Here is a 68,915-nt window from a genome sequence, read left to right as displayed (position 1 = left end):
TGGCCATAACCCTAAACCCTAACCCTGTACCAGGGAAAAACAGGGAAATTCCACTGTCCCCGATGACCTACGGGGACTCTGGTGTGAACGGCGCATGTTCAGGGAAGGACAGACAGACAGGGCCACTGCTGCAGGGCTGAGAAGGCACAGGAACTACAGCTCCCGGCCTGCCACAGAGAACAACGCAGCCAGCTAGTGAGAACCCGCCTGCAGAGGAGTAACCTGCCGCCACCTCGAGAGGCGCAACACGGTCCTCCAGAAGCCCATAATGGCAAGACTACGTCTCCCAGAAGGCCCCGCATATTAAAATGGCCGCCCGGATGCTCGGTGCCGGAACACTACACCTCCCAGAATGCCCTGCAGATCAAAATGGCCGCCCGGAAGCCCGGTGCCGGAAGACCAGAATTCCCTGCATGCCGCAGCGCTCAGTGAGGTTTGACCCTGTGGCGCTTCCGTTCCTCTCCGTCCCGCCCCCCCTGCCCGGGACCCGGAAGCGGCCGCAGAGCCCGGAGCGGCCCCGCCATCCCCAACGCCGATCCCGGACTCCCCCGACGCCGGCCCCGGGTCAGCTCCGACACTGCCCCTGCCCCCCCGCGACCCTCCCCAGCGCTGCCCCTGGGATCCCCCTGCCCGACACGGTCCCGATCTGACCCAGGACCCCCCCCCCCCCCATCCCCGCGCTGCTCCAACCGCGCGAGAAGCCACCCCAAACCACAGGACTTGGCCTCCATTTTCAGCCACAGAAACAGCCCATTGAGCCTCCATTTCTGGCCCCAAAGATGCAGGATGCAGCCTCTGCTTTTTGCCCCCAAAACAGTCAACCTCGCCACCGTTTTCAAGTCCCCAAAACACGTCTCAGTCTCCGTTTCTGGACCCGAAAACAGAGGACTTGGTCTCCATTTTGAGTAGCAAAAACAGCCAACTAAGGCTCCACTTCAGGCCCCCAAAACACAGGCCTCGCTGTTTGCAACCACAAAGGCAGCCAACTAAAAGCCCCTCTTTCCAGCCCCCAAAATGCAGGACTTCTTAGCCTGTTTTCAGACGCAAAGGCAGCCAACTAAGGCTCCATTTCTGGTCCTCAAAGTGCTCGAACTAGCCTGTGTTTGCAGCCCCAGAAACGCAGGATTTTAGTCCCCATTTTTGACTCAAAAACGGGGAACTTAGTCTCTGTTCTCAACCAGAAAAACAGATGGCTAAGCCCCCGTTTCTGAGCTCAAAAATGCATCCCCAAGTCTCCGTTTTTGGCCCCAAAACCTCACAACTTCCCTTCCTGCCTGCCCTGGCATGTGGCCCCCAAATCCCTCTTTTCGGGACGCAACCTCCAGCTTACCCCTGCCGCTGGCCCGTGTGCGGGGCTTGCAGGAGCAGCCCCATCCCGGGCGGCCCCGGGCCGTGCTTGGGAACTCGGCTGGGGCGGCCCCGCGGGGAGGGCCCGGCCCTGGGGCAGCCTGGGCAGCGCTGGGGGAGCAAGGGTGCTGGGCTGCGGCCCTTCGAGCTTTATTCCCTGGCCCAGCCTGGCGTGGCCCCGCAGCTGAGCCCCGCCGCTCCTCACCTGAGGCCGCCGCCGCTTCCCTCCCAGCACCCGGGTCACTATGGAGGGAGGGAGGGGGGCGGACAGCCGCCACCAGGGGCCAAATCGAGCTGCCCAACCGCGGCAGCCCACACTCACCCCTGGGGCTCGCCCTGCCCTGGCCCCATTCCCAGCCCTGCCCCACGATCCTGGCCCCACCCCACACTCCTGGCCCCGCCCCATGCTCCTGGCCCCGCCCCTGGAGAGCAGCTCCGCCCCCAGGTCTGCACTCACCCCCAGGTGCCTCCCCAGTGACCCCTGGGGCCCCCCGTAGCCCCATGGTCCCTCCACTTCCCCCAGGATCCCCAGGGCCCCTCTCATCCCCAGTCCCACCCCAGTGCCCCCCAGTGCCCTGCGGTGTCCCCGGAGCCCCCAGGCACCTCCCGCTGCCCCCCAGTGCCCCCCACTCACCCCCGGTCTCTCCGCTCCCCCGTGTCCCTACTCCCCCCAGGCTGCGTCCCTGGGCAGGGATCGGCTGGGGGGCACCAGGGCCATGTTCTGGGGGCGGCAGGGCCGGGGTCAGCGCAAGACCTCCAGAGAGCTCAGACACAGCCGACACCTTCCCTGGGTGGACGGAGCTTTATTGCCCTCCTGCCCCGGGGTGCTGGGGTCCCCCAGCGCAGGGCACCGGGGCTGCCGCCCGCTGCGCACAGGAGGCCTCGGCACGCTGCCGCCTCTGCTGAGCTGCAAAGACAATACAGAGAGGCACCATGGGTGCTTGGCAGCCGTTTCCCCCACGGAGCCCAGCCGGGGGTGGCTTCCCTGGCCAGGAGCCTGGGTGCCCCGGGCGCTGGCTTTCAGCACCAGCGTCCCTGGCCCGGCACCCACGGGGCCTCCGGATGCCTCCCTGTCCCTCGAGGCGGGAGCCCGGCCACTATCACATACCTCCCAACAGGAACGCCAGGTCCCGTTGCTGGAGTCACTCGGCTGGCGCGGTGTCCTGGAGGACGCCTGGCACACGGGGAAACGCAGCTGTCAGGACATGGCCCTAGCCCTAAACCCCAACCCCGGCCCTGGACCCTGACCCCGACCCGGGGACGCAGCCGGGAGGAGCGCGAGAGCCCGGTGTTGCCTCTCACCCAGGACGATGACGGCTGCCGCCTGCGACGCCTGGTAGCTCCCCGTGCAGCAGCTCTGGGCCGTGCTGAAGAGCCTCTCCAGCAGCGCGGGGCAGTCTCGGGCCTGGGGAAAAGCAGGGACGTGGGAGCTCGTCTCCAGCTGCCAACGCCCCTCCGCCCACCCACGGCCGGGCGGCCCTGCGGTGCAGGAGCCGCGGGGCATCCGGCCGCAGGGACGCAGGCCCCAGCGCAGAGCTCACTCACCAGGTGACTGCAGACCTCGTCCTGCAGCTCGGCCGCGCTCAGCCCAGCGCTCGCAGCGATGCGCCGCCGCACCCTCTTCGACCCCAGAAATGGGGCGCACAGGTGGAGAGCGACCTTGCATGCCTGGAAAAGAGCGTCGGGTCCTGTCACGGGGATGCTGCTCGCCTGCCTGGGTGCCGAGGGAGAAACCTCACCGCGGCAGCGTCCAAGCAGGGGTCTGAGCAGACGCCGGCAGCCCTGCGCAGGCAGGAGCGGCACCACGGCTCTGCTGGCGCCACGGGGCTTCCTGCGGCTCTGCAAGGCGCTCCGGGGGCTCTTACATTGGAGACGGCCGGGGCCGGGTCCCGGAGGTGCAGCACGAGGCTGGGAAATGCTTCCTGCACCTCTCTGCTGAATAAGGACCTCCTCCCCGAGGCGGACGAGGCCAGGGCGCTGTAGAGGTCGAAGGCCGAGCAGCGCAGAACCTCTTCCTCCTGCGATCGAGAAAGCCCGTCTGGCAGGCTGCTAACGAGGGCACCGTGTACAAACCGCTCGGCACCACCGGGGCGCTGTCCGCAGGGGACGGCGGCACCGGGACGGCTCTCGCCCGCCAACAGGAGAATGAGCGGCTTCACTTACCGCCCCCAAGAACGCCCGGGTGGACCTGGCGATCTCTTCAAAGGCAGAGCCCACGGCCCTCGCCTTCAGCTGCCCCAGCACCTTCGCCAGCGCCAGCAGGCTCTCGGCAGCCACCTCTGCGCCGGCCACGTCCTCCAGGCCCCCGAGCAGCACCTCCACCACGGCTGCGCTGTGCCTCCGCAGCTGCGAAGCAACGGGCACACAAGCTGCTCACTATTCCTGCCTCTCACCGCTGCTCTTCACCGCTGCGCTTGCTAGAGCAAGCCCAGAGCAAACCCCAGCCCAGGGAGCCCCAACTTGCACCCAGCGTCCCCTTTGCCACCCTGCTGACATCAGAGCGAGGAGCGTGGCCTTAGCACAGCCCCGCGTCTGCCTCAGCTCGTCTCTCCAGGCTCCTCAGACCCCAGGCAGCTCTCCACTGGCAGCTCGCGAGTTCAGGCTGCGCTCGGAGCCCAGGAAAGGCCATCTCACCTTCGTGGGCGCTCCACTGGCCATGTTGCCCACGCCTCTCACGGCCATTTGCTGCACGGCGCTGACGGGGTCCCGTGATCTTGCTGCTAAGGCCTCTAAGAGGGGCTTCAGGAGCTTCCTCTCCTCCACCACTTTGTCCTTCATCAGCTGCAATCAAGCCACATGGCCACTAGCATCGGGCGCGATTCACACCAGGCAGGACGCAGGAACCCCTCCGAGCCCTCCCTGCCTGCTGCTGCCTCACCTCAGCAAAGAAAGCCGTGGCCGTGAGCCGCAGGTTGATCGAGCGCGAATCCAACCACGGGAAGAGGCTCTGCACCAGGCGCTGCGGGACGAGCTCCGCGCGGAGCAGCACACTGCGCACAAAGCACAAGCAGGCTCATGACACGCGATCGTGCGGGACGGCCACGGGCCGCGACTCCCAACTTCTCCCGCTCTGACGCAGATGCTGCTCTGCACCTCAGCAGAGCTCCCGGGCGCTCAGGAAGGTCTCAGCAGCCCTTTCCCCAGGACAGCCCCCACGACACGGCAGGGCGCATCCCGGCGGCTCTCACCTCGCCAGGAGACACACGCCAGTGGTGTGAGCCCGGGGGTCTGCCAGGGACGCCCACACTCCCTGCTCCCGGAGCAGCTGCAGCCATCGCTCCTCCAGGCATTTTGCCAGCACCAGCTCCATCGCCTCCACAAATAGTCTGGTAAAAAAAAAAACCCAAGAAATCTCCGGTCACAGAAGTTTGGGGGAAGATTTCTCTTTAGCAGAGCTAGAACAGCTCCGCCGCTATGGGAGCTGTTTGTTTGCTCATCCTAAACTCCACTGAGGGAGAGGCAAAGTACCCCTGAAATGACACTCTGCAGCCTTCAAGTCTCAAGCTAACCAAAAACCGGCATTTTCATCCTTTGTCCTGCCCCAAACCCATGGACGGCAGGAGAAAACCCAGGCTCCCTCGGCTGACTCCATGCCAGATGCCCAGGGCAATCCCCAGCGGCTCTGCTAAGCAGCGCTTTGTGGAGAGCACCTTGCAGGCGGCACACAGCACCGACTTGCTCCTGCCCTTGCGCAGCGGGAGCGCGGGCAGAGCACGGCGCTATGGGGAGCTCCGCGACAGCCCCTGGCTGGCCACACAGAGTCTACGGGCGGGAACGGCCATGCTGCGGCCAAATCCCCAGGCACGCTGCCCTGCAGCGACCAGTCCTGCCTCCCCACGGAGGCAGCCCAGCGCCAGCGGGACAGTCGGGCGTGCCTGCAAGGCCACGAACCACACGAGCAAAGACCCGGGCCACAGGCCAGCCCTGCCCCTGCCCCTCCTCACCTGCCCGGTGTGTCATCGCTCCCCGGCTCCCCGAGGGACAGCGCCATCTCCTCCCCCAGCGTCTCGCTGACCTGCCCCAGGAGGCCGGGAAGCAGGCAGGGAAGCAGGTGCTGGACCAGCCTCTTGCTCCGCAGGACGGACACTACCTCGGAGAGGGCGCGGGTGATCTACAGAGAAATTCAGCCAAGAACCACCTGGTAAAACAAGGGCTTTCCCACCGGCCACGTCCCCCTGCCAGCCTGGGGGCTTTTACTGTCTCCAATTCTCACTGCGGCGATGGCCGTGTGGCCCAGCAACGGCAAACTGTCCTGGCTCCCCACACCGCTAACGCTGCCACTGCCCCGGCACAGCACCCTGCGAGGCTCCACCGGCGCTCGCACAGGGCACAAAACTCCCTCGCGCTGAAGCACGAGTTGGAAAGTAGATGCGAAGCAGCACTAACACCTCTGCCGCTGACCGTACCGTGCGAGGCTCCAAGGCAGCCTGGCTGCTGCCCAGCTCCTGAGTGCAGCAGTCGCTCCCGTGGCTGCTCTTTCCAGCTGCCCTCAATTTTTTGGCTAAGCGCTCCAGGATTTGGCGTCCCAGGGCGCTTCTCCCCAGGCTCCTCCACACCTCCACCGTGTCGCTGCAAGGGAACAGACGCTTGCCCGTGAGCCCCTATCCTCAGCTACCTGCGACGTCCTCACAAGAGGCCAAACGCTCTCCTTGTCTGCAGCGGGGCTGGCAAGGCCCGCGTCAGGGCAGAGACACTGGCCCACGGTCCTGCAGCGCTCAGCCTTTCCTGGGGAAAAACCACCTGCTTCCGACCGGGACCCCCCACGCAGGCACGCCCTGGGGCTGGGGCTGACGGCAGGGGGAAGGGCCAGTGCGCAGACCTGTCTGTGGGCAGCTGCTTCTGGAGGAGGCTGTTGAGCACCGGCTGTTAGTGAGAGCGGACCAGGAGGAACATCGCCCGCAGCACGAAGCGCCTGCGGGTGCTCTGCCGGGTGCTCTGCAGGCAGGTGTAAAGGATGCGCACGAGTTCAGGCACCTGAAAGGAGGAAGGCGAGAAAGAACGGCTCGGTGCGTCTTTTCCCCGTCCTTCTTCGGGGCCAACAGCCAACAACAGAGAACAGCCAAAGGCGAATGCAAAAAAATGCCTCTCTTACCTCCTCCTGGAATATTTGCTCTCCGCACTCCCCCAGAAAGGTGAGCGTCCACCGCCCAGCGGCCCGCGCGCACACGCGCCTGGCGCACAGCAAGCTCTCCACGACGGTGCTCACGAAGTCTGTGGCCTGGCCTCGGGGGAAATACTTGCAAACAAGCTGGGGAGAAATCAGAAACGCAAGAGACCACGTCCCAGGTTGCTCGGATGCAAAACTCATGTCCTGAGAGCAGTGCGCTCACACACACACACACACACATCATGGCATCTGCTCCTTTGCCGTGGAGCAAAAGGACAGACACATCTCCAGCCTGCTGCTCCATGCTCACGCCACATGTCCCCACGCGACAGCTCGCTCGGGGAACGGCGCGAGACCCTGCAGGGAGCAGGGAGAGGGGCAGGAGCCCGTCACCAGGCCCCCACCCCACGTTTCAGGGGCCAGTTACCTTCGCGATGTTGGCGGAGGTCGCCAGCAGAGACTCGGAGGTGACGGTGCCGAGTCTCTCACACAGGTGCCCGATCTCGTTGGTCCAGGGCACCACGTCTGTGGTCTCAGCTGGAGCTGGGAGAAAGGGGAGTCACGTTTGCAGGGAGCGAACCTCTGGCCCCACGTGCGGATAATGGAGGATCTGAGGGAGGACGGCGAAGGCCACGCGAAGCCAGGGCCCCCCCAACATGGCACAGTGGGTTCGCGAGCCAGGCGAGGGGCCAGCCGCGGAGGGGGACGGTCTCTGGCACCGGGGACGACGTCCTGCCCTCAGACAGCAGCGGCGGACGGCCCTGCGCCGCTCTCCTCACCTCCTATTTGGAGCAGGTGGCCAAGGCAGGTCGCTGCCCGCTGTCGGGACACGGCTGACACGTCGCACGTCAGAGGCCCCAGCAGTCCCGCCAGGGAGCCGAACTGCTCGCAGGCGCGGTCTCGCTGCGGGAGCGAGAGGCAGGCAAAAAGGTCACCGTCAGCCCCGCGGCTGCTCGCCCTCTCCCGGCCGTGCTGCCCCCGAGCCGTGGCTGAGCCAGGGGTGAACGAGGGGCTGCCCCACGGCCCCGGGAGACCCGAAGTCCGGCGCCCGCCGAGGCAGAGCTCCCCGCGTGTGGCGTCCCCGCTCACCCTGTGCTCGCGTCCGTCTTCGTAAGCGCCCAGCAGCTGGACGCACACCTGCAGGGCCCTCTCCCTCTCGCACGCGTGGGTCGAGGCAAGCCAGCACCGCAGAACCTGGGCACGGGCAGACCTGTCTCACCATGGGCGTTTTTCTGCCCAATGACCCTCGCCAGCCCCCTCCCTTCCCGGCCTTGCCACCCCACAGCCCCAGTCTCTCCGGGTGCCCCGGCCCCGGGCGAGGAGCCCTTCCCCACGGGAACCTCCCTGCTCCGGCCTCAGCCCAGGCTGCTCTCGCCACGGGCAGCATTGACCTGTGCAGCGCCCCTCGCTCACAACTGCGGCTGGGGAGAGGCTCTGGCTGCTCTAGGGGGCTGCAGGACACTGCGAGCTGCCTGCAAGGAAGCTGTGGCCGATGGGAAGAGCTTGGATGTGAAATCAGGGCAAGGGAGCCTGAAACTAGGACCATTTCACTGTCCACCAGTCTGGGTGTTGCACCTAGTTACAGGGAAGCTCCCCTCCTTGGACCAGCCCTGCAGGCGGGATCCCCACGGCTCTGCCCCACTCTGGCAGCGGTGACGCTTTCCCTACCGCCCCGGGGACACTCACCTGCACCATGTCCTTGAGGCAGATGGGGGCCAGCTCTGCGCGGAGAAGGGCTGCCATGAACTGGCCCAGCGCTCGCAGAGAGGGCGCCTGCACACCCTGACACCAGAAAGGGGGGCTGAGGCCGGGCACCCCACGGAGATGCCAGCGCAGCCAGCAGCTGCCAGAGCGCAGGGCGCTGGGAGCTGGGCCCCCACCGAGGGGTGGCCCAGAAGGGCCAGCCGGTACCAGGGCGCGTGGAGCAGCCGCCGCCGTCTCCCCTCTCATGTCCGTCTGCTCCGGGCGACGAAGGCACACGACGCCCTGGCAGCACTGAGCCAGGAGGCTGCAGTTTTCCTCCCTGCTCAGATGGGGCTGCAGCTTGCTGCCAGGAGAAAAAAGGGAGGGAAGAAAGAGAAGGGGCTTACCAGCACTCTCCAGAGCGAGTCAGAGGACGACTGCCTTTGTCCCCATCAACAGCCCCAAATCCAACGCCCGCAGCCCCAGCCACGCCAGCCAGCTGGGCTGGGCCACGCAGCGACTCCCACAGCCCGGGGACAGACCCTACCTCAACTGCTTCATGGCCACGAGGGCCCGGGGGTGCACCGGGGACTCCTGGGGCTCCTCCTGAATCACCTCCTGCAAGTCACAGGCAGACACGTGCAAAGTGGGCAGCGGCGCGGGAGAGCCCTCCCACCCGTCCTGGCCGTAGGCTCTTCTGCCAGACCCCGCAGGCACCGGCACCGCCACCCCCACGGCTCCCACAAGGGTCCCGTGGGACGAGGCGGCAGCTCCCTGGCGCCCGGATGCACCACGCTTCCCCGCCACAGCCCTGAGCGCCAGCACCCACGTCCCCCAACGGTTTGGGACATGGCTCGGGGCCCGTGGGAGTTTGTGCAATGCCCCAGGAGACCATCGCACCTCTGCGCAAATGCAGAGCCCACAGCTGCCCTGGGCAACGGTCCCAGCTCTGGGCACTCACCAGCAGGGTCTGCAGCAGCTCCCGCTTGCAGCAGAGCTCGAACCCGGGGCCGGTGACCGCAGCCTGGATGGCAAGGCTGATCTCAGTGACGCTCTGCGCCAGGGAGAGCTTCAGTTGTGCATCCTGATCCCAGAGGAGAAAAACACACTTTGAGCTCTTCGCAGGTCCGAGGGCGGAAAGAGCAGCGGGGCTGGGGGGAATCTGCCTCCAAGCACAGCACGGGGAGGACACTATGCCTTCCGGGAACCCCGCGGACCCCAGCTCGGCACCTGCGCCCCAGCAAGGAAACCTCTCTCCCCTCCTGGGAAGGAGCCTCCCAAGGGGAGGGAAGCAGCTGCCCCGCTGCCGGCCGGAAAGACCCTGCGGACCCCTGCCCAAGGGAGCAGGGCGAGCAGTGCTGGCACGGCTGCGACGGGAGAGGCGCGCACGGGAAGGGCAAGGAGAGGCTGGAGCTGGCGGCACCCGGCCGGCTCTGCCCCGCACCCCAAGCACCCACCTGGCAGCCCTCGCGGTAGAGCTGCAGGACGTTCCCCACCACGTCTCTCTCAACGTGGGCGAGCAGCTGCTCCCTGGGGGCGCGCAGCGCCATCTGGCCGTACGTCACCATCAGCGCAGCGCGAGTAGCGCGGGTCCTCACCGTGTCGCTCTGCCGGGAGGTCGCCGGAGAAGCACCGAGACGTCAGCCCGCGGCCCCGCTGTGCCCGGGACTCCACACGCTCCCGAGGCGAGAGCTGCCCTGCGCCCGACCGGTGGCGCAGCTCCCCACGCACCTCCCAGCAGCTCCCCACAACACCACCACAGGCTCTTTACCTTCTGGTGTTTCAAAGTCCCCGTGAACTCCTTCACCGAGGACAAAGCCAGCTGGAAGTGGCTCTCGGCACAGCGGGACACAACTGAAACCATTCCCTGCAACGCAGCAGAAACAGGGAGTCGCTCCAGCCCCAACGCCCAGCCCTGGCCAGCTCCACCGGCCAGGCAGGACCTTTCCCCAGGGAAACGGGCGTGAACAGAACGCCAGCAAGGGCTGGAGCAGGGCATGCAGGGCCCCTCTGCCCCGGGGACACGCAGGGGACACTCGGGAAAGCAGGGCGACACGAGAAATCCTCACCTGTGCCTCCCACAGCTCCACGAAGTTGGCTGCTTTCAGATGTGCCAGCGTCTGCTTTCGCACGTGGCGGAGGCACCCGCAAGCTGCCAGGGCCGTGCCGAGAGCCTTGTACAGGAACCGCTGCAAGAGAAGAGGCCGAGCCCCAGCTGCGGTGACAGCCCGGCCTGGCGGGAGAGGGCCAGGCCACGGCAACCCCACTGTGCCGGTGCCCGCGGCGCCAGCCCCAACAGCGGCCGGTGGCCAGCCCAGCCCTGCCACCAGCCCAGCACGGAGGGGAGCGCGAGCACCTTCTTGGGGAAAGAGTGGGCAGCAGGGAAACCAGCCCACGGGGCAGAGCGCCACCGCCAGCCCTCGCCCTGGCCTGAGCCTCCCGCGCCTCCGCCGCTGCAGCCCTCGGGGTGTGCAAGCGGCAGCGACACCACGCAGGGAACAAACCTTCTCCCAGGACAGGCGGGGAGAGCTGCCCAGCTGCCGGCTCAGCTCCCAGCTCAGGCCCACGGTCCAGGCCTCACTCTTGATGACCTCCAGCGACGTTCGCAGAAACTAGGGCAAAGCGGGAGATGAAGCAAACGCTCCCCTGCCCTTGGCCAGGGCCTTTTGTACATCCAAGTGGCCCTAGAGACTGTCGGGGCAGAGCTCCCCCTCACGACAGTCCGTCTCCCCACCCGCCCCTCTTGCAACCTGCCTCTCGCTCTTCCCCTAACGCGCCACTTGAGTCCCCTGGGCTCCGCACACGCCAGAAGCAGGCGGTGCCACGGCATGGGGCCACTCCAGAAGCCCCTGCCCCGGCCTTCGGCTGCCTTCGTGCTCAGCCGTGCCCCACGTGCCGAGAGCGGCTCCTCCGAGCGGGCAGCACCCATGGCCAGGGCAGGTGCCGGGGGCTCGGGAAGTGCCCGTGCCGCTCGGTGCCCGAACAGGGAGCCCCCAGGTTCCTCCCACCGCTTTTCCTGCCCCCTCGTTTGCCCCATCCAGCTGGGACCCCCTCAGGGACGTCGTACCTTCAGCAGAAGGCTCTCCCACTCGGCCGCGTCCAGGGAGCTGGCGGTTGTTCCTGCAAAGCCCGAGGAAGCAAAGTCCTCGCTGTTATCCCAGCGAGCAGCACGGGAGAGCCCGGGGGTCTCCTTTGCAGTCTGACGCCCCAAAGCCTCAGGCCACGGGGCTGACAAGCGCCAGCAAACCCGGGACCATTGCCCTCCACCAGGCTGGAGAGCTGAAGCATTTTGCTGCCCCCTCCGCCCCCAGCCTCTCCCTCCCGCCGGCACTTTACCTGCCAGGTGCTGCAGCAGCAGGGGGATCTCCGCGGCCCAGCTCGCCCCCACGGCTCCGTGGATCGTGCCGGGCAGCGCCTGCAGCAGCTGCAGGGCCGCGGCTCCACGGCCACCGCCTGCGTGCGGAGCCACCGCCGCCACCACCTAGGCCAGGGCAGGAGAGAGACGGGCTCACACCTGCCCCAGGAGCCGCGGCTGCCCCGCAAGCAGGCAGGCAGGGAAGTCGGCACTGCCCTGGCTGGCAGCAGGCAGCCGATGGCTTCGCCTGGGCACTGCCATCCCCCAGGAGGAGCGGGAGCCCCCGACGGGCAGGGAGGCTCAGGCACCCTCCAACACGCTCCTGCCTCCTCCCGGGGCGCCCGGCACCGGCCTCGGCACCATCTCTCCCACCCTCTCCCCTCGCTCTGGCCCCAAAAGCTCTTCCCCGGGGCCCCGCTACTCACCAGCAGGCGAGCCAGCAGGGCCTGGGGAGCCGGCAGAGCAGCTGTGGGCAGAAAGAAAGGCTGCGTGAGATGCCCAGCCCCACCGTGCCCTGCCCGCGCCATGTCCCACGCCCCCGCGCGGGGCTGAAGGGGACCCCGGCTGTGCTGCCTCCACACCAGCCCTGCCGGGATCCCGCGCTGAACAGCTGCTGACAAAGGCAGCTCCGGCACGGCAGGAACCAGCCCCTGGGTCCGGCAAGAGCTGGATGCAGGAGCACCAGGCAGCTCTGCCAGGGAAGGGGCGCGCAGGGCAGAGCCCTCGCACCCAGCAACGGGCACCGCTCTGCCCTGCGCTGCCCCGGGCCTCCTGTGTGGGGCTGGCAGGGGACACAGGGACACGCGCTGCCCCGCGCCCACCCAGCCCAGCACAGCGCGCCAGGTCTTTCTGCTCCCCACCTTGCTCCTCAGACTCCAGGGCCTCGGGCGCCGCCTCCTCTTCCTCGCGCTCTGCTCTCTCCTGTCTCTCGGCCAGGGCACACAGACAGCGGCAGAGCGGGACCAGCATGCCCGTGTACTCGGCTGGCACCACGTACCGCAGCAGCCTCGGCCACAGGAGCTGCAGGCAAGAACCAGGCCATTCGGCACGCCGGCATTTCCGCCTCTCCCTCCCAGTTCCCCTGTCATTGCCGCCTCTCGGCACCGGCCCCTCGGCCTCGCTCCTTCCCTAACTCAGTCTCACCCCGACTTCCTCCTCCTCCACCTTCTCTCCCTCTCGCCCACCTTGCTTCATGCCGCTTTCCCCCTCCCTCTGGCTGCCCGTTTGGCGAGAGCTGCCGGCACAGCTCACCCCAGGGGCAGTTCACCTCCCCGCTGCAAGGGGACGCAGGAGGCGTACGGCCCCGCCAGCCCCTACAGCTCCTCTGCGGGATGCAGCCGAGACGCGCGCCCAGCGGTGCTCCAGGCAGCGCAGACGCGCTGGACGAGCAAGTGCGGCCCCACACAGCTCAACCCCAGCTCTTCTGGGCTGCTTTAGTGGCTAAGATGGGGAGTCCCAGTGCACAGGGGAAAGCCTCGGGCACCGCCAACCCCACCGCTCAGGGAGCTCGCAGACGGAAAGGACGGAAGCGTTTCCGTGAGCTGCGCGAGCTCTGCAGCCTGTCAGGGGAGAGGTTCGGGCCACGGGGAGGGCGAGGAAAAGTGTCCCCAGACAAGCAGCAGCAGCAGCAGAGGATGACTGACTTTGGCCACTGCTCCTGCAGAGATGTCCAGCGTGCCCAGGACGTGCACGCACAGGCCCCGAATAGCCCTTTCCTCCCGGGCTTCCACTGCGCAAAGTTTTCCTGTCGCCTGCGAGACAGAGGTGGGAAACACTCGTCACCGCCTGTTCCCAGACCTTGCGGCGCACGGTGACAGGGAGGCCGCTCCCACCGCAGCACCGGCGCCAGTGGTCCTGCTGCACCGGGCTCCCCGCTGCCAGGGATGCCCACGGCAGTGCGGCACCGCTGGGGCATGGCAGCCCCGGCGCCGCGCTCTGCCCTTACCAGTCTGCCCGAGGCCCGGCTGAACTCGCTGAAGATGTGCCCCACCACGTCCCACGCCGAGCAGCCCGGGGCACTGGAGTGCAGCAGCTCCCCGATGAAATGCAGCACTTCCCTCCTCACCTGCCGGGGAGGCCGCAGTCACGACCCCGGCCCAAACCCCGAGGGGAGCTGCCTTTGCGGCACTGCAGCCCCTCCGGCCGGGCCGAGGCGACGAGGGTGCAGCAGCAGCCCTCGCTCCGTGGCCGCCACCGGGCTCTAGCCCCCGGTCCTGCCTTTGCCTCCTGGTACGGCCTCGCCAGGCTCTGCCCCGGGGAAAGGGCTGCTCTGCCCCCACGGCAGCACCGGCCCTGCCCAAACCAGCTCACCTGGGCCGTGGTGTCGCGGCACACAGACTGCGCAAGCTTGGCGAACAGGGGCAGCTTCTCCCTCGTGTCGGGGGCTGCAAGAGACAAGGAGAGGCTTGCGCTGAGGCCGAGCCCCCATTTCCGGAGGGAGTCGTCACGGCTCCACGGCTTTTTGTACACAAGTGGGACAGAAAAGCGGGGCCAGATTGGCATGTCAGAGGAAGCAGCAGCATCCCAGCAATGGAGTAGGGACTCCAGTACTCCGGCCCATGTTACTGACCGTCAGAGCGCACCAGAGCTTGCAGCATTTCCACGGCTGCCACGCGATCGGCCTTGCTCCCGTTCCTCAGCTTGCAGTATAGGAAGACAATCGTCTCCTCCGGGCATATTTGGGCTGTGGGGAAGAAATCACGCTTGGCATTAGCGACCAGTGCCTTCCCACACGGGCAGGTTTGCGAAAGAGCTGCCGGGACACGGTGGCGCGGCGCTGGCTCTCCTCTCCTTACCCAGCAGCGTGATGCAGCGGCACAGCTCTGCTCTGTGCTCTGGGCTGGGCAGCTCGATCTCGTCGCAGAGCTGTGGGAACAAGGCGCGTTTCAGAGAAAGCCGGATCGGCATGGAAAGGGACAGCAAAGAAACTGCGCTGCCAGCTCTCGTCTCATGAGCAGCTCTGGGCACGGACCCACAGCCAAAGCCCAGAGCCCCGGGCACACGCAGAGCTGTGCAGCAGCCGAGGCGGCCCAGGAGCCCCAGGCCAGCGATGCAGCGTCACACCTTACCTGCTGGTGCACAGCAGCATTGACGGCCAGAAGCTTGGCCCGGGGCACGTGGGTCTGAACGCCCGCCACGGCCCCCAGGAAATAGCTGAGAGTCTGCAAAGGAATGCGGGAGGGAGAGGGCGGCTGTCACCGCGAGCCGCCCAGAAAGGGAGAAACCAGCATTGCTGGGAGGCGCCACGGCCTGAACCCACTTCCAGGGAAACCCCAGCCCCGCACGGAGCTTCTGGCTCGTCCTTCCCGCAGAGCAGCACTGCGAGGTCTCTCTCCTCTGCGTGGCCCCACCGGGATGGCCTTTCCCGGCACATCACCCCCCTCGCACCTTTCCCTGTCACAGGGGCTGGACGTGGCCCTGGGCGCGAGGGCAGAGCTCCTCGCGCGCCCCCAGCCCCAGGAGGCGGCGCAGCCTCCCCTCCCGAGACGCTCGCCCCAGTGACTCTCCGCTGCCTCCTGGGCCTCCCGCCTTGCTGGTTTCTTCCAGCAAGAGCCTGGGAAGCCCCAGGCCCCCGTTCCCCCTTTCCTGCTCAAAGGGCCCCGGCTCCTCCCGGCACCCCATAGCTCCCCGACGGCCCCTGGCCATGCTGTGCCCCGCACAACGCCTCACCGTGGTCACCCCCAAGGGGTCCCAGACGTCGCGATACTGGTGCAGGAGCCAGAGGAGCTGCTCCCAGACGTGCTCGCGGTGCTCCTCCGCGTGCAGGAGGACACCCATCATGGCACCCATCGCCCTGAGCACGGCCTGCTTGACCTGCCGAGGGACGGTGACACACTGTGTCAAGGACTGCGGGTCTCTCCAGCGCTCGCCTCCCCCAGACACCAGCCCGCCCTTCCCGCATGGGGCTTTCCCCTCCCCGTCGCCCCTGGTGAGAAGGGCTCGCTCGCCAGCACAGAGAGCATTTCCTCCCAGCACCCCCGGCCTGCCCCGCCAAAAGATCCCAGGATTTGGCTCCTTCCTGGCAGGGAGCCCCTGGCCTCCGGGCTCCTGGCTCGGGGCCGCCACGGGCAGCTGCTGCTGCCCACAGCTGCGAGAGCAGCAACACTCACCTCCTCCTGCTCACAGCCCCACCAGTTCCTGCCCGCGTAGCAGAAGAGCGGGTAAACGGGGGCGCAGAGCTGGGCGGCCCCCAGGCGAGGGAAGGCACGCTTCTCCCCCTCGCGCAAGTACGTGTTTATTCCTCTGCACCACTGCTCCACAGCTGCAGCACAAGAAGAGAAACAGGATCGCCTCAAAGCCTGACCGGCACGAGACCTCGCACCGGCCCCCAGGCCTGCTTTAAGCCCAGGCCAGGCTCGCCGGGGCGCAGGTTGCGAGGAGATCTGCCTTCAGGGACGCGTTGTGCCACGGTCTGAGACGGCTGGATTGAAACGCTGCCTTGTTTCTCCCCTCTTCCGCCCCAGCGCATCTCCTCCTCCGCACAGCCTCGCTCCCCTCCACCGCTGCCTGCTGCAGCCCTGCCTCTCCCTTCCCAAACGTTTGCCCCGCAGCACAAGCTTGGGGGCTTTGGCAGTTCTTCCCTGCGCTCTCCCTTAAAGCCCACAAACACAAACCCAGGCTGCCCTGGGGGAAAGGGAGGAGCAGGGGGGAAACAGAACTGGACAGAGCTCAGCCAAAGGCAGGTAAAACCGGGAGGCAAGTGCGGGAGCAGAGGCTGGGAAGGGACCCAGGAGCTGCTCGGGGCAGCTGCAAGGAGCGCCGGCCCGGCCTGCCCACAGACACCCTGGCGGCACCCGCCGCTCCCGCATGTTCAGGGCAGTTTGGAGCTGCCGAGGCCGGAGCTCGCTGCGGGCTCAGCCCCGCCGTGCTCGCCCCGAGACCCCGGCGAGGCACCCAGGGCCGCCCCCTCCCCTTCCCCTCCCCGCGGGCCCTGCCGCGGCGCCGACACTCACCGCCGCAGACGGCACTCAGCATCCGGCCGCTCCCCACCATGCTCAGCACGCCGTGCAGGGCCGACAGCGTCGTTTCCGCGAAGGGCACGCACTGCAGGGCTGCGGAGAGGGCAGGGACGGGCGGCCCCGGTCAGCCAGAGCCGCCGCGGCCCGCGGGCTCCATCCCCTGGCAGCGCTGCCAGGCCAGGGCCAGGGCTGCGGGGCCGTGCTGGGGGCAGGGGGACGGGAGAGCTGCCACAGCGCTGGGGGAGGGCCCGGCACGGGAAGGGTCCTGCCAGGGCACCCGTGCGCCGGCCGCCTTCCCCGAGGGGCGTGGGGAAGCCCTGGGGCACGGGGAGGACGGTGCGGGGCAGAGTCCGGCGCGTTTGGTCTCCGGTGGGTTCCCTCCAGCCCAGCCCAGCCCAGCCCAGCCCGTTTTGGGCAGGGGCAGGAACACCGTCTCCCGCCTGGCACCCACTGTAACCCGGAGCAGCGGGCTGGGGGGCCGTACCATAGCGAGCAGCGAGGTTGCGCAGGGTGATGAGGACGAACTCCTCCGACATCTCCTCCGTGGCCTTCAGGCGGCCCTGCAGCGCCGACACCACGTCGTGCAAGTGGGAGCGGGCCAGCGCCATCAGGACGTCACTAGCCGCCGTCCTCACGGCGGCCGTCGCACCCTGGAAGACAGCAGCTCGCGTGTGGCAGGAGCACAACCGGCCGTCTGCCACGGCTTGGCCTCCAGGCAGGACAAGGAACCGGGAACTTGACTCCGACTGTCCCTCGCTCACAAACAGTCCGCCCCCACCTCTCTGCACAGCTCTGGGTCACCGCCCCAACCCCCCGCCAGGACGCATCCCGAAGCCTCTCCGTAGGACGGCCGGGCTGGACGCTGGCATCCGGGGTCACCCTCAGCAAGAACGAGCTCACCTGGGCCGCTCGCAGGTCCTCGCACGCCACCGCTATCACTCTGTCCACGACAGAGCTCTGCAGACGGCTCTCGTCGCCCCACAAGACGCTCTCCAGCTCGCGGTAGGTCTCCGCTCTGCCACCCTGGGGACACACCGCACACGGCAGCGATGGGACGTGCTGCCCCACAGCAGCTCTGCTACGCCAACGCCGCGGATGAGCTACCGGCACCGCTCAGCGCAGCCGTCGGGAGCAGGCGAGAAAGCCTGCGCTGGGATTTCCTGACCCGAACCCGAACCCGAACCCTGGGGACGCCAACACCTCCTGCGGGAAAGGAGGGTGTGTGGGAGCGTCTGCCCAGCGCCACCAGCAGGATCAGCATTTTGGGATGAGGCGCAGCAGCAGGGCAGGGGCGCTGTCAGGCGAGATCAGCCTTCGGCACCCGGGGAAGCCGGGGCGCTGCCAGGAGCCCTCGAACCCCCCACGTAGCCCTGCAAGATGCCTCCGCCTCACCTTGGCGTCTTGCAGCCGGTCCAACAGAGAAGTCACCACGGCGGCAAAGGTAGCGATGGCCACAGGAACCGACCCGGCCACCCTGCCGCCGTCCTCGCCACGTGCAGGTCCGGACTGGGGACGTACACAAGTGAAGAAACCTGGAAGGAAAGCAGCGGAGGGTTTGCATCGCTCCGGCAGCCGCGGGGCTTGGCCCCGAGTCGGGGCAAACATCTCCCCAGCCGGAGCACGGGGTGACAGGAGAGGCCGCTGGAGCCAGCTCTGCGCAGCCTGGAGAAGAGCAGCCCGGGGCAGCTTGGTGCTGGCCCCAAGCGGGCGACCTCGGCTCTCCCCGAGCCGGGAACGCGGGCACTGGCAGGTCCCCGTCACCCCCACCAACGTGCCAGCAGGCAGGGCGCCGAGCATGGTGCCGGCACCCACCTCGGAGCGCTCGCAGCACCCCCATCGCGGCAGGACTCCCTGGACGGACGCACTGCTCCACCAGCACCTCCTCCCGTGGGAGTCGCGAGCCACTGGGCCAGCGCTGGCCCCGGGAGGGAGAGGGCACCCGCGGGGCCACTGTGACACGTGGGGGCCACTGTGACCCGTGGGGGCCACTGTGACCCGTGGGGGGGCCCGACGCCTCACAGAGGGCTGCTGGGCGGGGGCCAGGCACGGCTGCAGAGGGACCCCCAGGCGAGGGGGTCTGGGGCACTAGAGGGGACGAGAGGGGTCCAAAGGGGGCTGGAGGGCCAGAAGACAGCTCTGGGGGAAAAGGAAGGCCAAAGGAGCAGTCCAGAACACCCTAGAGGAGACCTAAGGGGCCTCCATGGCCAAAAAATCACTCTGGGGAACAGGGAAGACAGCTGGAAGGGTTCTGAGGAGACTGGAGGGGTGCTAAAGGGGGCTGGAAGGCCAGAAGAGAGCTCTGGGGCACGATTTTGACTCAAAGAGGGGTCCGGAGAGCACTAGAGGAGTCCTAGGGGGTCTAGAGGGCCGCTAGAGGACTCTGGGGCACGATTTTGGCCAAAAGAGGGGTCCCGAGCAGACTAGAGGGTCGCTGAGAGGGCTGGAGGAGCAAAGCAGGGCTCCGGGGCATAACAAAGGCCTCAGGAGGAGTCCTGAGCGGACTAGATGGGTCCTAAGGGGACTTGAGGGCCACAAGACAGCTCTGGGACACAAAGAAGGCGGAAAGAGTAGTCCAGAGTGCACTAGAGGGGTGCTAAGGGGAGCGGAGGGCCAAGAGAGGTTTGCAGGGGGAAACTAAAAGGTCAAAGGAGGGGCCAAAGCAGAACCCCTGAGCGACAGACCCTCAACAACAAACTAAACAACGAACCTTAAGTGAAAAACTTCAAAGCCTCAGCTTTAAGCAAGAAACACCAAAGCACCCATGAGCATGAGAACAGTACAGAGAAACCAAGGGGTTTGCCCACAGCTTAAGAAGTTTCCCCTTCGTTTAGAAGGGCAGCAGAACAGCAAGACACGCACCAGAATCATGTTACAGCTGCTGTTTATAGGCTCGGTTTTAGCCACCATTCAAACGTGAGCACGTGCAAGAATTACGCCACTGGATTGCACTAAGCTGCACTTCCACTGCACCTACCTGAAACACCGCAAGCACTAATTCATCTCTCTTACAGACCATTAATATTTTTGGTCCTCTCAGCTCCACGGGCAAACAGCCACAGCCAATGACACCAGTAACCACCGAGGGCAAAACCACCTTCCACCTCCCAGCCCTGCTCACATACAGTGCAGCCCCAGGACGTAGCTGTGTCCACGCTGCAAGTCAGAGCTCGTCCTCCATGGACGGCCGCAGAGCTCCGCAGAGCTCCCAGCTGTGACAACGCTCCTTCGACTGCCGGACTATGCTTCAGCACCTGCAAAGCGGCCAGAACGGTTACTGAGAGGCACAGCCCTCCTAGAACTACTCCCTAGTCCAAAGCCTGGAATTGTTTCCGCAATTATGACTGAGCCTCTGTGCTGCTTCACTCACCCTCTCTGGCTCCGTTTCATCGCAGGGATGTCACAGCAACCCTCACGTACAATCAGGCTCGCTCAGTCACCTGGCCACCTCCAACCTTCGGTAGATGATCCTCCTCAGGGAAACTGCCACTGACAGACACCCTCAGAAAGCGCTGTCCAGCCAAGGCAGGATAAAAACTAAGGCCTCCAGAAACTCCAAACTCTGCAGAGACTGAGCTGATGGGAAACTGACTCTGGCCGGGACAGTGCCAGGAGGAGGATTTTGCTTCACTCGCTCAGGCTGCCTAGTGGACAACACAAGCGGCCCAAGTCAGACAGACCCTGCTGGAAAGCCCTATGACACGACAGCGTGCCAGAAAGCAGAGGCGAGCGCAGGCTCCTGGAAGAGCAGCAGAGCAAGGCTGACGTAGGGAAGACACCGGTTTGCATAAAGGCAGACCTGACAGAAAAGCGGGCTCGATGCCAGCGTCGCGATCACGACTCGAGCTGCACCGCGCGGCAGCCCCGTCTGCACGCAGGCGGCCAAGACGCAGGAACCGCGGGCCGCGCCGACGAGCGGCACAGACGACCGCAGCAGCTCCGGAGCGCCCTGCCACGAGCACCCGTCCTAACACCCGAGTACTCGGAGCCTCTGCTGCTCTCTGCCTCCGTGACACCTTCCCTCCCCAGGAGCCTCTTTGCTGTCCACCGCATCCCCCACCGCATCCCTGGCCCACTAGTGCTCCCCCACTGCACATCCACAGCCCCGCGCCTCCGCACGCAGAGTCGCTGCGGAGGGGTCTCACGTGACCCGAGCCAGGCAGATCGGTGGGACCCTCTGGGCACTGCTGATCATCTCTGCCAAGCGCCAACCGCCTCCTGGTGCCTGCCACACCAGACAAAACACAAAGGAACGACAGACCTTCAGCCGGACGCAGGGCCAGGGAGCACAACGGAAGAAAGGAGGGAACAGAGCGCTTGGCAGATGGATGGAGAAAGAAAGAGAAGGAGAGACACCCGGCCCCAGGGTCAGGGCGCTGCACAAAGGAACAGACGGAGAGGCATCGAGGGCCACACAGAGGGATGGAGGGCTGCACAGAGGACCGGGGAGCAGAAGAGGGAAAAAGAGGGACACGGAGGTGGACAGAAAAAGAAAGAGAGGAAAGAAGGAAAGGGGAGGCAGACAGAGGGACAGGCAGCAAAAGAGAAGGGGGGAGAAGCGGACAGAGGAACGGGGGCTGGATGAGAGGGACAGGGAGCTGGTCACAGCTTCAGTACCCGCGGCACCTAGTTTCTCCACGCTCTCCAGTCTTCCTCGCTCTTTCCCGCCTTGTGCAAAAACCCTCCCAGACCCCTTCTGTACTCACATGCTTCCTTAAAACAGGATCACCGAAATCAACCAAACGGGCTGAGCTGCTCCTCTTCCGCTTGCCGGCCCTCAGAACGTCAGCCTGCAAATGAATCAGACCACCAAGGTCACCGGCAGAGTCTCCTTTTGGAGCTTGGCCCCCCCCCAAGCTTTAACGATGGTTTCCCAACCTGGGCAAATGCAGGTCCTCCCTTCAGCCCTGTAACAGTTTTTATTCCGGGGTCCCAAGTCGCTGTTACGACACCAAGCGGCAAAGCAAGGCAAAGACAGCTGGGCTCACAGCTTACCCACCTAGCCACGAAAATTCTTATTTGAGGCCTCCCTCGCTGCTTTTTCCAGGTAAACACACCAAAATAAAGCTCCCAACAGGCAGCTGAGGCTTCACACAGACCTCGGGGCCCTGCTAGCAACAGCAATGCCGTAGCCGCCGGGCTACCAGGCGCTATTCCCCCCCACCTCCCCTGCTGCTCCGTGAATTGCGGCTTATCACTCGCAAGTCCGGTAAGGATGCGGCCGACCCTCCTACGGCCGAGGGCTCCTCGTCAGGACCGGGCAGAGAACCTTTCCGCCGGCATTTGGAGTCTCCTGGCCGCTCTTGACACCTGATAACTTGCAAAGGGCTGAGGGCGGGAGCCCGCAGTTCTTCACGGCAGCATAGTCGTTCCCCGATGTGCCGAACGCCTAGCATTAACATAATTTATAAATACAAAAATACCACCACTACAGGGTGTAAAGCCAAGCTAAAATTTCAGCAACCAAAGCAAACCTCTTCGCGCCTGACAGAACGAGCCATGTGCATCAGCACCTATAACTCCAGGCTAGCAACCCCTCGCGGGCGACGCTCTTCTGGCAGGCTGCGGAGCTGAACTCCTCCGTCTTGCCTAAGAGTCTCTGCCAGGACGTGACGTAACTTTGCCAGCCAGCGCTTGTTGATGGAGGCTTAGTAAAATCCATCGCCCTACAAAAGTATAAAGCAAAAAACAAAAAAAAACATTCAAACTCTGCAGGAAATCATAAGAACCCAAAGTTGTTTCTAAGCACAAAAGCAGATCTAATACACACATACACAAGCAAGGTAAACGAGAATACGCAAGCCACAAATACCGCTTCCCCCAATCCCCTGTTTTGGGAGCTATGACAACAGTCAGGTTTGCTGTGAAAGGGAAGTTGGACTAAGTAGCCGCTAGAGATCAATCTTTCAGAAACCTTCTGTGTCCGCGTTTTTGGCACTACCGTGCTCTGTCACTTCAGACACGCACAAGAAGAGCCACTTCTTGCAACACTTGCACAGTAACCCCCCTCCACCACCACCCTGTCCCGCTCGTTAAGATTAGTGCCCGCTGTGCCACTTGGATAGACGATACTCTGCTGTCTGTTCACTTCCCTGACATTAGCTACTTCAGAGGGAATTGAGCAGGCTGGATTGCCTCTGCGCTCTCAAAGGCAAAAGTCTCAAAGGCGGTCACAGCCCAGATGGCTGCTAAACAGTCTTTCCCACAGCCGGAGAGTTTTTGCTGTGGCCCCAAAGGGCGTGGAAGGATGCTGCTACTGGCACCCACTTTCCCTACCGCTCTTTTCTAACGGTGCTGCTCCCACGGAGTCAGCAGATGCGGAAAGCTTTACTGAAAGAGGCTTGCCTTGTCCTGGGAATTTGAGGGCAGCAGATTTTACGGCCGCTCCTTCCAGTTTAGCGAAAGCAGCGTCACCTTCCTCGTTCCGGTTCCGTTCCTGACTCCTTTCCGGTCATTTCCATCACGGTGCGCCGATACCAGCAAAGCCAGGTTAACGCTGCCGGAGGAAATTAAATCCTCCTAAGATTGCTCGGAGTTGGAACTGACGAGAAGGAGCCTTCATTCCGCAAGGCTTTCACTTTTCTTCTAGCTGCTGTCTTCCTGCTGCCCCAAATACCATTGCCAGGCAATTAACCTGGGGTTGCACTAATTGAGCCTTCCTGAAAGCAATCTTCTAATTTTACAGTTCAGACACTTCCCCCTCCCCCTCACTTCCTCTTCAGTAACTCTGGCCACCTGACCACCATTCGTTCCCCTAAGAGAATAATTTGCTGTCTTGGAGCTCTTAAAGCACGATGCTTCACAGACACAGAAAGTCACGTGCACAGAAACGGACGGACGCAGCATCCTTTTTGTAACGCGTACGCACCTTCCGTTAGATGTCGGTCATCTGTTATTCCGATCGCTATTAACGGTGAACCTTCCTCGCCAGGAGGAACGGGCTTTCCCTTTTGGGGCGACGGAGACAGCTCTCACTTGGTTCCATTTGATTTTATTACTTCGGCTTGCTTACGTTTTTCTGGTCTCTTCAGCTTCAGCCATGGCAATGAATCTAAAAACTAAATATTCTAGCTTTCCCTTTCTATACATGCATGCACGATAACAAAACAAAATAGAAACAACCAAAGCAAAACTAAGGCAGATACAGTTAACAATATCCACGGGGTAGGAACGGGTTACTTAGTTCTCAGTGCTGCTTCCAGGAGGCTGAAATAACTAACAGTCATTATCAATAGTTACCCATGCCAGAACACCTCCTTCTGTAGCAGTTGCTGGTGCTATCAAGGATCCACTAAGCTGCATTTTTGCTGCCTTGTTTCGTTGTGTCCCTTAGATATTAATCACAAAAAAAACACTTGTCCATCTTTTCTCTTTGTCAGCATTTGCTATCATTGGGGTTCCATCTCTGTAACAAAGAGAAAAAATTGCATTTCACTTTCAACAAAACACTTCGACTCATGCACGTTCTTTTTCTCTTTCCCATGAGCTTTGTTTTTGTATGTGCGCGCATTTTGAGCGACGCTTTGTGTTTTTGTGAAGGACCCCGTGTCCCAGACAAGAGGAGGCATCAGGCTGCTGGGCCACTGCTGGAGACATCCAGACGCCCGTGCAGCAGACGGCTGCCCGGGCAGACGTCAGAGGCGATGGAGGACCCATCGCCACGTGCTGCACTGGGCAACCCCATGGCTTTGGGGCAGCTGTACAGCAAGGAGCAGGGCTCGGCGCGGCTCAGCAGGGCTTTCGATCAGTTGGCGCCCGCGTTGGCTGGCGCCCACACTCTGTGCCTGGCGGTGGGGGGGGCCTCCGGGGGTCTGGGAGGGTCTTTCTTCTGCCCATCTTCTCGCTTGCCTAGTCACAATTCTCAAGGAAATAACTTGGGGCTGCACTAATCGGCCCTGACTCAAATTCACCTGCAGCCTGCTCGCTCCAGAGCTTTTCAACCTTCTCGGCACTTACCGGTGCTCTCGGCCGAGCCTGCCGCCACACGAGCCGTCCTCCCGCCGACGCCGCGCCGCAACCCTGCTCCGGGGCCCGCCTGCCCCCCCGCTCCTGCCCGGCCCGCGCCGCCAACGAACCGGCGCCCTAAACGCCGCACACGCAAAACGCAACGTCGCACCCGCGCTCCAGCACACCCTGCCCCGCGCTCCCGCCGCTCCCGCCGCCCGGCCCCAGCCCGCCCCCCCCCCCACTCGCCCCGCACCGCCGCCTCCACGCAGCGACGGCCGCAGCGGGCAGGACGCAGCCCGACGCCCGGCGCCCCCCCAACCTGCGCGTTCGCCTCACCGGGGGCCCCACGTCCTTCCCTCCACGCCGCCTCCGCCCTCACCCGCCGCCGCCGCCCAGCCAAAACGCCCTCCCTGCTCCCCGCCGCTGCGCACGCGCCGGCTTGGACCGAGCCCGAGGGGCGGGGGGAGCCGGGGGAGCCCGAGGGGCGGGGGGAGCACGAAGGGAGGCGAGACCCGCAATGGCGCACTCGCGTGCTCGCGGCGCGGCGCTGCAGCCGGGCGGCTCACGCGTGCGAACCGCAGCCCGCCGCGGCAGCCCGGGGCTCCCAGCGAGCGCCCCGAGGCTGCCCGTGCCCGTGGCCGCGAGAGCGGCGGGGACCAGCGAGCAGGCTCCAGTGCTGCCCCGGTGAAAGAGCACCGCGGAGCAGCTCCGAGACGGCACTGCCCGTCCCCGCGGCGCCAGGAAGCACCGATAAGGAGGAGCGCTCTGCGCCACCGCTCCGTGAGCACCGCGAAGGGGCGACGAGCACGCTCTATTCGCTTACCCGTTACCGAAACGGCGGAGAGCAGCGGCGAACACGGCGACCGGCACTGAGCGTGTGCGCGCCGGAACTCAGTGCGCGTGCGCGTCCCCGTTGTGGCTGCAATACCGCTTTTTGGACACCCGAGAGCAGCAGTGAGCTCTGTGGAACGCAGTGCGCATGCGCGTCCCCCTTTCGGGTGCAATACCGCTTTTTGGACACCCGAGGGCAGCAGGGAGCACGGCCGGCCGCCGTGTGCATGCGCCACGGTGCAGTACTGCTTTTTCGACACCCGAGCGACACGTGTCCGGTAAGGACCACACACACGCAGCGGGCCACTGCTGCAGGGCGGAGAAGGCACAGGCACCTGGAAGTACAGCTGCTGGCCTGCCCCAGAGCACAACGCGAACGGCTGCTGGGAACCCCGCTGACGGAGAACCGCGCCTCCCGCCACCTCGAGAGGCACAGCATGGTCTCCCAGAAGGCCAGTACGGGAAGACTGCACCTGCCGGCATGCCCTGCAGACTAAAACGGCTGCCGGGAAAACCCCTGCCAGAAAACTATAGCTCCCAGCATGCCGTGCAGACTAAAAGGGCCGCCCGGAAGCCCGGTGGCGGAAGACTACCGCTCCCGGCGTGCCGCGCCAAAGCGCCATGGCTGCCCGGAAGCCCGGTGCCGGAAGACTACCGCTCCCGGCATGCCGCGCAAAAGCGACATGGCTGCCCGGAAGCCCGGTGCCGGAAGACTACCGCTCCCGGCATGCCCGGCGCCGGGGTGGCGCTCCGCTCCCTCAGCCTCGTGCCCTTCGCTCCGTGGCCATCGCGTTCCGTCCCGCCCCTCTTCCTGCCGCCCGCCCTCGGCACCCGCCCACCGCCGCATACCGCCGCAGAGCCCACCCGCCCTTTGGAGAGATTTCACCGCCCTCGCCTCAGCTCATCCGCCCTTATTTACAGCGCCTGCTGCGAGGCGCAGAGTCGCTGCGTGTCGTACTCGAGCCGTTTCTCCTAGAGGCTTCAGTAACAGAGCTTTCCTTTGAACATCATTGCAGAATACTCCACAGACAAAAAAGAGGCAGAGGCTGCACTAAAAAAAAAAACAAAAAACCCACCCACCTACTCAATGGGACAATTTGCAACCGTTCAAGAAGCAACCGTCTTCTTTAGGACTTTCAACCTCCTGCCTTTACTGATTGTTAAACAAAATAAACAGCCAAAGCAAGCCGCGCTATTTGCTTGACAGACTGCTCAGTTTTTATTATTAAACAGCACGAGATGCTGGCACACAGTACGTCTGCCACGTTAAAGCATGAAAACATTACTATTCCCATCACCTTTTTAGCTTGTTTCCTGTAGTGCCACCAAAGGCTCGTTCCGTTTCTAAGATAGCCGGCCTTTTCCAGCAGCGATCACAGCCTAAAGGCTATTCCTATGGGAGAAAGACTAACAGCTCGCTCACCTAGGTACCACTTACCTGGCTCCGTTACTACAGGGATTAGCAAGGAAAGCGCATTGTCTTCTCTAAAAGGGAAAGACGCTCTTTTAAGCACTTCCAGCGACTCCACAGCATTGTCATTACTTTGGATGGCTAGCCAGCTTCTTCAAAGCCAGCTGCAAGAAAGAGTTTGCCTCCAAGGCACAACTTTCTGCTCCCCAGGGGCCGCCCAAGAGGAAAGCGGCCGTTCACCACCCTCTGACAAAACGCACGGTAAGCCCTCAAGTACAGCACAAGACACCTTCTCTAGGGAAACCCACTGCTACGTCTCCTTCGCCGCAGGTTTTTCTCGGTATCGTGGTCCATTCGACAAACAAAAGAGGACGAGAAATGTTTTCATCTGCTCTAAGGGCTTTCGTAGAAGAGAACGACATCAAAAGGAGTTATTATGGGATTTAGGCTTCACTACGCACGCTACCCCAGCGCCACGGACTCGCTTTAAAGGGTCAGTAATGTACGCGTTTTTGCACTAATATTCACGGAACGAACAGGCGCTTCACCAAGGAGGATCGTTCATAAAAAAAAAAACTCTGGCAATGTGTTGTGAGGTAACAGACCTAGACAAGCAGTTATTTACTCAGATCCTTCGGTTTACGTTTCTTCGGCTGGATGTAGTCCAAGGCGTCTTTTTCACGTCCCACTGTCAGGGCCGCCCCAGCTAAAGGGGCTGTGGGGCACAAAGAAAGGCTGAAAGAATAGTCCAGAGTGCACTAGAGGGATGCTAAGGGGTCTAGAGGGCCAACAGAGGCCTGCAGAGGGAAATTAACAGGCTAAAGGAGGAGCCAAAGCAGAACAGAGGGCTGCTAAAGGGGCTGGAGGGCCAACAGAGGGCTCCAGGGCATGAAGAAGGGCTCCACAGGGATTCTGAGGGGACTAGCAGGGTCCTAAGGGGTCTCGAGGTGCAAGAGACAGCTCTGGGAAACAAGGAAGGCCCAAAGAGGAGTCGGGAAGACACTAGAGGGGTGCTAGGGGGAGTAGGTAGGGAAAAAAGTAAAAAGGGGGAGCAAGGAAGACGTGCGGAGGTGGTCTGAGGGGACAAGAGAGGTTGTGCAGGGCCGGAAGACAGCTCTGGGGCACAACCAAGGTCTCCGGAAGGGTTCTGGGGGAACAAGAGGGGTCCGAAGGGGTCTAGATATCCGAGATCCAGCTCTGGGGCAGCAGGAAGACTGAAAGAGTAGTCCGGAGCGCACTAGGGGGGTGCTAAGGGGTCTACATGGCCAACAAATAGGCCTAACCCAAACCCAAACCCAGCCTTCTAACCTAACCCTAACGCTAACCCTAAATGGCCATAACCCTAAACCCTAACCCTGTACCAGGGAAAAACAGGGAAATTCCACTGTCCCCGATGACCTACGGGGACTCTGGTGTGAACGGCGCATGTTCAGGGAAGGACAGACAGACAGGGCCACTGCTGCAGGGCTGAGAAGGCACAGGAACTACAGCTCCCGGCCTGCCACAGAGAACAACGCAGCCAGCTAGTGAGAACCCGCCTGCAGAGGAGTAACCTGCCGCCACCTCGAGAGGCGCAACACGGTCCTCCAGAAGCCCATAATGGCAAGACTACGTCTCCCAGAAGGCCCCGCATATTAAAATGGCCGCCCGGATGCTCGGTGCCGGAACACTACACCTCCCAGAATGCCCTGCAGATCAAAATGGCCGCCCGGAAGCCCGGTGCCGGAAGACCAGAATTCCCTGCATGCCGCAGCGCTCAGTGAGGTTTGACCCTGTGGCGCTTCCGTTCCTCTCCGTCCCGCCCCCCCTGCCCGGGACCCGGAAGCGGCCGCAGAGCCCGGAGCGGCCCCGCCATCCCCAACGCCGATCCCGGACTCCCCCGACGCCGGCCCCGGGTCAGCTCCGACACTGCCCCTGCCCCCCCGCGACCCTCCCCAGCGCTGCCCCTGGGATCCCCCTGCCCGACACGGTCCCGATCTGACCCAGGACCCCCCCCCCCATCCCCGCGCTGCTCCAACCGCGCGAGAAGCCACCCCAAACCACAGGACTTGGCCTCCATTTTCAGCCACAGAAACAGCCCATTGAGCCTCCATTTCTGGCCCCAAAGATGCAGGATGCAGCCTCTGCTTTTTGCCCCCAAAACAGTCAACCTCGCCACCGTTTTCAAGTCCCCAAAACACGTCTCAGTCTCCGTTTCTGGACCCGAAAACAGAGGACTTGGTCTCCATTTTGAGTAGCAAAAACAGCCAACTAAGGCTCCACTTCAGGCCCCCAAAACACAGGCCTCGCTGTTTGCAACCACAAAGGCAGCCAACTAAAAGCCCCTCTTTCCAGCCCCCAAAATGCAGGACTTCTTAGCCTGTTTTCAGACGCAAAGGCAGCCAACTAAGGCTCCATTTCTGGTCCTCAAAGTGCTCGAACTAGCCTGTGTTTGCAGCCCCAGAAACGCAGGATTTTAGTCCCCATTTTTGACTCAAAAACGGGGAACTTAGTCTCTGTTCTCAACCAGAAAAACAGATGGCTAAGCCCCCGTTTCTGAGCTCAAAAATGCATCCCCAAGTCTCCGTTTTTGGCCCCAAAACCTCACAACTTCCCTTCCTGCCTGCCCTGGCATGTGGCCCCCAAATCCCTCTTTTCGGGACGCAACCTCCAGCTTACCCCTGCCGCTGGCCCGTGTGCGGGGCTTGCAGGAGCAGCCCCATCCCGGGCGGCCCCGGGCCGTGCTTGGGAACTCGGCTGGGGCGGCCCCGCGGGGAGGGCCCGGCCCTGGGGCAGCCTGGGCAGCGCTGGGGGAGCAAGGGTGCTGGGCTGCGGCCCTTCGAGCTTTATTCCCTGGCCCAGCCTGGCGTGGCCCCGCAGCTGAGCCCCGCCGCTCCTCACCTGAGGCCGCCGCCGCTTCCCTCCCAGCACCCAGCACCCAGCACCCGGGTCACTATGGAGGGAGGGAGGGGGGCGGACAGCCGCCACCAGGGGCCAAATCGAGCTGCCCAACCGCGGCAGCCCACACTCACCCCTGGGGCTCGCCCTGCCCTGGCCCCATTCCCAGCCCTGCCCCACGATCCTGGCCCCACCCCACACTCCTGGCCCCGCCCCATGCTCCTGGCCCCGCCCCTGGAGAGCAGCTCCGCCCCCAGGTCTGCACTCACCCCCAGGTGCCTCCCCAGTGACCCCTGGGGCCCCCCGTAGCCCCATGGTCCCTCCACTTCCCCCAGGATCCCCAGGGCCCCTCTCATCCCCAGTCCCACCCCAGTGCCCCCCAGTGCCCTGCGGTGTCCCCGGAGCCCCCAGGCACCTCCCGCTGCCCCCCAGTGCCCCCCACTCACCCCCGGTCTCTCCGCTCCCCCGTGTCCCTACTCCCCCCAGGCTGCGTCCCTGGGCAGGGATCGGCTGGGGGGCACCAGGGCCATGTTCTGGGGGCGGCAGGGCCGGGGTCAGCGCAAGACCTCCAGAGAGCTCAGACACAGCCGACACCTTCCCTGGGTGGACGGAGCTTTATTGCCCTCCTGCCCCGGGGTGCTGGGGTCCCCCAGCGCAGGGCACCGGGGCTGCCGCCCGCTGCGCACAGGAGGCCTCGGCACGCTGCCGCCTCTGCTGAGCTGCAAAGACAATACAGAGAGGCACCATGGGTGCTTGGCAGCCGTTTCCCCCACGGAGCCCAGCCGGGGGTGGCTTCCCTGGCCAGGAGCCTGGGCGCCCCGGGCGCTGGCTTTCAGCACCAGCGTCCCTGGCCCGGCACCCACGGGGCCTCCGGATGCCTCCCTGTCCCTCGAGGCGGGAGCCCGGCCACTATCACATACCTCCCAACAGGAACGCCAGGTCCCGTTGCTGGAGTCACTCGGCTGGCGCGGTGTCCTGGAGGACGCCTGGCACACGGGGAAACGCAGCTGTCAGGACATGGCCCTAGCCCTAAACCCCAACCCCGGCCCTGGACCCTGACCCCGACCCGGGGACGCAGCCGGGAGGAGCGCGAGAGCCCGGTGTTGCCTCTCACCCAGGACGATGACGGCTGCCGCCTGCGACGCCTGGTAGCTCCCCGTGCAGCAGCTCTGGGCCGTGCTGAAGAGCCTCTCCAGCAGCGCGGGGCAGTCTCGGGCCTGGGGAAAAGCAGGGACGTGGGAGCTCGTCTCCAGCTGCCAACGCCCCTCCGCCCACCCACGGCCGGGCGGCCCTGCGGTGCAGGAGCCGCGGGGCATCCGGCCGCAGGGACGCAGGCCCCAGCGCAGAGCTCACTCACCAGGTGACTGCAGACCTCGTCCTGCAGCTCGGCCGCGCTCAGCCCAGCGCTCGCAGCGATGCGCCGCCGCACCCTCTTCGACCCCAGAAATGGGGCGCACAGGTGGAGAGCGACCTTGCATGCCTGGAAAAGAGCGTCGGGTCCTGTCACGGGGATGCTGCTCGCCTGCCTGGGTGCCGAGGGAGAAACCTCACCACGGCAGCGTCCAAGCAGGGGTCTGAGCAGACGCCGGCAGCCCTGCGCAGGCAGGAGCGGCACCACGGCTCTGCTGGCGCCACGGGGCTCCCTGCGGCTCTGCAAGGCGCTCCGGGGGCTCTTACATTGGAGACGGCCGGGGCCGGGTCCCGGAGGTGCAGCACGAGGCTGGGAAATGCTTCCTGCACCTCTCTGCTGAATAAGGACCTCCTCCCCGAGGCGGACGAGGCCAGGGCGCTGTAGAGGTCGAAGGCCGAGCAGCGCAGAACCTCTTCCTCCTGCGATCGAGAAAGCCCGTCTGGCAGGCTGCTAACGAGGGCACCGTGTACAAACCGCTCGGCACCACCGGGGCGCTGTCCGCAGGGGACGGCGGCACCGGGACGGCTCTCGCCCGCCAACAGGAGAATGAGCGGCTTCACTTACCGCCCCCAAGAACGCCCGGGTGGACCTGGCGATCTCTTCAAAGGCAGAGCCCACGGCCCTCGCCTTCAGCTGCCCCAGCACCTTCGCCAGCGCCAGCAGGCTCTCGGCAGCCACCTCTGCGCCGGCCACGTCCTCCAGGCCCCCGAGCAGCACCTCCACCACGGCTGCGCTGTGCCTCCGCAGCTGCGAAGCAACGGGCACACAAGCTGCTCACTATTCCTGCCTCTCACCGCTGCTCTTCACCGCTGCGCTTGCTAGAGCAAGCCCAGAGCAAACCCCAGCCCAGGGAGCCCCAACTTGCACCCAGCGTCCCCTTTGCCACCCTGCTGACATCAGAGCGAGGAGCGTGGCCTTAGCACAGCCCCGCGTCTGCCTCAGCTCGTCTCTCCAGGCTCCTCAGACCCCAGGCAGCTCTCCACTGGCAGCTCGCGAGTTCAGGCTGCGCTCGGAGCCCAGGAAAGGCCATCTCACCTTCGTGGGCGCTCCACTGGCCATGTTGCCCACGCCTCTCACGGCCATTTGCTGCACGGCGCTGACGGGGTCCCGTGATCTTGCTGCTAAGGCCTCTAAGAGGGGCTTCAGGAGCTTCCTCTCCTCCACCACTTTGTCCTTCATCAGCTGCAATCAAGCCACATGGCCACTAGCATCGGGCGCGATTCACACCAGGCAGGACGCAGGAACCCCTCCGAGCCCTCCCTGCCTGCTGCTGCCTCACCTCAGCAAAGAAAGCCGTGGCCGTGAGCCGCAGGTTGGTCGAGCGCGAATCCAACCACGGGAAGAGGCTCTGCACCAGGCGCTGCGGGACGAGCTCCGCGCGGAGCAGCACACTGCGCACAAAGCACAAGCAGGCTCATGACACGCGATCGTGCGGGACGGCCACGGGCCGCGACTCCCAACTTCTCCCGCTCTGACGCAGATGCTGCTCTGCACCTCAGCAGAGCTCCCGGGCGCTCAGGAAGGTCTCAGCAGCCCTTTCCCCAGGACAGCCCCCACGACACGGCAGGGCGCATCCCGGCGGCTCTCACCTCGCCAGGAGACACACGCCAGTGGTGTGAGCCCGGGGGTCTGCCAGGGACGCCCACACTCCCTGCTCCCGGAGCAGCTGCAGCCATCGCTCCTCCAGGCATTTTGCCAGCACCAGCTCCATCGCCTCCACAAATAGTCTGGTAAAAAAAAAAACCCAAGAAATCTCCGGTCACAGAAGTTTGGGGGAAGATTTCTCTTTAGCAGAGCTAGAACAGCTCCGCCGCTATGGGAGCTGTTTGTTTGCTCATCCTAAACTCCACTAAGGGAGAGGCAAAGTACCCCTGAAATGACACTCTGCAGCCTTCAAGTCTCAAGCTAACCAAAAACCGGCATTTTCATCCTTTGTCCTGCCCCAAACCCATGGACGGCAGGAGAAAACCCAGGCTCCCTCGGCTGACTCCATGCCAGATGCCCAGGGCAATCCCCAGCGGCTCTGCTAAGCAGCGCTTTGTGGAGAGCACCTTGCAGGCGGCACACAGCACCGACTTGCTCCTGCCCTTGCGCAGTGGGAGCGCGGGCAGAGCACGGCGCTATGGGGAGCTCCGCGACAGCCCCTGGCTGGCCACACAGAGTCTACGGGCAGGAACGGCCACGCTGCGGCCAAATCCCCAGGCACGCTGCCCTGCAGCGACCAGTCCTGCCTCCCCACGGAGGCAGCCCAGCGCCAGCGGGACAGTCGGGCGTGCCTGCAAGGCCACGAACCACACGAGCAAAGACCCGGGCCACAGGCCAGCCCTGCCCCTGCCCCTCCTCACCTGCCCGGTGTGTCATCGCTCCCCGGCTCCCCGAGGGACAGCGCCATCTCCTCCCCCAGCGTCTCGCTGACCTGCCCCAGGAGGCCGGGAAGCAGGCAGGGAAGCAGGTGCTGGACCAGCCTCTTGCTCCGCAGGACGGACACTACCTCGGAGAGGGCGCGGGTGATCTACAGAGAAATTCAGCCAAGAACCACCTGGTAAAACAAGGGCTTTCCCACCGGCCACGTCCCCCCGCCAGCCTGGGGGCTTTTACTGTCTCCAATTCTCACTGCGGCGATGGCCGTGTGGCCCAGCAACGGCAAACTGTCCTGGCTCCCCACACCGCTAACGCTGCCACTGCCCCGGCACAGCACCCTGCGAGGCTCCACCGGCGCTCGCACAGGGCACAAAACTCCCTCGCGCTGAAGCACGAGTTGGAAAGTAGATGCGAAGCAGCACTAACACCTCTGCCGCTGACCGTACCGTGCGAGGCTCCAAGGCAGCCTGGCTGCTGCCCAGCTCCTGAGTGCAGCAGTCGCTCCCGTGGCTGCTCTTTCCAGCTGCCCTCAATTTTTTGGCTAAGCGCTCCAGGATTTGGCGTCCCAGGGCGCTTCTCCCCAGGCTCCTCCACACCTCCACCGTGTCGCTGCAAGGGAACAGACGCTTGCCCGTGAGCCCCTATCCTCAGCTACCTGCGACGTCCTCACAAGAGGCCAAACGCTCTCCTTGTCTGCAGCGGGGCTGGCAAGGCCCGCGTCAGGGCAGAGACACTGGCCCACGGTCCTGCAGCGCTCAGCCTTTCCTGGGGAAAAACCACCTGCTTCCGACCGGGACCCCCCACGCAGGCGCGCCCTGGGGCTGGGGCTGACGGCAGGGGGAAGGGCCAGTGCGCAGACCTGTCTGTGGGCAGCTGCTTCTGGAGGAGGCTGTTGAGCACCGGCTGTTGGTGAGAGCGGACCAGGAGGAACATCGCCCGCAGCACGAAGCGCCTGCGGGTGCTCTGCCGGGTGCTCTGCAGGCAGGTGTAAAGGATGCGCACGAGTTCAGGCACCTGAAAGGAGGAAGGCGAGAAAGAACGGCTCGGTGCGTCTTTTCCCCGTCCTTCTTCGGGGCCAACAGCCAACAACAGAGAACAGCCAAAGGCGAATGCAAAAAAATGCCTCTCTTACCTCCTCCTGGAATATTTGCTCTCCGCACTCCCCCAGAAAGGTGAGCGTCCACCGCCCAGCGGCCCGCGCGCACACACGCCTGGCGCACAGCAAGCTCTCCACGACGGTGCTCACGAAGTCTGTGGCCTGGCCTCGGGGGAAATACTTGCAAACAAGCTGGGGAGAAATCAGAAACGCAAGAGACCACGTCCCAGGTTGCTCGGATGCAAAACTCATGTCCTGAGAGCAGTGCGCTCACACACACACACACACACATCATGGCATCTGCTCCTTTGCCGTGGAGCAAAAGGACAGCCACATCTCCAGCCTGCTGCTCCATGCTCACGCCACATGTCCCCACGCGACAGCTCGCTCGGGGAACGGCGCGAGACCCTGCAGGGAGCAGGGAGAGGGGCAGGAGCCCGTCACCAGGCCCCCACCCCACGTTTCAGGGGCCAGTTACCTTCGCGATGTTGGCGGAGGTCGCCAGCAGAGACTCGGAGGTGACGGTGCCGAGTCTCTCACACAGGTGCCCGATCTCGTTGGTCCAGGGCACCACGTCTGTGGTCTCAGCTGGAGCTGGGAGAAAGGGGAGTCACGTTTGCAGGGAGCGAACCTCTGGCCCCACGTGCGGATAATGGAGGATCTGAGGGAGGACGGCGAAGGCCACGCGAAGCCAGGGCCCCCCCAACATGGCACAGTGGGTTCGCGAGCCAGGCGAGGGGCCAGCCGCGGAGGGGGACGGTCTCTGGCACCGGGGACGACGTCCTGCCCTCAGACAGCAGCGGCGGACGGCCCTGCGCCGCTCTCCTCACCTCCTATTTGGAGCAGGTGGCCAAGGCAGGTCGCTGCCCGCTGTCGGGACACGGCTGACACGTCGCACGTCAGAGGCCCCAGCAGTCCCGCCAGGGAGCCGAACTGCTCGCAGGCGCGGTCTCGCTGCGGGAGCGAGAGGCAGGCAAAAAGGTCACCGTCAGCCCCGCGGCTGCTCGCCCTCTCCCGGCCGTGCTGCCCCCAAGCCGTGGCTGAGCCAGGGGTGAACGAGGGGCTGCCCCACGGCCCCGGGAGACCCGAAGTCCGGCGCCTGCCGAGGCAGAGCTCCCCGCGTGTGGCGTCCCCGCTCACCCTGTGCTCGCGTCCGTCTTCGTAAGCGCCCAGCAGCTGGACGCACACCTGCAGGGCCCTCTCCCTCTCGCACGCGTGGGTCGAGGCAAGCCAGCACCGCAGAACCTGGGCACGGGCAGACCTGTCTCACCATGGGCGTTTTTCTGCCCAATGACCCTCGCCAGCCCCCTCCCTTCCCGGCCTTGCCACCCCACAGCCCCAGTCTCTCCGGGTGCCCCGGCCCCGGGCGAGGAGCCCTTCCCCACGGGAACCTCCCTGCTCCGGCCTCAGCCCAGGCTGCTCTCGCCACGGGCAGCATTGACCTGTGCAGCGCCCCTCGCTCACAACTGCGGCTGGGGAGAGGCTCTGGCTGCTCTAGGGGGCTGCAGGACACTGCGAGCTGCCTGCAAGGAAGCTGTGGCCGATGGGAAGAGCTTGGATGTGAAATCAGGGCAAGGGAGCCTGAAACTAGGACCATTTCACTGTCCACCAGTCTGGGTGTTGCACCTAGTTACAGGGAAGCTCCCCTCCTTGGACCAGCCCTGCAGGCGGGATCCCCACGGCTCTGCCCCACTCTGGCAGCGGTGACGCTTTCCCTACCGCCCCGGGGACACTCACCTGCACCATGTCCTTGAGGCAGATGGGGGCCAGCTCTGCGCGGAGAAGGGCTGCCATGAACTGGCCCAGCGCTCGCAGAGAGGGCGCCTGCACACCCTGACACCAGAAAGGGGGGCTGAGGCCGGGCACCCCACGGAGATGCCAGCGCAGCCAGCAGCTGCCAGAGCGCAGGGCGCTGGGAGCTGGGCCCCCACCGAGGGGTGGCCCAGAAGGGCCAGCGGGTACCAGGGCGCGTGGAGCAGCCGCCGCCGTCTCCCCTCTCATGTCCGTCTGCTCCGGGCGACGAAGGCACACGACGCCCTGGCAGCACTGAGCCAGGAGGCTGCAGTTTTCCTCCCTGCTCAGATGGGGCTGCAGCTTGCTGCCAGGAGAAAAAAGGGAGGGAAGAAAGAGAAGGGGCTTACCAGCACTCTCCAGAGCGAGTCAGAGGACGACTGCCTTTGTCCCCATCAACAGCCCCAAATCCAACGCCCGCAGCCCCAGCCACGCCAGCCAGCTGGGCTGGGCCACGCAGCGACTCCCACAGCCCGGGGACAGACCCTACCTCAACTGCTTCATGGCCACGAGGGCCCGGGGGTGCACCGGGGACTCCTGGGGCTCCTCCTGAATCACCTCCTGCAAGTCACAGGCAGACACGTGCAAAGTGGGCAGCGGCGCGGGAGAGCCCTCCCACCCGTCCTGGCCGTAGGCTCTTCTGCCAGACCCCGCAGGCACCGGCACCGCCACCCCCACGGCTCCCACAAGGGTCCCGTGGGACGAGGCGGCAGCTCCCTGGCGCCCGGATGCACCACGCTTCCCCGCCACAGCCCCGAGCGCCAGCACCCACGTCCCCCAACGGTTTGGGACATGGCTCGGGGCCCGTGGGAGTTTGTGCAATGCCCCAGGAGACCATCGCACCTCTGCGCAAATGCAGAGCCCACAGCTGCCCTGGGCAACGGTCCCAGCTCTGGGCACTCACCAGCAGGGTCTGCAGCAGCTCCCGCTTGCAGCAGAGCTCGAACCCGGGGCCGGTGACCGCAGCCTGGATGGCAAGGCTGATCTCAGTGACGCTCTGCGCCAGGGAGAGCTTCAGTTGTGCATCCTGATCCCAGAGGAGAAAAACACACTTTGAGCTCTTCGCAGGTCCGAGGGCGGAAAGAGCAGCGGGGCTGGGGGGAATCTGCCTCCAAGCACAGCACGGGGAGGACACTATGCCTTCCGGGAACCCCGCGGACCCCAGCTCGGCACCTGCGCCCCAGCAAGGAAACCTCTCTCCCCTCCTGGGAAGGAGCCTCCCAAGGGGAGGGAAGCAGCTGCCCCGCTGCCGGCCGGAAAGACCCTGCGGACCCCTGCCCAAGGGAGCAGGGCGAGCAGTGCTGGCACGGCTGCGACGGGAGAGGCGCGCACGGGAAGGGCAAGGAGAGGCTGGAGCTGGCGGCACCCGGCCGGCTCTGCCCCGCACCCCAAGCACCCACCTGGCAGCCCTCGCGGTAGAGCTGCAGGACGTTCCCCACCACGTCTCTCTCAACGTGGGCGAGCAGCTGCTCCCTGGGGGCGCGCAGCGCCATCTGGCCGTACGTCACCATCAGCGCAGCGCGAGTAGCGCGGGTCCTCACCGTGTCGCTCTGCCGGGAGGTCGCCGGAGAAGCACCGAGACGTCAGCCCGCGGCCCCGCTGTGCCCGGGACTCCACACGCTCCCGAGGCGAGAGCTGCCCTGCGCCCGACCGGTGGCGCAGCTCCCCACGCACCTCCCAGCAGCTCCCCACAACACCACCACAGGCTCTTTACCTTCTGGTGTTTCAAAGTCCCCGTGAACTCCTTCACCGAGGACAAAGCCAGCTGGAAGTGGCTCTCGGCACAGCGGGACACAACTGAAACCATTCCCTGCAACGCAGCAGAAACAGGGAGTCGCTCCAGCCCCAACGCCCAGCCCTGGCCAGCTCCACCGGCCAGGCAGGACCTTTCCCCAGGGAAACGGGCGTGAACAGAACGCCAGCAAGGGCTGGAGCAGGGCATGCAGGGCCCCTCTGCCCCGGGGACACGCAGGGGACACTCGGGAAAGCAGGGCGACACGAGAAATCCTCACCTGTGCCTCCCACAGCTCCACGAAGTTGGCTGCTTTCAGATGTGCCAGCGTCTGCTTTCGCACGTGGCGGAGGCACCCGCAAGCTGCCAGGGCCGTGCCGAGAGCCTTGTACAGGAACCGCTGCAAGAGAAGAGGCCGAGCCCCAGCTGCGGTGACAGCCCGGCCTGGCGGGAGAGGGCCAGGCCACGGCAACCCCACTGTGCCGGTGCCCGCGGCGCCAGCCCCAACAGCGGCCGGTGGCCAGCCCAGCCCTGCCACCAGCCCAGCACGGAGGGGAGCGCGAGCACCTTCTTGGGGAAAGAGTGGGCAGCAGGGAAACCAGCCCACGGGGCAGAGCGCCACCGCCAGCCCTCGCCCTGGCCTGAGCCTCCCGCGCCTCCGCCGCTGCAGCCCTCGGGGTGTGCAAGCGGCAGCGACACCACGCAGGGAACAAACCTTCTCCCAGGACAGGCGGGGAGAGCTGCCCAGCTGCCGGCTCAGCTCCCAGCTCAGGCCCACGGTCCAGGCCTCACTCTTGATGACCTCCAGCGACGTTCGCAGAAACTAGGGCAAAGCGGGAGATGAAGCAAACGCTCCCCTGCCCTTGGCCAGGGCCTTTTGTACATCCAAGTGGCCCTAGAGACTGTCGGGGCAGAGCTCCCCCTCACGACAGTCCGTCTCCCCACCCGCCCCTCTTGCAACCTGCCTCTCGCTCTTCCCCTAACGCGCCACTTGAGTCCCCTGGGCTCCGCACACGCCAGAAGCAGGCGGTGCCACGGCATGGGGCCACTCCAGAAGCCCCTGCCCCGGCCTTCGGCTGCCTTCGTGCTCAGCCGTGCCCCACGTGCCGAGAGCGGCTCCTCCGAGCGGGCAGCACCCATGGCCAGGGCAGGTGCCGGGGGCTCGGGAAGTGCCCGTGCCGCTCGGTGCCCGAACAGGGAGCCCCCAGGTTCCTCCCACCGCTTTTCCTGCCCCCTCGTTTGCCCCATCCAGCTGGGACCCCCTCAGGGACGTCGTACCTTCAGCAGAAGGCTCTCCCACTCGGCCGCGTCCAGGGAGCTGGCGGTTGTTCCTGCAAAGCCCGAGGAAGCAAAGTCCTCGCTGTTATCCCAGCGAGCAGCACGGGAGAGCCCGGGGGTCTCCTTTGCAGTCTGACGCCCCAAAGCCTCAGGCCACGGGGCTGACAAGCGCCAGCAAACCCGGGACCATTGCCCTCCACCAGGCTGGAGAGCTGAAGCATTTTGCTGCCCCCTCCGCCCCCAGCCTCTCCCTCCCGCCGGCACTTTACCTGCCAGGTGCTGCAGCAGCAGGGGGATCTCCGCGGCCCAGCTCGCCCCCACGGCTCCGTGGATCGTGCCGGGCAGCGCCTGCAGCAGCTGCAGGGCCGCGGCTCCACGGCCACCGCCTGCGTGCGGAGCCACCGCCGCCACCACCTAGGCCAGGGCAGGAGAGAGACGGGCTCACACCTGCCCCAGGAGCCACGGCTGCCCCGCAGGCAGGCAGGCAGGGAAGTCGGCACTGCCCTGGCTGGCAGCAGGCAGCCGATGGCTTCGCCTGGGCACTGCCATCCCCCAGGAGGAGCGGGAGCCCCCGACGGGCAGGGAGGCTCAGGCACCCTCCAACACGCTCCTGCCTCCTCCCGGGGCGCCCGGCACCGGCCTCGGCACCATCTCTCCCACCCTCTCCCCTCGCTCTGGCCCCAAAAGCTCTTCCCCGGGGCCCCGCTACTCACCAGCAGGCGAGCCAGCAGGGCCTGGGGAGCCGGCAGAGCAGCTGTGGGCAGAAAGAAAGGCTGCGTGAGATGCCCAGCCCCACCGTGCCCTGCCCGCGCCATGTCCCACGCCCCCGCGCGGGGCTGAAGGGGACCCCGGCTGTGCTGCCTCCACACCAGCCCTGCCGGGATCCCGCGCTGAACAGCTGCTGACAAAGGCAGCTCCGGCACGGCAGGAACCAGCCCCTGGGTCCGGCAAGAGCTGGATGCAGGAGCACCAGGCAGCTCTGCCAGGGAAGGGGCGCGCAGGGCAGAGCCCTCGCACCCAGCAACGGGCACCGCTCTGCCCTGCGCTGCCCCGGGCCTCCTGTGTGGGGCTGGCAGGGGACACAGGGACACGCGCTGCCCCGCGCCCACCCAGCCCAGCCCAGCGCGCCAGGTCTTTCTGCTCCCCACCTTGCTCCTCAGACTCCAGGGCCTCGGGCGCCGCCTCCTCTTCCTCGCGCTCTGCTCTCTCCTGTCTCTCGGCCAGGGCACGCAGACAGCGGCAGAGCGGGACCAGCATGCCCGTGTACTCGGCTGGCACCACGTACCGCAGCAGCCTCGGCCACAGGAGCTGCAGGCAAGAACCAGGCCATTCGGCACGCCGGCATTTCCGCCTCTCCCTCCCAGTTCCCCTGTCATTGCCGCTTCTCGGCACCGGCCCCTCGGCCTCGCTCCTTCCCTAACTCAGTCTCACCCCGACTTCCTCCTCCTCCACCTTCTCTCCCTCTCGCCCACCTTGCTTCACGCCGCTTTCCCCCTCCCTCTGGCTGCCCGTTTGGCGAGAGCTGCCGGCACAGCTCACCCCAGGGGCAGTTCACCTCCCCGCTGCAAGGGGACGCAGGAGGCGTACGGCCCCGCCAGCCCCTACAGCTCCTCTGCGGGACGCAGCCGAGACGCGCGCCCAGCGGTGCTCCAGGCAGCGCAGACGCGCTGGACGAGCAAGTGCGGCCCCACACAGCTCAACCCCAGCTCTTCTGGGCTGCTTTAGTGGCTAAGATGGGGAGTCCCAGTGCACAGGGGAAAGCCTCGGGCACCGCCAACCCCACCGCTCAGGGAGCTCGCAGACGGAAAGGACGGAAGCGTTTCCGTGAGCTGCGCGAGCTCTGCAGCCTGTCAGGGGAGAGGTTCGGGCCACGGGGAGGGCGAGGAAAAGTGTCCCCAGACAAGCAGCAGCAGCAGCAGAGGATGACTGACTTTGGCCACTGCTCCTGCAGAGATGTCCAGCGTGCCCAGGACGTGCACGCACAGGCCCCGAATAGCCCTTTCCTCCCGGGCTTCCACTGCGCAAAGTTTTCCTGTCGCCTGCGAGACAGAGGTGGGAAACACTCGTCACCGCCTGTTCCCAGACCTTGCGGCGCACGGTGACAGGGAGGCCGCTCCCACCGCAGCACCGGCGCCAGTGGTCCTGCTGCACCGGGCTCCCCGCTGCCAGGGATGCCCACGGCAGTGCGGCACCGCTGGGGCATGGCAGCCCCGGCGCCGCGCTCTGCCCTTACCAGTCTGCCCGAGGCCCGGCTGAACTCGCTGAAGATGTGCCCCACCACGTCCCACGCCGAGCAGCCCGGGGCACTGGAGTGCAGCAGCTCCCCGATGAAATGCAGCACTTCCCTCCTCACCTGCCGGGGAGGCCGCAGTCACGACCCCGGCCCAAACCCCGAGGGGAGCTGCCTTTGCGGCACTGCAGCCCCTCCGGCCGGGCCGAGGCGACGAGGGTGCAGCAGCAGCCCTCGCTCCGTGGCCGCCACCGGGCTCTAGCCCCCGGTCCTGCCTTTGCCTCCTGGTACGGCCTCGCCAGGCTCTGCCCCGGGGAAAGGGCTGCTCTGCCCCCACGGCAGCACCGGCCCTGCCCAAACCAGCTCACCTGCGCCGTGGTGTCGCGGCACACAGACTGCGCAAGCTTGGCGAACAGGGGCAGCTTCTCCCTCGTGTCGGGGGCTGCAAGAGACAAGGAGAGGCTTGCGCTGAGGCCGAGCCCCCATTTCCGGAGGGAGTCGTCACGGCTCCACGGCTTTTTGTACACAAGTGGGACAGAAAAGCGGGGCCAGATTGGCATGTCAGAGGAAGCAGCAGCATCCCAGCAATGGAGTAGGGACTCCAGTACTCCGGCCCATGTTACTGACCGTCAGAGCGCACCAGAGCTTGCAGCATTTCCACGGCTGCCACGCGATCGGCCTTGCTCCCGTTCCTCAGCTTGCAGTATAGGAAGACAATCGTCTCCTCCGGGCATATTTGGGCTGTGGGGAAGAAATCACGCTTGGCATTAGCGACCAGTGCCTTCCCACACGGGCAGGTTTGCGAAAGAGCTGCCGGGACACGGTGGCGCGGCGCTGGCTCTCCTCTCCTTACCCAGCAGCGTGATGCAGCGGCACAGCTCTGCTCTGTGCTCTGGGCTGGGCAGCTCGATCTCGTCGCAGAGCTGTGGGAACAAGGCGCGTTTCAGAGAAAGCCGGATCGGCATGGAAAGGGACAGCAAAGAAACTGCGCTGCCAGCTCTCGTCTCATGAGCAGCTCTGGGCACGGACCCACAGCCAAAGCCCAGAGCCCCGGGCACACGCAGAGCTGTGCAGCAGCCGAGGCGGCCCAGGAGCCCCAGGCCAGCGATGCAGCGTCACACCTTACCTGCTGGTGCACAGCAGCATTGACGGCCAGAAGCTTGGCCCGGGGCACGTGGGTCTGAACGCCCGCCACGGCCCCCAGGAAATAGCTGAGAGTCTGCAAAGGAATGCGGGAGGGAGAGGGCGGCTGTCACCGCGAGCCGCCCAGAAAGGGAGAAACCAGCATTGCTGGGAGGCGCCACGGCCTGAACCCACTTCCAGGGAAACCCCAGCCCCGCACGGAGCTTCTGGCTCGTCCTTCCCGCAGAGCAGCACTGCGAGGTCTCTCTCCTCTGCGTGGCCCCACCGGGATGGCCTTTCCCGGCACATCACCCCCCTCGCACCTTTCCCTGTCACAGGGGCTGGACGTGGCCCTGGGCGCGAGGGCAGAGCTCCTCGCGCGCCCCCAGCCCCAGGAGGCGGCGCAGCCTCCCCTCCCGAGACGCTCGCCCCAGTGACTCTCCGCTGCCTCCTGGGCCTCCCGCCTTGCTGCTTTCTTCCAGCAAGAGCCTGGGAAGCCCCAGGCCCCCGTTCCCCCTTTCCTGCTCAAAGGGCCCCGGCTCCTCCCGGCACCCCATAGCTCCCCGACGGCCCCCGGCCATGCTGTGCCCCGCACAACGCCTCACCGTGGTCACCCCCAAGGGGTCCCAGACGTCGCGATACTGGTGCAGGAGCCAGAGGAGCTGCTCCCAGACGTGCTCGCGGTGCTCCTCCGCGTGCAGGAGGACACCCATCATGGCACCCATCGCCCTGAGCACGGCCTGCTTGACCTGCCGAGGGACGGTGACACACTGTGTCAAGGACTGCGGGTCTCTCCAGCGCTCGCCTCCCCCAGACACCAGCCCGCCCTTCCCGCATGGGGCTTTCCCCTCCCCGTCGCCCCTGGTGAGAAGGGCTCGCTCGCCAGCACAGAGAGCATTTCCTCCCAGCACCCCCGGCCTGCCCCGCCAAAAGATCCCAGGATTTGGCTCCTTCCTGGCAGGGAGCCCCTGGCCTCCGGGCTCCTGGCTCGGGGCCGCCACGGGCAGCTGCTGCTGCCCACAGCTGCGAGAGCAGCAACACTCACCTCCTCCTGCTCACAGCCCCGCCAGTTCCTGCCCGCGTAGCAGAAGAGCGGGTAAACGGGGGCGCAGAGCTGGGCGGCCCCCAGGCGAGGGAAGGCACGCTTCTCCCCCTCGCGCAAGTACGTGTTTATTCCTCTGCACCACTGCTCCACAGCTGCAGCACAAGAAGAGAAACAGGATCGCCTCAAAGCCTGACCGGCACGAGACCTCGCACCGGCCCCCAGGCCTGCTTTAAGCCCAGGCCAGGCTCGCCGGGGCGCAGGTTGCGAGGAGATCTGCCTTCAGGGACGCGTTGTGCCACGGTCTGAGACGGCTGGATTGAAACGCCGCCTTGTTTCTCCCCTCTTCCGCCCCAGCGCATCTCCTCCTCCGCACAGCCTCGCTCCCCTCCACCGCTGCCTGCTGCAGCCCTGCCTCTCCCTTCCCAAACGTTTGCCCCGCAGCACAAGCTTGGGGGCTTTGGCAGTTCTTCCCTGCGCTCTCCCTTAAAGCCCACAAACACAAACCCAGGCTGCCCTGGGGGAAAGGGAGGAGCAGGGGGGAAACAGAACTGGACAGAGCTCAGCCAAAGGCAGGTAAAACCGGGAGGCAAGTGCGGGAGCAGAGGCTGGGAAGGGACCCAGGAGCTGCTCGGGGCAGCTGCAAGGAGCGCCGGCCCGGCCTGCCCACAGACACCCTGGCGGCACCCGCCGCTCCCGCATGTTCAGGGCAGTTTGGAGCTGCCGAGGCCGGAGCTCGCTGCGGGCTCAGCCCCGCCGTGCTCGCCCCGAGACCCCGGCGAGGCACCCAGGGCCGCCCCCTCCCCTTCCCCTCCCCGCGGGCCCTGCCGCGGCGCCGACACTCACCGCCGCAGACGGCACTCAGCATCCGGCCGCTCCCCACCATGCTCAGCACGCCGTGCAGGGCCGACAGCGTCGTTTCCGCGAAGGGCACGCACTGCAGGGCTGCGGAGAGGGCAGGGACGGGCGGCCCCGGTCAGCCAGAGCCGCCGCGGCCCGCGGGCTCCATCCCCTGGCAGCGCTGCCAGGCCAGGGCCAGGGCTGCGGGGCCGTGCTGGGGGCAGGGGGACGGGAGAGCTGCCACAGCGCTGGGGGAGGGCCCGGCACGGGAAGGGTCCTGCCAGGGCACCCGTGCGCCGGCCGCCTTCCCCGAGGGGCGTGGGGAAGCCCTGGGGCACGGGGAGGACGGTGCGGGGCAGAGTCCGGCGCGTTTGGTCTCCGGTGGGTTCCCTCCAGCCCAGCCCAGCCCAGCCCAGCCCGTTTTGGGCAGGGGCAGGAACACCGTCTCCCGCCTGGCACCCACTGTAACCCGGAGCAGCGGGCTGGGGGGCCGTACCATAGCGAGCAGCGAGGTTGCGCAGGGTGATGAGGACGAACTCCTCCGACATCTCCTCCGTGGCCTTCAGGCGGCCCTGCAGCGCCGACACCACGTCGTGCAAGTGGGAGCGGGCCAGCGCCATCAGGACGTCACTAGCCGCCGTCCTCACGGCGGCCGTCGCACCCTGGAAGACAGCAGCTCGCGTGTGGCAGGAGCACAACCGGCCGTCTGCCACGGCTTGGCCTCCAGGCAGGACAAGGAACCGGGAACTTGACTCCGACTGTCCCTCGCTCACAAACAGTCCGCCCCCACCTCTCTGCACAGCTCTGGGTCACCGCCCCAACCCCCCGCCAGGACGCATCCCGAAGCCTCTCCGTAGGACGGCCGGGCTGGACGCTGGCATCCGGGGTCACCCTCAGCAAGAACGAGCTCACCTGGGCCGCTCGCAGGTCCTCGCACGCCACCGCTATCACTCTGTCCACGACAGAGCTCTGCAGACGGCTCTCGTCGCCCCACAAGACGCTCTCCAGCTCGCGGTAGGTCTCCGCTCTGCCACCCTGGGGACACACCGCACACGGCAGCGATGGGACGTGCTGCCCCACAGCAGCTCTGCTACGCCAGCGCCGCGGATGAGCTACCGGCACCGCTCAGCGCAGCCGTCGGGAGCAGGCGAGAAAGCCTGCGCTGGGATTTCCTGACCCGAACCCGAACCCGAACCCTGGGGACGCCAACACCTCCTGCGGGAAAGGAGGGTGTGTGGGAGCGTCTGCCCAGCGCCACCAGCAGGATCAGCATTTTGGGATGAGGCGCAGCAGCAGGGCAGGGGCGCTGTCAGGCGAGATCAGCCTTCGGCACCCGGGGAAGCCGGGGCGCTGCCAGGAGCCCTCGAACCCCCCACGTAGCCCTGCAAGATGCCTCCGCCTCACCTTGGCGTCTTGCAGCCGGTCCAACAGAGAAGTCACCACGGCGGCAAAGGTAGCGATGGCCACAGGAACCGACCCGGCCACCCTGCCGCCGTCCTCGCCACGTGCAGGTCCGGACTGGGGACGTACACAAGTGAAGAAACCTGGAAGGAAAGCAGCGGAGGGTTTGCATCGCTCCGGCAGCCGCAGGGCTTGGCCCCGAGTCGGGGCAAACATCTCCCCAGCCGGAGCACGGGGCGACAGGAGAGGCCGCTGGAGCCAGCTCTGCGCAGCCTGGAGAAGAGCAGCCCGGGGCAGCTTGGTGCTGGCCCCAAGTGGGCGACCTCGGCTCTCCCCGAGCCGGGAACGCGGGCACTGGCAGGTCCCCGTCACCCCCACCAACGTGCCAGCAGGCAGGGCGCCGAGCATGGTGCCGGCACCCACCTCGGAGCGCTCGCAGCACCCCCATCGCGGCAGGACTCCCTGGACGGACGCACTGCTCCACCAGCACCTCCTCCCGTGGGAGTCGCGAGCCACTGGGCCAGCGCTGGCCCCGGGAGGGAGAGGGCACCCGCGGGGCCACTGTGACACGTGGGGGCCACTGTGACCTGTGGGGGCCACTGTGACCCATGGGGGGGCCCGACGCCTCACAGAGGGCTGCTGGGCGGGGGCCAGGCACGGCTGCAGAGGGACCCCCAGGCGAGGGGGTCTGGGGCACTAGAGGGGACGAGAGGGGTCCAAAGGGGGCTGGAGGGCCAGAAGACAGCTCTGGGGGAAAAGGAAGGCCAAAGGAGCAGTCCAGAACACCCTAGAGGGGACCTAAGGGGCCTCCATGGCCAAAAAATCACTCTGGGGAACAGGGAAGACAGCTGGAAGGGTTCTGAGGAGACTGGAGGGGTGCTAAAGGGGGCTGGAAGGCCAGAAGAGAGCTCTGGGGCACGATTTTGACTCAAAGAGGGGTCCGGAGAGCACTAGAGGAGTCCTAGGGGGTCTAGAGGGCCGCTAGAGGACTCTGGGGCACGATTTTGGCCAAAAGAGGGGTCCCGAGCAGACTAGAGGGTCGCTGAGAGGGCTGGAGGAGCAAAGCAGGGCTCCGGGGCATAACAAAGGCCTCAGGAGGAGTCCTGAGCGGACTAGATGGGTCCTAAGGGGACTTGAGGGCCACAAGACAGCTCTGGGACACAAAGAAGGCGGAAAGAGTAGTCCAGAGTGCACTAGAGGGGTGCTAAGGGGAGCGGAGGGCCAAGAGAGGTTTGCAGGGGGAAACTAAAAGGTCAAAGGAGGGGCCAAAGCAGAACCCCTGAGCGACAGACCCTCAACAACAAACTAAACAATGAACCTTAAGTGGAAAACTTCAAAGCCTCAGCTTTAAGCAAGAAACACCAAAGCACCCATGAGCATGAGAACAGTACAGAGAAACCAAGGGGTTTGCCCACAGCTTAAGAAGTTTCCCCTTCGTTTAGAAGGGCAGCAGAACAGCAAGACACGCACCAGAATCATGTTACAGCTGCTGTTTATAGGCTCGGTTTTAGCCACCATTCAAACGTGAGCACGTGCAAGAATTACGCCACTGGATTGCACTAAGCTGCACTTCCACTGCACCTACCTGAAACACCGCAAGCACTAATTCATCTCTCTTACAGACCATTAATATTTTTGGTCCTCTCAGCTCCACGGGCAAACAGCCACAGCCAATGACACCAGTAACCACCGAGGGCAAAACCACCTTCCACCTCCCAGCCCTGCTCACATACAGTGCAGCCCCAGGACGTAGCTGTGTCCACGCTGCAAGTCAGAGCTCGTCCTCCATGGACGGCCGCAGAGCTCCGCAGAGCTCCCAGCTGTGACAACGCTCCTTCGACTGCCGGACTATGCTTCAGCACCTGCAAAGCGGCCAGAACGGTTACTGAGAGGCACAGCCCTCCTAGAACTACTCCCTAGTCCAAAGCCTGGAATTGTTTCCGCAATTATGACTGAGCCTCTGTGCTGCTTCACTCACCCTCTCTGGCTCCGTTTCATCGCAGGGATGTCACAGCAACCCTCACGTACAATCAGGCTCGCTCAGTCACCTGGCCACCTCCAACCTTCGGTAGATGATCCTCCTCAGGGAAACTGCCACTGACAGACACCCTCAGAAAGCGCTGTCCAGCCAAGGCAGGATAAAAACTAAGGCCTCCAGAAACTCCAAACTCTGCAGAGACTGAGCTGATGGGAAACTGACTCTGGCCGGGACAGTGCCAGGAGGAGGATTTTGCTTCACTCGCTCAGGCTGCCTAGTGGACAACACAAGCGGCCCAAGTCAGACAGACCCTGCTGGAAAGCCCTATGACACGACAGCGTGCCAGAAAGCAGAGGCGAGCGCAGGCTCCTGGAAGAGCAGCAGAGCAAGGCTGACGTAGGGAAGACACCGGTTTGCATAAAGGCAGACCTGACAGAAAAGCGGGCTCGATGCCAGCGTCGCGATCACGACTCGAGCTGCACCGCGCGGCAGCCCCGTCTGCACGCAGGCGGCCAAGACGCAGGAACCGCGGGCCGCGCCGACGAGCGGCACAGACGACCGCAGCAGCTCCGGAGCGCCCTGCCACGAGCACCCGTCCTAACACCCGAGTACTCGGAGCCTCTGCTGCTCTCTGCCTCCGTGACACCTTCCCTCCCCAGGAGCCTCTTTGCTGTCCACCGCATCCCCCACCGCATCCCTGGCCCACTAGTGCTCCCCCACTGCACATCCACAGCCCCGCGCCTCCGCACGCAGAGTCGCTGCGGAGGGGTCTCACGTGACCCGAGCCAGGCAGATCGGTGGGACCCTCTGGGCACTGCTGATCATCTCTGCCAAGCGCCAACCGCCTCTTGGTGCCTGCCACACCAGACAAAACACAAAGGAACGACAGACCTTCAGCCGGACGCAGGGCCAGGGAGCACAACGGAAGAAAGGAGGGAACAGAGCGCTTGGCAGATGGATGGAGAAAGAAAGAGAAGGAGAGACACCCGGCCCCAGGGTCAGGGCGCTGCACAAAGGAACAGACGGAGAGGCATCGAGGGCCACACAGAGGGATGGAGGGCTGCACAGAGGACCGGGGAGCAGAAGAGGGGAAAAAGAGGGACACGGAGGTGGACAGAAGAAGAAAGAGAGGAAAGAAGGAAAGGGGAGGCAGACAGAGGGACAGGCAGCAAAAGAGAAGGGGGGAGAAGCGGACAGAGGAACGGGGGCTGGATGAGAGGGACAGGGAGCTGGTCACAGCTTCAGTACCCGCGGCACCTAGTTTCTCCACGCTCTCCAGTCTTCCTCGCTCTTTCCCGCCTTGTGCAAAAACCCTCCCAGACCCCTTCTGTACTCACATGCTTCCTTAAAACAGGATCACCGAAATCAACCAAACGGGCTGAGCTGCTCCTCTTCCGCTTGCCGGCCCTCAGAACGTCAGCCTGCAAATGAATCAGACCACCAAGGTCACCGGCAGAGTCTCCTTTTGGAGCTTGGCCCCCCCCCAAGCTTTAACGATGGTTTCCCAACCTGGGCAAATGCAGGTCCTCCCTTCAGCCCTGTAACAGTTTTTATTCCGGGGTCCCAAGTCGCTGTTACGACACCAAGCGGCAAAGCAAGGCAAAGACAGCTGGGCTCACAGCTTACCCACCTAGCCACGAAAATTCTTATTTGAGGCCTCCCTCGCTGCTTTTTCCAGGTAAACACACCAAAATAAAGCTCCCAACAGGCAGCTGAGGCTTCACACAGACCTCGGGGCCCTGCTAGCAACAGCAATGCCGTAGCCGCCGGGCTACCAGGCGCTATTCCCCCCCACCTCCCCTGCTGCTCCGTGAATTGCGGCTTATCACTCGCAAGTCCGGTAAGGATGCGGCCGACCCTCCTACGGCCGAGGGCTCCTCGTCAGGACCGGGCAGAGAACCTTTCCGCCGGCATTTGGAGTCTCCTGGCCGCTCTTGACACCTGATAACTTGCAAAGGGCTGAGGGCGGGAGCCCGCAGTTCTTCACGGCAGCATAGTCGTTCCCCGATGTGCCGAACGCCTAGCATTAACATAATTTATAAATACAAAAATACCACCACTACAGGGTGTAAAGCCAAGCTAAAATTTCAGCAACCAAAGCAAACCTCTTCGCGCCTGACAGAACGAGCCATGTGCATCAGCACCTATAACTCCAGGCTAGCAACCCCTCGCGGGCGACGCTCTTCTGGCAGGCTGCGGAGCTGAACTCCTCCGTCTTGCCTAAGAGTCTCTGCCAGGACGTGACGTAACTTTGCCAGCCAGCGCTTGTTGATGGAGGCTTAGTAAAATCCATCGCCCTACAAAAGTATAAAGCAAAAAACAAAAAAAAACATTCAAACTCTGCAGGAAATCATAAGAACCCAAAGTTGTTTCTAAGCACAAAAGCAGATCTAATACACACATACACAAGCAAGGTAAACGAGAATACGCAAGCCACAAATACCGCTTCCCCCAATCCCCTGTTTTGGGAGCTATGACAACAGTCAGGTTTGCTGCGAAAGGGAAGTTGGACTAAGTAGCCGCTAGAGATCAATCTTTCAGAAACCTTCTGTGTCCGCATTTTTGGCACTACCGTGCTCTGTCACTTCAGACACGCACAAGAAGAGCCACTTCTTGCAACACTTGCACAGTAACCCCCCTCCACCACCACCCTGTCCCGCTCGTTAAGATTAGTGCCCGCTGTGCCACTTGGATAGACGATACTCTGCTGTCTGTTCACTTCCCTGACATTAGCTACTTCAGAGGGAATTGAGCAGGCTGGATTGCCTCTGCGCTCTCAAAGGCAAAAGTCTCAAAGGCGGTCACAGCCCAGATGGCTGCTAAACAGTCTTTCCCACAGCCGGAGAGTTTTTGCTGTGGCCCCAAAGGGCGTGGAAGGATGCTGCTACTGGCACCCACTTTCCCTACCGCTCTTTTCTAACGGTGCTGCTCCCACGGAGTCAGCAGATGCGGAAAGCTTTACTGAAAGAGGCTTGCCTTGTCCTGGGAATTTGAGGGCAGCAGATTTTACGGCCGCTCCTTCCAGTTTAGCGAAAGCAGCGTCACCTTCCTCGTTCCGGTTCCGTTCCTGACTCCTTTCCGGTCATTTCCATCACGGTGCGCCGATACCAGCAAAGCCAGGTTAACGCTGCCGGAGGAAATTAAATCCTCCTAAGATTGCTCGGAGTTGGAACTGACGAGAAGGAGCCTTCATTCCGCAAGGCTTTCACTTTTCTTCTAGCTGCTGTCTTCCTGCTGCCCCAAATACCATTGCCAGGCAATTAACCTGGGGTTGCACTAATTGAGCCTTCCTGAAAGCAATCTTCTAATTTTACAGTTCAGACACTTCCCCCTCCCCCTCACTTCCTCTTCAGTAACTCTGGCCACCTGACCACCATTCGTTCCCCTAAGAGAATAATTTGCTGTCTTGGAGCTCTTAAAGCACGATGCTTCACAGACACAGAAAGTCACGTGCACAGAAACGGACGGACGCAGCATCCTTTTTGTAACGCGTACGCACCTTCCGTTAGATGTCGGTCATCTGTTATTCCGATCGCTATTAACGGTGAACCTTCCTCGCCAGGAGGAACGGGCTTTCCCTTTTGGGGCGACGGAGACAGCTCTCACTTGGTTCCATTTGATTTTATTACTTCGGCTTGCTTACGTTTTTCTGGTCTCTTCAGCTTCAGCCATGGCAATGAATCTAAAAACTAAATATTCTAGCTTTCCCTTTCTATACGTGCATGCACGATAACAAAACAAAATAGAAACAACCAAAGCAAAACTAAGGCAGATACAGTTAACAATATCCACGGGGTAGGAACGGGTTACTTAGTTCTCAGTGCTGCTTCCAGGAGGCTGAAATAACTAACAGTCATTATCAATAGTTACCCATGCCAGAACACCTCCTTCTGTAGCAGTTGCTGGTGCTATCAAGGATCCACTAAGCTGCATTTTTGCTGCCTTGTTTCGTTGTGTCCCTTAGATATTAATCACAAAAAAAACACTTGTCCATCTTTTCTCTTTGTCAGCATTTGCTATCATTGGGGTTCCATCTCTGTAACAAAGAGAAAAAATTGCATTTCACTTTCAACAAAACACTTCGACTCATGCACGTTCTTTTTCTCTTTCCCATGAGCTTTGTTTTTGTATGTGCGCGCATTTTGAGCGACGCTTTGTGTTTTTGTGAAGGACCCCGTGTCCCAGACAAGAGGAGGCATCAGGCTGCTGGGCCACTGCTGGAGACATCCAGACGCCCGTGCAGCAGACGGCTGCCCGGGCAGACGTCAGAGGCGACGGAGGACCCATCGCCACGTGCTGCACTGGGCAACCCCATGGCTTTGGGGCAGCTGTACAGCAAGGAGCAGGGCTCGGCGCGGCTCAGCAGGGCTTTCGATCAGTTGGCGCCCGCGTTGGCTGGCGCCCACACTCTGTGCCTGGCGGTGGGGGGGGCCTCCGGGTGTCTGGGAGGGTCTTTCTTCTGCCCATCTTCTCGCTTGCCTGGTCACAATTCTCAAGGAAATAACTTGGGGCTGCACTAATCGGCCCTGACTCAAATTCACCTGCAGCCTGCTCGCTCCAGAGCTTTTCAACCTTCTCGGCACTTACCGGTGCTCTCGGCCGAGCCTGCCGCCACACGAGCCGTCCTCCCGCCGACGCCGCGCCGCAACCCTGCTCCGGGGCCCGCCTGCCCCCCCGCTCCTGCCCGGCCCGCGCCGCCAACGAACCGGCGCCCTAAACGCCGCACACGCAAAACGCAACGTCGCACCCGCGCTCCAGCACACCCTGCCCCGCGCTCCCGGCGCTCCCGGCGCCCGGCCCCAGCCCGCCCCCCCCCCCACTCGCCCCGCACCGCCGCGTCCACGCAGCGACGGCCGCAGCGGGCAGGACGCAGCCCGGCGCCCGGCGCCCCCCGAACCTGCGCGTTCGCCTCACCGGGGGCCCCACGTCCTTCCCTCCACGCCGCCTCCGCCCTCACCCGCCGCCGCCGCCCAGCCAAAACGCCCTCCCTGCTCCCCGCCGCTGCGCACGCGCCGGCTTGGACCGAGCCCGAGGGGCGGGGGGAGCACGAAGGGAGGCGAGACCCGCAATGGCGCACTCGCGTGCTCGCGGCGCGGCGCTGCAGCCGGGCGGCTCACGCGTGCGAACCGCAGCCCGCCGCGGCAGCCCGGGGCTCCCAGCGAGCGCCCCGAGGCTGCCCGTGCCCGTGGCCGCGAGAGCGGCGGGGACCAGCGAGCAGGCTCCAGTGCTGCCCCGGTGAAAGAGCACCGCGGAGCAGCTCCGAGACGGCACTGCCCGTCCCCGCGGCGCCAGGAAGCACCGATAAGGAGGAGCGCTCTGCGCCACCGCTCCGTGAGCACCGCGAAGGGGCGACGAGCACGCTCTATTCGCTTACCCGTTACCGAAACGGCGGAGAGCAGCGGCGAACACGGCGACCGGCACTGAGCGTGTGCGCGCCGGAACTCAGTGCGCGTGCGCGTCCCCGTTGTGGCTGCAATACCGCTTTTTGGACACCCGAGAGCAGCAGTGAGCTCTGTGGAACGCAGTGCGCATGCGCGTCCCCCTTTCGGGTGCAATACCGCTTTTTGGACACCCGAGGGCAGCAGGGAGCACGGCCGGCCGCCGTGTGCATGCGCCACGGTGCAGTACTGCTTTTTCGACACCCGAGCGACACGTGTCCGGTAAGGACCACACACACGCAGCGGGCCACTGCTGCAGGGCGGAGAAGGCACAGGCACCTGGAAGTACAGCTGCTGGCCTGCCCCAGAGCACAACGCGAACGGCTGCTGGGAACCCCGCTGACGGAGAACCGCGCCTCCCGCCACCTCGAGAGGCACAGCATGGTCTCCCAGAAGGCCAGTACGGGAAGACTGCACCTGCCGGCATGCCCTGCAGACTAAAACGGCTGCCGGGAAAACCCCTGCCAGAAAACTATAGCTCCCAGCATGCCGTGCAGACTAAAAGGGCCGCCCGGAAGCCCAGTGGCGGAAGACTACCGCTCCCGGCGTGCCGCGCCAAAGCGCCATGGCTGCCCGGAAGCCCGGTGCCGGAAGACTACCGCTCCCGGCATGCCGCGCAAAAGCGACATGGCTGCCCGGAAGCCCGGTGCCGGAAGACTACCGCTCCCGGCATGCCGCGCAAAAGCAACATGGCCGCCCGGAAGCCCAGTGCCGGAAGACTACCGCTCCCGGCATGCCCGGCGCCGGGGTGGCGCTCCGCTCCCTCAGCCTCGTGCCCTTCGCTCCGTGGCCATCGCGTTCCGTCCCGCCCCTCTTCCTGCCGCCCGCCCTCGGCACCCGCCCACCGCCGCATACCGCCGCAGAGCCCACCCGCCCTTTGGAGAGATTTCACCGCCCTCGCCTCAGCTCATCCGCCCTTATTTACAGCGCCTGCTGCGAGGCGCAGAGTCGCTGCGTGTCGTGCTCGAGCCGCTTCTCCTAGAGGCTTCAGTAACAGAGCTTTCCTTTGAACATCGTTGCAGAATACTCCACAGACAAAAAAGAGGCAGAGGCTGCGCTAAAAAAAAAAAAAAAAAAAACCCACCCACCTACTCAATGGGACAATTTGCAACCGTTCAAGAAGCAACCGTCTTCTTTAGGACTTTCAACCTCCTGCCTTTACTGATTGTTAAACAAAATAAACAGCCAAAGCAAGCCGCGCTATTTGCTTGACAGACTGCTCAGTTTTTATTATTAAACAGCACGAGATGCTGGCACACAGTACGTCTGCCACGTTAAAGCATGAAAACATTACTATTCCCATCACCTTTTTAGCTTGTTTCCTGTAGTGCCACCAAAGGCTCGTTCCGTTTCTAAGATAGCCGGCCTTTTCCAGCAGCGATCACAGCCTAAAGGCTATTCCTATGGGAGAAAGACTAACAGCTCGCTCACCTAGGTACCACTTACCTGGCTCCGTTACTACAGGGATTAGCAAGGAAAGCGCATTGTCTTCTCTAAAAGGGAAAGACGCTCTTTTAAGCACTTCCAGCGACTCCACAGCATTGTCATTACTTTGGATGGCTAGCCAGCTTCTTCAAAGCCAGCTGCAAGAAAGAGTTTGCCTCCAAGGCACAACTTTCTGCTCCCCAGGGGCCGCCCAAGAGGAAAGCGGCCGTTCACCACCCTCTGACAAAACGCACGGTAAGCCCTCAAGTACAGCACAAGACACCTTCTCTAGGGAAACCCACTGCTACGTCTCCTTCGCCGCAGGTTTTTCTCGGTATCGTGGTCCATTCGACAAACAAAAGAGGACGAGAAATGTTTTCATCTGCTCTAAGGGCTTTCGTAGAAGAGAACGACATCAAAAGGAGTTATTATGGGATTTAGGCTTCACTACGCACGCTACCCCAGCGCCACGGACTCGCTTTAAAGGGTCAGTAATGTACGCGTTTTTGCACTAATATTCACGGAACGAACAGGCGCTTCACCAAGGAGGATCGTTCATAAAAAAAAAAACTCTGGCAATGTGTTGTGAGGTAACAGACCTAGACAAGCAGTTATTTACTCAGATCCTTCGGTTTACGTTTCTTCGGCTGGATGTAGTCCAAGGCGTCTTTTTCACGTCCCACTGTCAGGGCCGCCCCAGCTAAAGGGGCTGTGGGGCACAAAGAAAGGCTGAAAGAATAGTCCAGAGTGCACTAGAGGGATGCTAAGGGGTCTAGAGGGCCAACAGAGGCCTGCAGAGGGAAATTAACAGGCTAAAGGAGGAGCCAAAGCAGAACAGAGGGCTGCTAAAGGGGCTGGAGGGCCAACAGAGGGCTCCAGGGCATGAAGAAGGGCTCCACAGGGATTCTGAGGGGACTAGCAGGGTCCTAAGGGGTCTCGAGGTGCAAGAGACAGCTCTGGGAAACAAGGAAGGCCCAAAGAGGAGTCGGGAAGACACTAGAGGGGTGCTAGGGGGAGTAGGTAGGGAAAAAAGTAAAAAGGGGGAGCAAGGAAGACGTGCGGAGGTGGTCTGAGGGGACAAGAGAGGTTGTGCAGGGCCGGAAGACAGCTCTGGGGCACAACCAAGGTCTCCGGAAGGGTTCTGGGGGAACAAGAGGGGTCCGAAGGGGTCTAGATATCCGAGATCCAGCTCTGGGGCAGCAGGAAGACTGAAAGAGTAGTCCGGAGCGCACTAGGGGGGTGCTAAGGGGTCTACATGGCCAACAAATAGGCCTAACCCAAACCCAAACCCAGCCTTCTAACCTAACCCTAACGCTAACCCTAAATGGCCATAACCCTAAACCCTAACCCTGTACCAGGGAAAAACAGGGAAATTCCACTGTCCCCGATGACCTATGGGGACTCTGGTGTGAACGGCGCATGTTCAGGGAAGGACAGACAGACAGGGCCACTGCTGCAGGGCTGAGAAGGCACAGGAACTACAGCTCCCGGCCTGCCACAGAGAACAACGCAGCCAGCTAGTGAGAACCCGCCTGCAGAGGAGTAACCTGCCGCCACCTCGAGAGGCGCAACACGGTCCTCCAGAAGCCCATAATGGCAAGACTACGTCTCCCAGAAGGCCCCGCATATTAAAATGGCCGCCCGGATGCTCGGTGCCGGAACACTACACCTCCCAGAATGCCCTGCAGATCAAAATGGCCGCCCGGAAGCCCGGTGCCGGAAGACCAGAATTCCCTGCATGCCGCAGCGCTCAGTGAGGTTTGACCCTGTGGCGCTTCCGTTCCTCTCCGTCCCGCCCCCCCTGCCCGGGACCCGGAAGCGGCCGCAGAGCCCGGAGCGGCCCCGCCATCCCCAACGCCGATCCCGGACTCCCCCGACGCCGGCCCCGGGTCAGCTCCGACACTGCCCCTGCCCCCCCGCGACCCTCCCCAGCGCTGCCCCTGGGATCCCCCTGCCCGACACGGTCCCGATCTGACCCAGGACCCCCCCCCCATCCCCGCGCTGCTCCAACCGCGCGAGAAGCCACCCCAAACCACAGGACTTGGCCTCCATTTTCAGCCACAGAAACAGCCCATTGAGCCTCCATTTCTGGCCCCAAAGATGCAGGATGCAGCCTCTGCTTTTTGCCCCCAAAACAGTCAACCTCGCCACCGTTTTCAAGTCCCCAAAACACGTCTCAGTCTCCGTTTCTGGACCCGAAAACAGAGGACTTGGTCTCCATTTTGAGTAGCAAAAACAGCCAACTAAGGCTCCACTTCAGGCCCCCAAAACACAGGCCTCGCTGTTTGCAACCACAAAGGCAGCCAACTAAAAGCCCCTCTTTCCAGCCCCCAAAATGCAGGACTTCTTAGCCTGTTTTCAGACGCAAAGGCAGCCAACTAAGGCTCCATTTCTGGTCCTCAAAGTGCTCGAACTAGCCTGTGTTTGCAGCCCCAGAAACGCAGGATTTTAGTCCCCATTTTTGACTCAAAAACGGGGAACTTAGTCTCTGTTCTCAACCAGAAAAACAGATGGCTAAGCCCCCGTTTCTGAGCTCAAAAATGCATCCCCAAGTCTCCGTTTTTGGCCCCAAAACCTCACAACTTCCCTTCCTGCCTGCCCTGGCATGTGGCCCCCAAATCCCTCTTTTCGGGACGCAACCTCCAGCTTACCCCTGCCGCTGGCCCGTGTGCGGGGCTTGCAGGAGCAGCCCCATCCCGGGCGGCCCCGGGCCGTGCTTGGGAACTCGGCTGGGGCGGCCCCGCGGGGAGGGCCCGGCCCTGGGGCAGCCTGGGCAGCGCTGGGGGAGCAAGGGTGCTGGGCTGCGGCCCTTCGAGCTTTATTCCCTGGCCCAGCCTGGCATGGCCCCGCAGCTGAGCCCCGCCGCTCCTCACCTGAGGCCGCCGCCGCTTCCCTCCCAGCACCCGGGTCACTATGGAGGGAGGGAGGGAGGGAGGGGGGCGGACAGCCGCCACCAGGGGCCAAATCGAGCTGCCCAACCGCGGCAGCCCACACTCACCCCTGGGGCTCGCCCTGCCCTGGCCCCATTCCCAGCCCTGCCCCACGATCCTGGCCCCACCCCACACTCCTGGCCCCGCCCCATGCTCCTGGCCCCGCCCCTGGAGAGCAGCTCCGCCCCCAGGTCTGCACTCACCCCCAGGTGCCTCCCCAGTGACCCCTGGGGCCCCCCGTAGCCCCATGGTCCCTCCACTTCCCCCAGGATCCCCAGGGCCCCTCTCATCCCCAGTCCCACCCCAGTGCCCCCCAGTGCCCTGCGGTGTCCCCGGAGCCCCCAGGCACCTCCCGCTGCCCCCCAGTGCCCCCCACTCACCCCCGGTCTCTCCGCTCCCCCGTGTCCCTACTCCCCCCAGGCTGCGTCCCTGGGCAGGGATCGGCTGGGGGGCACCAGGGCCATGTTCTGGGGGCGGCAGGGCCGGGGTCAGCGCAAGACCTCCAGAGAGCTCAGACACAGCCGACACCTTCCCTGGGTGGACGGAGCTTTATTGCCCTCCTGCCCCGGGGTGCTGGGGTCCCCCAGCGCAGGGCACCGGGGCTGCCGCCCGCTGCGCACAGGAGGCCTCGGCACGCTGCCGCCTCTGCTGAGCTGCAAAGACAATACAGAGAGGCACCATGGGTGCTTGGCAGCCGTTTCCCCCACGGAGCCCAGCCGGGGGTGGCTTCCCTGGCCAGGAGCCTGGGTGCCCCGGGCGCTGGCTTTCAGCACCAGCGTCCCTGGCCCGGCACCCACGGGGCCTCCGGATGCCTCCCTGTCCCTCGAGGCGGGAGCCCGGCCACTATCACATACCTCCCAACAGGAACGCCAGGTCCCGTTGCTGGAGTCACTCGGCTGGCGCGGTGTCCTGGAGGACGCCTGGCACACGGGGAAACGCAGCTGTCAGGACATGGCCCTAGCCCTAAACCCCAACCCCGGCCCTGGACCCTGACCCCGACCCGGGGACGCAGCCGGGAGGAGCGCGAGAGCCCGGTGTTGCCTCTCACCCAGGACGATGACGGCTGCCGCCTGCGACGCCTGGTAGCTCCCCGTGCAGCAGCTCTGGGCCGTGCTGAAGAGCCTCTCCAGCAGCGCGGGGCAGTCTCGGGCCTGGGGAAAAGCAGGGACGTGGGAGCTCGTCTCCAGCTGCCAACGCCCCTCCGCCCACCCACGGCCGGGCGGCCCTGCGGTGCAGGAGCCGCGGGGCATCCGGCCGCAGGGACGCAGGCCCCAGCGCAGAGCTCACTCACCAGGTGACTGCAGACCTCGTCCTGCAGCTCGGCCGCGCTCAGCCCAGCGCTCGCAGCGATGCGCCGCCGCACCCTCTTCGACCCCAGAAATGGGGCGCACAGGTGGAGAGCGACCTTGCATGCCTGGAAAAGAGCGTCGGGTCCTGTCACGGGGATGCTGCTCGCCTGCCTGGGTGCCGAGGGAGAAACCTCACCACGGCAGCGTCCAAGCAGGGGTCTGAGCAGACGCCGGCAGCCCTGCGCAGGCAGGAGCGGCACCACGGCTCTGCTGGCGCCACGGGGCTTCCTGCGGCTCTGCAAGGCGCTCCGGGGGCTCTTACATTGGAGACGGCCGGGGCCGGGTCCCGGAGGTGCAGCACGAGGCTGGGAAATGCTTCCTGCACCTCTCTGCTGAATAAGGACCTCCTCCCCGAGGCGGACGAGGCCAGGGCGCTGTAGAGGTCGAAGGCCGAGCAGCGCAGAACCTCTTCCTCCTGCGATCGAGAAAGCCCGTCTGGCAGGCTGCTAACGAGGGCACCGTGTACAAACCGCTCGGCACCACCGGGGCGCTGTCCGCAGGGGACGGCGGCACCGGGACGGCTCTCGCCCGCCAACAGGAGAATGAGCGGCTTCACTTACCGCCCCCAAGAACGCCCGGGTGGACCTGGCGATCTCTTCAAAGGCAGAGCCCACGGCCCTCGCCTTCAGCTGCCCCAGCACCTTCGCCAGCGCCAGCAGGCTCTCGGCAGCCACCTCTGCGCCGGCCACGTCCTCCAGGCCCCCGAGCAGCACCTCCACCACGGCTGCGCTGTGCCTCCGCAGCTGCGAAGCAACGGGCACACAAGCTGCTCACTATTCCTGCCTCTCACCGCTGCTCTTCACCGCTGCGCTTGCTAGAGCAAGCCCAGAGCAAACCCCAGCCCAGGGAGCCCCAACTTGCACCCAGCGTCCCCTTTGCCACCCTGCTGACATCAGAGCGAGGAGCGTGGCCTTAGCACAGCCCCGCGTCTGCCTCAGCTCGTCTCTCCAGGCTCCTCAGACCCCAGGCAGCTCTCCACTGGCAGCTCGCGAGTTCAGGCTGCGCTCGGAGCCCAGGAAAGGCCATCTCACCTTCGTGGGCGCTCCACTGGCCATGTTGCCCACGCCTCTCACGGCCATTTGCTGCACGGCGCTGACGGGGTCCCGTGATCTTGCTGCTAAGGCCTCTAAGAGGGGCTTCAGGAGCTTCCTCTCCTCCACCACTTTGTCCTTCATCAGCTGCAATCAAGCCACATGGCCACTAGCATCGGGCGCGATTCACACCAGGCAGGACGCAGGAACCCCTCCGAGCCCTCCCTGCCTGCTGCTGCCTCACCTCAGCAAAGAAAGCCGTGGCCGTGAGCCGCAGGTTGGTCGAGCGCGAATCCAACCACGGGAAGAGGCTCTGCACCAGGCGCTGCGGGACGAGCTCCGCGCGGAGCAGCACACTGCGCACAAAGCACAAGCAGGCTCATGACACGCGATCGTGCGGGACGGCCACGGGCCGCGACTCCCAACTTCTCCCGCTCTGACGCAGATGCTGCTCTGCACCTCAGCAGAGCTCCCGGGCGCTCAGGAAGGTCTCAGCAGCCCTTTCCCCAGGACAGCCCCCACGACACGGCAGGGCGCATCCCGGCGGCTCTCACCTCGCCAGGAGACACACGCCAGTGGTGTGAGCCCGGGGGTCTGCCAGGGACGCCCACACTCCCTGCTCCCGGAGCAGCTGCAGCCATCGCTCCTCCAGGCATTTTGCCAGCACCAGCTCCATCGCCTCCACAAATAGTCTGGTAAAAAAAAAAAACCCAAGAAATCTCCGGTCACAGAAGTTTGGGGGAAGATTTCTCTTTAGCAGAGCTAGAACAGCTCCGCCGCTATGGGAGCTGTTTGTTTGCTCATCCTAAACTCCACTGAGGGAGAGGCAAAGTACCCCTGAAATGACACTCTGCAGCCTTCAAGTCTCAAGCTAACCAAAAACCGGCATTTTCATCCTTTGTCCTGCCCCAAACCCATGGACGGCAGGAGAAAACCCAGGCTCCCTCGGCTGACTCCATGCCAGATGCCCAGGGCAATCCCCAGCGGCTCTGCTAAGCAGCGCTTTGTGGAGAGCACCTTGCAGGCGGCACACAGCACCGACTTGCTCCTGCCCTTGCGCAGCGGGAGCGCGGGCAGAGCACGGCGCTATGGGGAGCTCCGCGACAGCCCCTGGCTGGCCACACAGAGTCTACGGGCGGGAACGGCCATGCTGCGGCCAAATCCCCAGGCACGCTGCCCTGCAGCGACCAGTCCTGCCTCCCCACGGAGGCAGCCCAGCGCCAGCGGGACAGTCGGGCGTGCCTGCAAGGCCACGAACCACACGAGCAAAGACCCGGGCCACAGGCCAGCCCTGCCCCTGCCCCTCCTCACCTGCCCGGTGTGTCATCGCTCCCCGGCTCCCCGAGGGACAGCGCCATCTCCTCCCCCAGCGTCTCGCTGACCTGCCCCAGGAGGCCGGGAAGCAGGCAGGGAAGCAGGTGCTGGACCAGCCTCTTGCTCCGCAGGACGGACACTACCTCGGAGAGGGCGCGGGTGATCTACAGAGAAATTCAGCCAAGAACCACCTGGTAAAACAAGGGCTTTCCCACCGGCCACGTCCCCCTGCCAGCCTGGGGGCTTTTACTGTCTCCAATTCTCACTGCGGCGATGGCCGTGTGGCCCAGCAACGGCAAACTGTCCTGGCTCCCCACACCGCTAACGCTGCCACTGCCCCGGCACAGCACCCTGCGAGGCTCCACCGGCGCTCGCACAGGGCACAAAACTCCCTCGCGCTGAAGCACGAGTTGGAAAGTAGATGCGAAGCAGCACTAACACCTCTGCCGCTGACCGTACCGTGCGAGGCTCCAAGGCAGCCTGGCTGCTGCCCAGCTCCTGAGTGCAGCAGTCGCTCCCGTGGCTGCTCTTTCCAGCTGCCCTCAATTTTTTGGCTAAGCGCTCCAGGATTTGGCGTCCCAGGGCGCTTCTCCCCAGGCTCCTCCACACCTCCACCGTGTCGCTGCAAGGGAACAGACGCTTGCCCGTGAGCCCCTATCCTCAGCTACCTGCGACGTCCTCACAAGAGGCCAAACGCTCTCCTTGTCTGCAGCGGGGCTGGCAAGGCCCGCGTCAGGGCAGAGACACTGGCCCACGGTCCTGCAGCGCTCAGCCTTTCCTGGGGAAAAACCACCTGCTTCCGACCGGGACCCCCCACGCAGGCGCGCCCTGGGGCTGGGGCTGACGGCAGGGGGAAGGGCCAGTGCGCAGACCTGTCTGTGGGCAGCTGCTTCTGGAGGAGGCTGTTGAGCACCGGCTGTTGGTGAGAGCGGACCAGGAGGAACATCGCCCGCAGCACGAAGCGCCTGCGGGTGCTCTGCCGGGTGCTCTGCAGGCAGGTGTAAAGGATGCGCACGAGTTCAGGCACCTGAAAGGAGGAAGGCGAGAAAGAACGGCTCGGTGCGTCTTTTCCCCGTCCTTCTTCGGGGCCAACAGCCAACAACAGAGAACAGCCAAAGGCGAATGCAAAAAAATGCCTCTCTTACCTCCTCCTGGAATATTTGCTCTCCGCACTCCCCCAGAAAGGTGAGCGTCCACCGCCCAGCGGCCCGCGCGCACACACGCCTGGCGCACAGCAAGCTCTCCACGACGGTGCTCACGAAGTCTGTGGCCTGGCCTCGGGGGAAATACTTGCAAACAAGCTGGGGAGAAATCAGAAACGCAAGAGACCACGTCCCAGGTTGCTCGGATGCAAAACTCATGTCCTGAGAGCAGTGCGCTCACACACACACACACACACACATCATGGCATCTGCTCCTTTGCCGTGGAGCAAAAGGACAGACACATCTCCAGCCTGCTGCTCCATGCTCACGCCACATGTCCCCACGCGACAGCTCGCTCGGGGAACGGCGCGAGACCCTGCAGGGAGCAGGGAGAGGGGCAGGAGCCCGTCACCAGGCCCCCACCCCACGTTTCAGGGGCCAGTTACCTTCGCGATGTTGGCGGAGGTCGCCAGCAGAGACTCGGAGGTGACGGTGCCGAGTCTCTCACACAGGTGCCCGATCTCGTTGGTCCAGGGCACCACGTCTGTGGTCTCAGCTGGAGCTGGGAGAAAGGGGAGTCACGTTTGCAGGGAGCGAACCTCTGGCCCCACGTGCGGATAATGGAGGATCTGAGGGAGGACGGCGAAGGCCACGCGAAGCCAGGGCCCCCCCAACATGGCACAGTGGGTTCGCGAGCCAGGCGAGGGGCCAGCCGCGGAGGGGGACGGTCTCTGGCACCGGGGACGACGTCCTGCCCTCAGACAGCAGCGGCGGACGGCCCTGCGCCGCTCTCCTCACCTCCTATTTGGAGCAGGTGGCCAAGGCAGGTCGCTGCCCGCTGTCGGGACACGGCTGACACGTCGCACGTCAGAGGCCCCAGCAGTCCCGCCAGGGAGCCGAACTGCTCGCAGGCGCGGTCTCGCTGCGGGAGCGAGAGGCAGGCAAAAAGGTCACCGTCAGCCCCGCGGCTGCTCGCCCTCTCCTGGCCGTGCTGCCCCCGAGCCGTGGCTGAGCCAGGGGTGAACGAGGGGCTGCCCCACGGCCCCGGGAGACCCGAAGTCCGGCGCCTGCCGAGGCAGAGCTCCCCGCGTGTGGCGTCCCCGCTCACCCTGTGCTCGCGTCCGTCTTCGTAAGCGCCCAGCAGCTGGACGCACACCTGCAGGGCCCTCTCCCTCTCGCACGCGTGGGTCGAGGCAAGCCAGCACCGCAGAACCTGGGCACGGGCAGACCTGTCTCACCATGGGCGTTTTTCTGCCCAATGACCCTCGCCAGCCCCCTCCCTTCCCGGCCTTGCCACCCCACAGCCCCAGTCTCTCCGGGTGCCCCGGCCCCGGGCGAGGAGCCCTTCCCCACGGGAACCTCCCTGCTCCGGCCTCAGCCCAGGCTGCTCTCGCCACGGGCAGCATTGACCTGTGCAGCGCCCCTCGCTCACAACTGCGGCTGGGGAGAGGCTCTGGCTGCTCTAGGGGGCTGCAGGACACTGCGAGCTGCCTGCAAGGAAGCTGTGGCCGATGGGAAGAGCTTGGATGTGAAATCAGGGCAAGGGAGCCTGAAACTAGGACCATTTCACTGTCCACCAGTCTGGGTGTTGCACCTAGTTACAGGGAAGCTCCCCTCCTTGGACCAGCCCTGCAGGCGGGATCCCCACGGCTCTGCCCCACTCTGGCAGCGGTGACGCTTTCCCTACCGCCCCGGGGACACTCACCTGCACCATGTCCTTGAGGCAGATGGGGGCCAGCTCTGCGCGGAGAAGGGCTGCCATGAACTGGCCCAGCGCTCGCAGAGAGGGCGCCTGCACACCCTGACACCAGAAAGGGGGGCTGAGGCCGGGCACCCCACGGAGATGCCAGCGCAGCCAGCAGCTGCCAGAGCGCAGGGCGCTGGGAGCTGGGCCCCCACCGAGGGGTGGCCCAGAAGGGCCAGCGGGTACCAGGGCGCGTGGAGCAGCCGCCGCCGTCTCCCCTCTCATGTCCGTCTGCTCCGGGCGACGAAGGCACACGACGCCCTGGCAGCACTGAGCCAGGAGGCTGCAGTTTTCCTCCCTGCTCAGATGGGGCTGCAGCTTGCTGCCAGGAGAAAAAAGGGAGGGAAGAAAGAGAAGGGGCTTACCAGCACTCTCCAGAGCGAGTCAGAGGACGACTGCCTTTGTCCCCATCAACAGCCCCAAATCCAACGCCCGCAGCCCCAGCCACGCCAGCCAGCTGGGCTGGGCCACGCAGCGACTCCCACAGCCCGGGGACAGACCCTACCTCAACTGCTTCATGGCCACGAGGGCCCGGGGGTGCACCGGGGACTCCTGGGGCTCCTCCTGAATCACCTCCTGCAAGTCACAGGCAGACACGTGCAAAGTGGGCAGCGGCGCGGGAGAGCCCTCCCACCCGTCCTGGCCGTAGGCTCTTCTGCCAGACCCCGCAGGCACCGGCACCGCCACCCCCACGGCTCCCACAAGGGTCCCGTGGGACGAGGCGGCAGCTCCCTGGCGCCCGGATGCACCACGCTTCCCCGCCACAGCCCCGAGCGCCAGCACCCACGTCCCCCAACGGTTTGGGACATGGCTCGGGGCCCGTGGGAGTTTGTGCAATGCCCCAGGAGACCATCGCACCTCTGCGCAAATGCAGAGCCCACAGCTGCCCTGGGCAACGGTCCCAGCTCTGGGCACTCACCAGCAGGGTCTGCAGCAGCTCCCGCTTGCAGCAGAGCTCGAACCCGGGGCCGGTGACCGCAGCCTGGATGGCAAGGCTGATCTCAGTGACGCTCTGCGCCAGGGAGAGCTTCAGTTGTGCATCCTGATCCCAGAGGAGAAAAACACACTTTGAGCTCTTCGCAGGTCCGAGGGCGGAAAGAGCAGCGGGGCTGGGGGGAATCTGCCTCCAAGCACAGCACGGGGAGGACACTATGCCTTCCGGGAACCCCGCGGACCCCAGCTCGGCACCTGCGCCCCAGCAAGGAAACCTCTCTCCCCTCCTGGGAAGGAGCCTCCCAAGGGGAGGGAAGCAGCTGCCCCGCTGCCGGCCGGAAAGACCCTGCGGACCCCTGCCCAAGGGAGCAGGGCGAGCAGTGCTGGCACGGCTGCGACGGGAGAGGCGCGCACGGGAAGGGCAAGGAGAGGCTGGAGCTGGCGGCACCCGGCCGGCTCTGCCCCGCGCCCCAAGCACCCACCTGGCAGCCCTCGCGGTAGAGCTGCAGGACGTTCCCCACCACGTCTCTCTCAACGTGGGCGAGCAGCTGCTCCCTGGGGGCGCGCAGCGCCATCTGGCCGTACGTCACCATCAGCGCAGCGCGAGTAGCGCGGGTCCTCACCGTGTCGCTCTGCCGGGAGGTCGCCGGAGAAGCACCGAGACGTCAGCCCGCGGCCCCGCTGTGCCCGGGACTCCACACGCTCCCGAGGCGAGAGCTGCCCTGCGCCCGACCGGTGGCGCAGCTCCCCACGCACCTCCCAGCAGCTCCCCACAACACCACCACAGGCTCTTTACCTTCTGGTGTTTCAAAGTCCCCGTGAACTCCTTCACCGAGGACAAAGCCAGCTGGAAGTGGCTCTCGGCACAGCGGGACACAACTGAAACCATTCCCTGCAACGCAGCAGAAACAGGGAGTCGCTCCAGCCCCAACGCCCAGCCCTGGCCAGCTCCACCGGCCAGGCAGGACCTTTCCCCAGGGAAACGGGCGTGAACAGAACGCCAGCAAGGGCTGGAGCAGGGCATGCAGGGCCCCTCTGCCCCGGGGACACGCAGGGGACACTCGGGAAAGCAGGGCGACACGAGAAATCCTCACCTGTGCCTCCCACAGCTCCACGAAGTTGGCTGCTTTCAGATGTGCCAGCGTCTGCTTTCGCACGTGGCGGAGGCACCCGCAAGCTGCCAGGGCCGTGCCGAGAGCCTTGTACAGGAACCGCTGCAAGAGAAGAGGCCGAGCCCCAGCTGCGGTGACAGCCCGGCCTGGCGGGAGAGGGCCAGGCCACGGCAACCCCACTGTGCCGGTGCCCGCGGCGCCAGCCCCAACAGCGGCCGGTGGCCAGCCCAGCCCTGCCACCAGCCCAGCACGGAGGGGAGCGCGAGCACCTTCTTGGGGAAAGAGTGGGCAGCAGGGAAACCAGCCCACGGGGCAGAGCGCCACCGCCAGCCCTCGCCCTGGCCTGAGCCTCCCGCGCCTCCGCCGCTGCAGCCCTCGGGGTGTGCAAGCGGCAGCGACACCACGCAGGGAACAAACCTTCTCCCAGGACAGGCGGGGAGAGCTGCCCAGCTGCCGGCTCAGCTCCCAGCTCAGGCCCACGGTCCAGGCCTCACTCTTGATGACCTCCAGCGACGTTCGCAGAAACTAGGGCAAAGCGGGAGATGAAGCAAACGCTCCCCTGCCCTTGGCCAGGGCCTTTTGTACATCCAAGTGGCCCTAGAGACTGTCGGGGCAGAGCTCCCCCTCACGACAGTCCGTCTCCCCACCCGCCCCTCTTGCAACCTGCCTCTCGCTCTTCCCCTAACGCGCCACTTGAGTCCCCTGGGCTCCGCACACGCCAGAAGCAGGCGGTGCCACGGCATGGGGCCACTCCAGAAGCCCCTGCCCCGGCCTTCGGCTGCCTTCGTGCTCAGCCGTGCCCCACGTGCCGAGAGCGGCTCCTCCGAGCGGGCAGCACCCATGGCCAGGGCAGGTGCCGGGGGCTCGGGAAGTGCCCGTGCCGCTCGGTGCCCGAACAGGGAGCCCCCAGGTTCCTCCCACCGCTTTTCCTGCCCCCTCGTTTGCCCCATCCAGCTGGGACCCCCTCAGGGACGTCGTACCTTCAGCAGAAGGCTCTCCCACTCGGCCGCGTCCAGGGAGCTGGCGGTTGTTCCTGCAAAGCCCGAGGAAGCAAAGTCCTCGCTGTTATCCCAGCGAGCAGCACGGGAGAGCCCGGGGGTCTCCTTTGCAGTCTGACGCCCCAAAGCCTCAGGCCACGGGGCTGACAAGCGCCAGCAAACCCGGGACCATTGCCCTCCACCAGGCTGGAGAGCTGAAGCATTTTGCTGCCCCCTCCGCCCCCAGCCTCTCCCTCCCGCCGGCACTTTACCTGCCAGGTGCTGCAGCAGCAGGGGGATCTCCGCGGCCCAGCTCGCCCCCACGGCTCCGTGGATCGTGCCGGGCAGCGCCTGCAGCAGCTGCAGGGCCGCGGCTCCACGGCCACCGCCTGCGTGCGGAGCCACCGCCGCCACCACCTAGGCCAGGGCAGGAGAGAGACGGGCTCACACCTGCCCCAGGAGCCGCGGCTGCCCCGCAGGCAGGCAGGCAGGGAAGTCGGCACTGCCCTGGCTGGCAGCAGGCAGCCGATGGCTTCGCCTGGGCACTGCCATCCCCCAGGAGGAGCGGGAGCCCCCGACGGGCAGGGAGGCTCAGGCACCCTCCAACACGCTCCTGCCTCCTCCCGGGGCGCCCGGCACCGGCCTCGGCACCATCTCTCCCACCCTCTCCCCTCGCTCTGGCCCCAAAAGCTCTTCCCCGGGGCCCCGCTACTCACCAGCAGGCGAGCCAGCAGGGCCTGGGGAGCCGGCAGAGCAGCTGTGGGCAGAAAGAAAGGCTGCGTGAGATGCCCAGCCCCACCGTGCCCTGCCCGCGCCATGTCCCACGCCCCCGCGCGGGGCTGAAGGGGACCCCGGCTGTGCTGCCTCCACACCAGCCCTGCCGGGATCCCGCGCTGAACAGCTGCTGACAAAGGCAGCTCCGGCACGGCAGGAACCAGCCCCCGGGTCCGGCAAGAGCTGGATGCAGGAGCACCAGGCAGCTCTGCCAGGGAAGGGGCGCGCGGGGCAGAGCCCTCGCACCCAGCAACGGGCACCGCTCTGCCCTGCGCTGCCCCGGGCCTCCTGTGTGGGGCTGGCAGGGGACACAGGGACACGCGCTGCCCCGCGCCCACCCAGCCCAGCCCAGCGCGCCAGGTCTTTCTGCTCCCCACCTTGCTCCTCAGACTCCAGGGCCTCGGGCGCCGCCTCCTCTTCCTCGCGCTCTGCTCTCTCCTGTCTCTCGGCCAGGGCACGCAGACAGCGGCAGAGCGGGACCAGCATGCCCGTGTACTCGGCTGGCACCACGTACCGCAGCAGCCTCGGCCACAGGAGCTGCAGGCAAGAACCAGGCCATTCGGCACGCCGGCATTTCCGCCTCTCCCTCCCAGTTCCCCTGTCATTGCCGCTTCTCGGCACCGGCCCCTCGGCCTCGCTCCTTCCCTAACTCAGTCTCACCCCGACTTCCTCCTCCTCCACCTTCTCTCCCTCTCGCCCACCTTGCTTCACGCCGCTTTCCCCCTCCCTCTGGCTGCCCGTTTGGCGAGAGCTGCCGGCACAGCTCACCCCAGGGGCAGTTCACCTCCCCGCTGCAAGGGGACGCAGGAGGCGTACGGCCCCGCCAGCCCCTACAGCTCCTCTGCGGGACGCAGCCGAGACGCGCGCCCAGCGGTGCTCCAGGCAGCGCAGACGCGCTGGACGAGCAAGTGCGGCCCCACACAGCTCAACCCCAGCTCTTCTGGGCTGCT

General features: G+C 64.7%; 3 long non-coding RNA genes across 3 annotated transcripts; all 3 read right to left on the bottom strand.

The window, feature by feature from the left end:
• Window positions 1–9,722: 9,722 nt before the first annotated feature.
• Window positions 9,723–10,237, bottom strand: LOC136992227 (uncharacterized). The gene is made up of 3 exons (XR_010884310.1): window positions 10,207–10,237; window positions 9,909–10,004; window positions 9,723–9,744 (listed from the first exon to the last, which is right to left on the bottom strand). It is a non-coding gene; the product is annotated as an uncharacterized lncRNA (long non-coding RNA).
• Window positions 10,238–37,700: 27,463 nt separating this feature from the next.
• LOC136992226 (uncharacterized) lies at window positions 37,701–38,215 on the bottom strand. The gene is made up of 3 exons (XR_010884309.1): window positions 38,185–38,215; window positions 37,887–37,982; window positions 37,701–37,722 (listed from the first exon to the last, which is right to left on the bottom strand). It is a non-coding gene; the product is annotated as an uncharacterized lncRNA (long non-coding RNA).
• A 27,497-nt stretch (window positions 38,216–65,712) lies between these two features.
• LOC136992225 (uncharacterized) lies at window positions 65,713–66,227 on the bottom strand. The gene is made up of 3 exons (XR_010884308.1): window positions 66,197–66,227; window positions 65,899–65,994; window positions 65,713–65,734 (listed from the first exon to the last, which is right to left on the bottom strand). It is a non-coding gene; the product is annotated as an uncharacterized lncRNA (long non-coding RNA).
• Window positions 66,228–68,915: the final 2,688 nt, after the last annotated feature.

This window comes from Apteryx mantelli, chromosome 5 (assembly GCF_036417845.1).
Source record: "Apteryx mantelli isolate bAptMan1 chromosome 5, bAptMan1.hap1, whole genome shotgun sequence".
Classification (NCBI taxonomy): Eukaryota; Metazoa; Chordata; class Aves; order Apterygiformes; family Apterygidae; genus Apteryx; species Apteryx mantelli.
The sequence above is the reverse complement of the archived record's forward strand: the minus strand, read 5'-3'. Positions and strand labels throughout refer to the sequence as shown.